Consider the following 68465-nt stretch of genomic DNA (forward strand, 5'->3'; position numbering starts at 1 on the left):
TCCGTTAATGTCCGAGTCATGTTAGTAGGGGTAAATAAAGGTGCTAAATGACTAATTTCTCTAATGATTGATTGTTATTGAGTAATAAAGATCGATTGATTATTACCGAAAAATACTGACTGTTATTGAAATGGATAAGTACAGAATACTGATTGAGAAGTGAATAGTTGAATATTATTTATTGATATTGAACAGTGAACTGAAGTATGAGTGAGACATATGAATTATGTATCTCTGAACTAGATATGAATGGAAAATATTATTGTTCAAATGATTTGTGAATTTATTTTGGAAAGCTAATCGGGTTAGTAAATGAAAAAAATTGAGTGAGTTATAAAGGATTTATCTTTGTAGTGAAAAAATATATAATTGTGATTGTCATTTGATTTTAAGTGTATGTTTTATTATTTAGTGTTCGGATTATAGAAATACCACTGAGTTCATACTCAGCGTACGGTTTGTTTCCATGCCCAGGATAGGTTAAAGTCAGACCGTTGAATCAGCAGGCTGATCCCGAACTCAACGTGATGAAGTATATTAATTATTGGTAATGGCATGTACCTAAAATGTCTATGTGTGTCATTTTGGATTGTCAATGTAAGGATGAAATAAGTAAATCTATATTTGGTAATAGTATATGTAGGAATTGGCTTATTTGGTAAGAATTTGAACTATTTGATAATGTATGTGAAATACTTAAAAAGATTTATCATATAGGCACATAAAATATCTAATTTGACATGATTTAAGTAGGTTTGAATGTGATTTAAAGTAATTGAATGAATGGTTATTGGAATATTTAGTATCTTAAATTGTAGGGCTGGTAAATTTGTTGTTTAAGGGTCATTTTGAGTCCACACGGCCTCGCACACGAGCATGTGGCCAGGCTGTGTAAGACACACGGCTTATACACGAGCATGTGGTTAGGCCGTATGTCCCTTGCACCTTGAACTTTAGCTTTGAATTGAGCAAACGAGTAGAGACACAGTCGTGTGTCTCAACCGTGTAGAGGACACAGCCAGCACACAGGCGTGTAGACTGGCCGTGTGAAAACTACACCTTAATATTTTCAAGTCAGAGAGTCACACGGGCTCTCGACATGGCCGTGTGATCTAGTGACATAGCCATGTGAATCACACGAGTGTGTGGGTACCGTTCATAAGGAAATTTTTGAAATTTTGAGAAAAATTCTATATCCTGAAATAAGGCCTAGTCGGAATAGTAGTTTCGGGACCACAAATCCGACATCAAAATATTTATTTTATGATTATTACGAGGCTTAGAATATCATAATATGCATGTGTTAAAGTTTCATGAAGGAATTATTTGAATAAGTGCCCAATTGGAAAATTAGGGACTAAATTGAATAAATTGCAAAACCTGGATAAATTGAATAAATTGCAAAACCTGGATTCTAGAAGCAATTTGCATGAAATTGCTTTAGATTATAAAATAGAAGGTCTTGGGGAGAAATTTTCTCAATTTCTAAATTTCTGGAAAAAAAAAATGGGCTTGCATGGATGAAATTTCAAAGAAATGGCTTAAGGGCATTTTGGTCATTTGGCATATTAATGAAATAAAATGGGAAAAAGAAGGCAAAAATCAGCCATTCTTCTCCCTTATCCAGCTGAAATTCCTAAGCCACCATAGCTAGGGTTTCTAAGCTTTTCAAGCTCATTAATAAGTGCTCTCAAGCCCTGTTTTTAATGTTATTTGTAATTTTGAGATCCCGGTAGCTTACTTTCTCCATTTCTACCCATATTTCATGCTAGATTTCATGTTTAAAAATTTACCCCATGCATGAGTTACTTGTATTTTGATATTCTATGGAGGAATATGAAATTTTAAGGTGTGTTAAACAACTTTTCCTAGGTGATTTTCATGAAAAAACCCTGAAGGGACCTTTTTCCAAAAGTTATAAAATGTGTGGTAGAAATGTGAAAATAATGAAAAATGTGAGCTACCATAAGAGGGAAAAGTGTTCGGTTAGGCTTGAGTAAGGTAGAAATTGCATGTGTTTCATTATAGAGCCTAGGGACTAAATCGTAAAAATGTGAAAGGTTAGGGGCAAAATGGTCATTTGGACCGAGGGTGGAATTTAGACTTGAAATGTATAATGTAGAGTGGTAATGATTTAATTTTTTTGTAATAGACCCCGAGGAACAAATTTCGGAGGTCAATCGAGGAAAACGAAATGTTTCGGAATAACCGAAACACCGCTCCGAAACGATTGCCAGGTAAGTTTGGATAACTTAAAGTAAACACTCAATGTGCCTAATCATATGATTTATGAATGCATGATGATTGCATTTATTAATAACATGAAATTTTATGAAATGCATGTTTAAGTATGAATTGTGATAAATGTCTCGGTTGAGGTTAAAAAGGGAATTCGATGGATAAACCATGATTGACATGTGTAATGAGGTCCTGCATGTGTTGCATTAAGGATTTAGCCCGGACGGGTAATCTGTTGATCTCATTTATAAAAGGATCTAGCCCGGACAGGTGTTCCTTTGAATGGTCAAGCCTCCCGAAAAATATGTGTGCATTACCGATTTAGCCCGGACGGGTAATCTGATTAGGATCTGAATTTAGCCTGGACTGATAATTTAGATCCGATCTCAATAAAGGTGTTTGTCATTATAAGGGATTTAGCATGGACTGGAAATCCCAACATCACCTTATGAGTTCATAAAATGAGGGATTTAGCCTAGACTGGTAATCCCGCCAAAAGATGTGAGGTTCGCGAGAGTGCATATCTGAAACGATCATTGTACGAATTGACAGTAAATGGATATTCCATCAAGATTTCCTAGAAACTCGACAAGATTAATATGATATATATATACAAATGAGATGTTGAATGATAAGCTCATCTAAGATAACTTTCATAGCGCATTGTTATGTGACTAACTCATTGATTGAGTGTAAGTGATAGGGAAGCCATCCTATGCTCATTGAATTTATTGCCCAATTTGATTGCATGCTAATTACTTGGTAAGTTTACTTTCTAGTTATTCAAGCTTACTAAGCATGAAAATGCTTACCCTTCTCTTTTCCCTGTCTCTCACAGAGCTCGAGGACTCATAAAGATTGGAAGACGGTTGGAGAGTCAGCATACTATCAAATAGACCAACTTTGGTATAAAGACATTTTTAAATTGTTCAATGGAATGTATAGGTTTTTTGAGTATTTTGTTATATGTGTCATTTAATTTGCCAAATGAAGGCGTGTAAAGATAAATCTATCTTTTTGTTTATGGCCATAGAGATCGGCTTGTTTTGAAGTAGGCTATGACCTACAAAATTTCCATGCAAGTTTATAATCATGTGCGATGGTTGAATTCCAATTGGCAATGAGTCATAAGAATGAGCCAATCTTGAATGTATTAAAGTGGTATGACAACACATAAATACAAGATGGGAAATAACCTAGCATGTACGAAACCAATGATATGAGGTTTTCATGCAATGAGTTTTTGCAAAGATCATTTCTGAGAGCAAAATTATGTTTTACTTTGTTTTTAATATTCATTAAGTATAAGTGTTAAAAGGGGTGACCATAGGCTTGGAAAATAGCCCAATAGGGTCTACACGGTTGGGTACACGAGCGTGTGCCTAGGCCGTATGTGACACACGGGCCACACCCGTGTGCATGTGGCATGGTCGTGTGTCCCCTGGGTCTAAAATGGTAAGTCTGTTAAATGAACACGGGCGTGTGTCTTGGCTGTGTGAATTTAACAGAATGCTCAACTCTTGGACACGGGGTGATTGCACGGGCGTGTCCCAAGTCACACGGGCGTGTGACACTTCAAGTTAAAACAAAATTTTCCAAGGTGCCAAAGTTTATCAAATGTTCTCGGGTTTGTTCCGCACCGCCTCTAGGCATGTTTTAGGTCTCAAAGGCCTGTTTAAGGGAAAGGATATACATATTTGAAAAGTTTTAAATTAGAGCGTGACTTAGTGACTTGATTTAATATGTTTATGAATGTGAAATTCAGGTAACGCCTCGAGCCCTATCCCGGAGTCGAATATGGGTGAGGGGTGTTACATTTAGTGGTATCAGAGCTACGATTTAGTCAGTTCTAGGACTACCGTAGAGGACATTAAGGTTTACTATACATGCCATTATTCGAATACTGATAGTGTGACATCTCTTAACTATTTAAACTATTTTGAATATAATAAATGTCTTCCAATCAAGCACAAGATGAGTCCAAATGAGCCGAGAGCAATGCTCCAGCTTCCGTACAACGAGTTGTGTCTAGTAGTAGTAGAAGGCTTATATCCGAAGGCCGGGAAGAGGCCCGAGCTACTTTCTTTGATATGATGGATGAATAGTTTGGGGATTATCTGAGGAATCGCCCCAACATACCAAGACCTCCCCGCCCCCTAACCAACCTGATGAGGATGTGCCACGAGGTATGGCACCGGTAAGAATCAGTAAGGCCCCCGTAGATAAGCTTAGAAAGTATGGGGCTGAGGAATTTAGAGCCAAAATTGAGGATGATGCTGAAAGAGCCGAGTTCTAGCTCGAAAATACCACACGAGTGTTAGATGAATTGTCGTGCACGCCTGAGGAATGTTTAAAGTGTGTTGTATCCCTCTTGAAGGATACTGCATATCATTGATGGAAAACTGTATCCTCGGTAGTGTCAAAGGAAAATATCACTTGGGATTTCTTCCAAGCAGAGTTTCGGAAGAAATACATTAGCCAACGGGTTTTAGACTCGAAGCGAAAGGAGTTCCTAAAACTCAAACAAGGGAACAATACTGTAGCAGAATACGAGAGCGAATTCGTAATGCTAAGTCAATACGTAAATGAATGGGGCCAAACTAAGTCGGAAATGTTAAGCGTTTCGAGGAAGATTTGAATGATGAAATCAAGTTGTTGGTCGGAATCCTTGAAATACGGGAGTTTGTCGCATTGGCTGATCGGGCCAAGAAGGCCGAAGAGCTTAACAACGAAAGAAAGCAAGCAAAGAGAGAGGCTCGAGTTGCGAGCAAGAGGACCAGTGGTAAAACACTCTCGTTTTCCATGAAGAGAGCAATGAGCCAGCATGAACGCTCTACTTCATCGGTAGGATATTTAGGTAGGACGAGAAGCTCTAAACGACTAAGTCAGAAGTCTTCCTCCCCGATGGTAACTAGTGTGGGGAGTGTAGATGATCAAAAGCTGAAGTGTAAGAATTGCAACAAATTTCACTTTAGAGAATGTCGAATGAAGAGCGGCGCATGTTTTAGATCTGGTTCTCTTGACCACTTTCTCAGAGACTGGCCAGAGTGAGTGGAAAAAGAAGTGGAAGTAGCTCCAAAGTCGAGTACTCCTATTCCATGAGGTAGACCTCCAAGATACCCTAGGAGTGCTAGTGGCAATCGAGTTACTACTAAAGACACTACAAAGCCAGAGGTTCGAGCCCCAACAAGAACGTACGTGATACGTGCTCGAGAAGAAGCCTCCGCTCCTAATATTATGACGGGTACTTTTTCTCTTTTTAATACAAGTGTTATTGCTTTAATTGACCCGGGGTCGACACATTCATACATTTGCATGAGCTTGGTATCTAGAATGAACATACTCATTGAGCCTACAGAATTTATTATTAAAGTGTCGAACCCACTAGGTAGATCAGTCATGGTTGATAAAGTCTGTAAGAATTGTCCTTTGACGATTCAGGGTCATTGTTTTCCGGCTAATCTTATGTTGTTACCATTTGATGAATTTGATGTAATACTTGGTATGGATTGGTTAGCACTGCATGATGTAATTGTAAATTGTGGTAGTAAGTATATTAAAATGAAATGCCCGAATGGTGAGATTCTACAGGTTGATTCAAGAGAGTTGGGTATGCCTCCGGTTGTGATCATAGCAATGGTTGCTCAGAGATATATGAGAAAAGGGTATGAAGCCTACCTTGCGATTGTATTGAACACGAAGGAAACAGAGTTCAAGATTGAGTCTGTTCCTATAGCATGTGAGTACCTAGATGTATTTCCAGAAGAATTACCCGGATTACCTCCTGAAAGGGAAATAGAATTTGGTATTGAACTGGTGCCAGGGACAGCTCCTATTTCAGTTGCTCAGTATAGGATGGCACCAACTGAACTGAGAGAGTTGAAAGCACAGTTGCAAGAGCTGAGAGATAAAAGTTTTGTAAGGCCGAGCTTTTCACCTTGGGGTGCTCCCGTTCTATTTGTAAGGAAGAAAGATGGTTTGATGAGGTTATGTATAGATTACTGCCAACTGAATAAGGTAACTATCAAGAATAAGTATCCTTTACCAAGGATCGACAATTTATTCGACCAGTTGAGAGGAGTCACTGTGTTCTCCAAGATAGACTTGAGGCCTAGCTATTATCAGTTGCGAGTTAAAGACTCGGATGTACCCAAGATAGCTTTCAGGATGAGGTACGGCCATTATGAATTTCTTGTCATGCCGTTTGGGCTGACAAATGCACCGGCCCTGTTTATAGATCTAATGAATAGGATCTTTCAGCCATATTTGGATAAGTTTGTCATTGTGTTCATTGACACATCTTGATTTACTCCAAAGATGAGACAGAACATGCGACGCACTTGAGAATTGTGTTGCAAACTTTGTCGGAAAAGCAACTGTATGCTAAGTTTAGCAAGAGTGAGTTTTGGCTCCAAGAAATTGGATTTTTGGGTCATATTGTTTCGGGTGAAGGCATCCGAGTTGATCCAAGTAAGATATCTGCTATCATCGAATGGAAACCGCCTAAAAATGCAACTGAGGTTAAAAGCTTTTTGGGCTTGGCCGGTTACTATCGAAGGTTTGTAAAAGGATTCTCCATGATAGCGACTCCGATGATGAGGTTGCTACAGAAAGACATTAAGTTTGAATGGATGGAAAAGTGTCAACAAAGTTTTGAGAAGTTAAAAACATTGCTGACCGAAGCTCCTATTTTAGTATTACCTAAGTCTGGGAAAGAGTTTGTGGTCTACAGTGATGCATCCTTAAATGGATTGGGCTGTGTACTTATGTAAGATGGCAAGGTAATAGCCTATGCTTTACGACAGTTGAAGTCGCATGAGAAGAACTATCCTACACACGACCTAAAACTTGCAGCCATCGTTTTTACTTTGAAAATTTGGAGGCATTATTCATATGGTGAGACTTGCTACATATTCACTGACCACAAGAGTTTGAAGTATTTGATGACTCAAAAAGAATTAACTATAAGATAGCAGAGATGGTTAGAATTAATTAAGGATTATGATCTGATAATTGACTATCATCCGAAAAGGGCGAATGTGGTCGCTGATGCGTTGAGCAGAAAATCTTTGTTTGCTTTAAGAGCCATGGATACTCGTTTGGCATTGCTTGATGATGGTTCAGTCTTGGCTAAGGTAGAGGCTAGGCTAACATTCCTTCAGGAAATATATGATGCTCAAACTAATGACGATGACTTGCAAGCTAAAAGAACTCAATGTGAGTCAGATATTGAATCAGATTTTCGGATTGGTTCTGATGGATGTTTGATGTTTAGAGATAGGGTTTGTGTACCCAAAAATAATGAACTTATTTAGAAAATTTTGCAAGAAGAACATAACAGCCGTTTGTCAATTCACTCGGGAAGTACCAAGATGTACAACGATTTGAAGAAAATGTACTGGTGGAACGGCATGAAAAGAGATATTTCTAAATTTGTGTCAAAATGCCTAGTATGTCAGCAAGTTAAAGCTGAACATCAAGTAACTTTAGGTTTGCTACAGCCTGTGATGGTCCCCGAATGGATGTGAGACAGAGTTACTATGGATTTCGTGCCATTAACTCCAAAAAAGAAAGATGTCATATGGGTCATAGTAGATAAGTTGATGAAGTCGGCTCATTTTATTCCGATGAGGACAGATTACTCCCTCAATAGATTGGCCAACTTATACATTTCTGATATTGTAAGATTGCATGGGGTACCACTGTCGATTATTTCCAACAGAGACCCAAGGTTCACTTCGAGATTCTGGAAGAAATTACAAGAAGCCTTGGGTACGAAGTTAAGCTTTAGTATAGCTTTTCACCCTCAGATAGATGGTCAGTCTGAGCAGATGATTCAGATTCTTGAGGATATGTTGCGATGTTGCATCCTTGAATTTCAGGGTAGTAGGAAAAAATATTTGCCGCTAGTAGAATTGGCCTACAACAACAATTTTCAGACGAGTTTGAAGATGGCACCTTATGAGGCCTTATATGGAAAAAAGTGCCGAACTCCATTGTACTGGACAAAACTTAAGGAAAGTCAGATTCATGGAGTTGATCTGATTAAAGAAACAGAAGAGAAAGTTAAAGTGATACGAAATTGTCTAAAAGCGGCATCGGATAGGCAAAAGTCATATGCTAATTTGAAAAGAAAGAAATTGAGTTCCAAATTGGAGATAGAGTATTCTTGAAAGTATCTCCATGGAAAAGGGTGTTGAGATTTGGTCGGAAAGGCAAATTGAGTCCACGATTTATCGGACCATATGAGATCACCGAAAGAGTTAGACCGTTAGCCTATCGTTTGGCATTGCCACTCGAACTGGAAAAGATTCACGATGTGTTCCACGAATCTATGTTAAGGAGATACCGATCAGACCCCTCTCACGTGATTTCACCGACTGAGATTGAAATTCGACCAGACATGACCTATGGAGAGGAACCAGTTAAGATATTGGCTCGTGAGGATAAATAGTTGAGGAATAAAGATGTGGCCTTAGTAAAAGCTTTATGGCATCGACATGGTGTAGAAGAGGCTACATAGGAACCAGAAGAAACCATGAGAAGCCAATACCCAAATCTGTTCACTAGTAAGACTTTCGAGGACGAAAGTCCCTAAGGGGGAGAAATGTAACATCTTGAAATAGGGCCTAGTCAGAATAGTAGTTTCGGGACTACAAATCTGACATCAAAATATTTATTTAATGATTATTACGAGGCTTAGAATATGAGAATATGCATGTGTTAAAGTTTCCTGAAGGAATTCTTTGAGTAAGTGCCCAATTGGAAATTAGAGACTAAATTGAATAAATTGCAAAACTTGGATTCTAGAAGCAATTTGCGTGAAATTGCTTTAGATTGTAAAATAGAATGTCTTGGGGAGCAATTTGCCCAATTTCTAAGTTTTTGGACAAAAATGGGCTTGCATGGATGAAATTTCAAAGAAAGGGCTTAAGGGCATTTTGGTCATTTGGCATATTAATGAAATAAAATAGGAAAAAGAAGGCAAAAATCAGCCATTCTTCTCCCTTGTCCAGTCGAAATTCCTAAGCCACCATAGCTAGGGTTTCCAAGCTTTTCAAGCTCATTAGTAAGTGCTCCCAAGCCCCGTTTTTAATGTTCTTTGTAATTTTGAGATCCCAGTAGCTTACTCTCTCTAATTCTACCCATATTTCATGCTAGGGTTCATGTTTAAAAATTTACCCATGCATGAGTTACTTGTATTTTGATGTTTTATGGAGGAATATGAAAGTTTGAGGTGTGTTAAACAACTTTTCCTTGGTGATTTTCATGAAAAACTCCTAAAGGGACCTTTTTGCAAAAGTTGTAAAACGTGTGGTAGAAATGTGAAAATAATGGAAAATGTGGGCTACCATAAGAGGGTAAAGTGTTCGGCTAGGCTTGAGTAAGGTAGAAATTGCATGCGTTTCATTATACGAGTTTAGGGACTAAATCGTAAAAATGTGAAAGGTTAGGGGCAAAATAGTCATTTGGACCGGGGTAGAATTTATACTTGAAATGTATAATGTAGAGTGTTAATGATTTAATTTTGTTGTAATAGACCCCGAGGAACAAATTTCGGAGGTCGATCGAGGAAAACGAAAGGTTTCAGAATAACCGAAACACCACTCCGAAACGATTGCCAGGTAAGTTCGGATAACTTAAAGTAAACACTCAATGTGCCTAATTATATGATTTATGAATGCATGATGATTGTATTTATTAATAACATGAAATTCTATGAAATGCATGTTTAAGTATGAATTGTGATAAATGTCTCGGTTGAGGTTAAAAAGGGAATTCGATGGATAAACCATGATTGACATGTGTAATGAGGTCCTGCATGTGTTGCAGTAAGGATTTAGCCTGGACGGGTAATCTGTTGATCTCATTTATAATAGGATCTAGCTCAGACGGGTGTTCCTTTGAATGGTCGAGCCTTCCGAAAAATATGTGTGCATTATCGATTTAGCCCGGACTGGTAATCCGATTAGGATCTGAATTTAGCCTAGGCTGGTAATTCAGATCCGAGCTCAATAAAGGTGCTTGTCTTTATAAGGGATTTAGCCTGGACTGGTAATCTCGACATCACCTTATGAGTTCATAAAATAGGGGATTTAGCCCGGACTGGTAATCCCGCCATAAGATGTGAGGTTCGCGGGAGTGCATATTTGAAACGATCATTGTATGAATTGACAGAAAATGGATATTCCATCGAGATTTCCTAGAAACTCAACGAGATTAATGTGATATATATATCCAAATGAGATGTTGAATGATGAGCTCATCTAAGAGAACTTCCATAGTGCATTGTTATGTGACTAACTCATTGATTGAGTGTAAGTGATAGGGAAGCCATCCTATGCTCATTGAATTTATTGCCCAATTTGATTGCATGCTAATTACTTGGTAAGTTTACTTTCCGGTTAATCGAGCTTACTAAGCATGAAAATGCTTACCCCTCATTTTTCCCTGTCTCTCACAGAGCTCAAGGACTCGTAAAGATTGGAAAACGGTTGGAGAGTCAGCATACTATCAAATAGACCAGCTTTGGTATAAAGACATTTCTAAATTGTTCAATGGCATGTATAGGTCTTTTGAGTATTTTGTTATATGTGACATTTGATTTGCCAAATGAAGGCTTGTAAAGATAAATCTATCTTTTTGTTTATGGCCATAAAGATCGGCTTGCTTCGAAGTAGGCTATGACCTACAAAATTTCCATGCAAGTTTATAATCATGTGCGATGGTTAAATTCCAATTGGGAATGAGTCATAAGAACGAGCCAATCTTGAATGTATTAAAGTGGTATGACAACACATAAATACAAGATGGGAAATAACCTAGCATGTACGAAACCAATGATATGAGGTTTCCCTGCAATGGGTTTTTACAAAGATCATTTATGAGAGCATAATTATGTTTTACTTTGTTTTTAATATTCATTAAGTATAAGTATTAAAAGGGGGTGACCGACTATAGGCTTGGAAAATAGCCTAATAGGGTCTACACGATTGGGTACACAAGCATGTGCCTAGGCCGTGTATGACATACAGGCCACACCCGTGGGCGTGTGTCATGGTTGTGTGTCCCCTGCATCTAAAATGGTAAGTCTGTTAAATGAACACGGGCTAGACACACAGGCGTGTGTCTTGACCGTGTGAATTTAACAGAATGCTCAAGTCTTGGACATGGGGTGATTGCATGGGTGTGTCCAAAGTCACACGGGCATGTGACACTTTAAGTTAAAAGAAATTTTCCAATGTGCCCAAAATTTATCAAACGTTCTCGATTTTGTCCCGCACCGCCTCTAGGCATGTTTTAGGTCTTGAAGGCCTATTTAAGGGAAAGGATATACATATTTGAAAAGTTTTAAATTAGAGTGCGACTTAGTGACTTGATTTAATATGTTTATGAACGTGAAATCTTGATAATGCCTTGAGCCCTATCCTGGCGTCAGATATGGGTGAGGGGTGTTACAACTTTTTAATGATTTTAAATTAGTCCCGAATTTTACTGTTTATATTGGGCTTTGAGGGCCCATTAGAGGGACGATATGTTAAATTTATGATAAGTGTAAACAATTATTTTAAATTAATGACCGTAATTGAACTGTATTGACGAATAATACCCCGTAACCCTATTTCGAGGACGAATAAGGGTTAAGGGGTGTTACAATTTCTATGTAATTATTTATCATCCATTAATTTTTTTCACTTTCTAATTTAGTTGCCTTTTTCTAATTTTCTATGGATGATTCATAAAAAATATCTACTAACTTTTCTTTCATGGTCTAATTACCATATAAGGACCTCAAATTTTGAATTCCATAGCTATTTGATACTTATAGCTACTAGAACTCAACTTTTACATTTTATACAATTTGGTCCTTTCCCTAATTAAACACATAATCGATAAAATTTTCGGATCTGAATTTGCATATGATATTCCTATCACAAAGCAGACCATGCAATAATATTAAAATAAATTTTCTTTTTGGCTCAGATTTGTGGTCCCGAAACCATTGTTCCGATTTCACTGAAATTGGGTTGTTACAGGATTTCTTGATACTAATATTTGTCAGAAATGGAATGAGCATTACTATCACACCCCCTATACTCGATGGTGCTAATTATGCTTATTGGAAGGTTAAGATGATTGCCTTCATCAAAGTCATTGATGAACGTGCTTGGAGATTTGTTGCGAATGGTTGGAAACACCCTTTTACTAAAGAATCAAGCTTGACATAAAAACCTGAGGCATAATGGACCACAAAACAAGAAAAGCTTGAAAATGCTAATTTGAAATCCCTTAATGTTATCTTTTGTAGAGTGACTAGAAAGGAATTCAAATGAATCTCCAAATGCAAATGTGCAAAAGAAGCTTGGGATATTCTCTGAACATCTTATAAAGGTACAGATACTGTAAAAAGATCAAAGCTTCAAATGCTTACTACTAAGCTTGAAAATCTAAGAATGCAGTAGAATGAAACACTAGGAGAATTCTATGCCAAGTTATGTAACCCGTCTAATCAGGCATGAAACATCTCGATTTTAGGCCTAATCGAAGCAGTGGTTTCGGAACCATCAAATCCGAGGTCAGAGAAATTATTTTTGATACTATTTTATGTGTTATAGCATGATTTTATAGATATTTTAAAAGTTTGGTGAATTAATTTTAGCAGTTGCATGCTTAATTTCGAAAAAGGAATTAAATTGCATAAAGAGTGAAAATTATGTTCTACTAGTCAAAAGTGTTATGTAGCTAAAGAAATTAGATGTCGAGGTCCTTATTGAGTAAATAGACCAGTAATAATGAGTGGTGGATGTACATGGAGACAAAAAATTAAAATGGTCAAAGTTGGTGGCTTTAGGTGACTTAATAGGTAGAATAATAGTAAAATAAAAAGAAAAGCTATCATCTTTTTACTTCTCTTTCTTCTCCACTGATTCTTACCCAAGGAAATGGCCATGGAAGCTTGAAATTTTCAGCAACTTCTAACCCTCACAAGTAAGTGATTTTGATGGTCATTTTTGATGATTTTTGTATTTTCGGAAACCCTTGTAGCTTAATCTAGCTAATGAGAGGGCTATTTTGCAAAGTAGTTGAAAGTCTAGGGTTTTTCCATGAGAATATTCATGTTCTTTGCTGCATTTTTATGGAAGAAAATGAATATTGGTTGCTAAATAAACAACTTTTGTTAAATGATTTTCATGAAAACACCTAAAATGGGTCATTTTGTAAAAGTTGTAAAATAAGTGGTAAATGTCTGAAATAATGAAAATGTGGGCTGCCTTAAGCATGAAAAAGGTTCGGCTATGCATGGGTAGTAAAAAAATTGACCAAATTTCATTTTACTAGCCTAAGGGCAAAAGTATAAATATGACAAAGTATAGGGGTAAAAATGTAATTTTACCAAAAATGTGAAATTGGGCTAATTTGAGTAGCATGATGAATAAATAAATTAAATGTGTTGTTATAGATTAAGGAAGATGAAATTCGGAATTAGTTCAGGGGGAAAGCAAGATAATCGAGTAATTGACTTATTTCGTCGTTTCATGCCGAGGTAAGTTCGTATGTTAATAAGCATTAAATTTGATATGTTTAAATGCTTAATCGATATCATGTATTATTTCGTATGTTATTATTGGATCATGAATAATATAAAAATACGAGATCGTATTGAAGGATCAAATTAAGAGAAATGTAGGGTTGAGCATGATCGAATTACGATATGTTATGAATTGACGGTAAAGACCATGGTTGGACCATGGCAATATGTGAGCCAGTGTAAGACCTTGCCTGGGACATGGCATCGGCATTGTTATGTGAGCCAGTGTAAGACCATATCTGGGACATGGCATCGGCATGAGGCATCGTGTAAGACCATAGCTGGGCTATTGGCATCGATATGAGATTTCCATGTAAGACCATGTCTGGCACATGGCATTGGTACAATACATCATGTACAAGTTTTCTCAAGTATCCTTGGTATCCCAAGAGGTTCAACGGGTAAATCCAAAGATTTTGTCAAAGAAATGACAAGGTATAATCATGTTGAAAGGGTACAGGTATGTACACAAAATTCATGAGTAATGAACTCGATGTATATGGGACATTTGGTAAGAATGGAAATGAGTAAGTCCTACCTATGAAAATGATCTTGTGATGACCTTGTGATTATAAGTCTATACTTATGATGTATAAATAGGTGGTAAATTTGATTGATGATCATGTGTGAGGCTTTTAGGCCAAATTAAATTGAGACATGATAAGTTTAAGTTTTGTTGTTGATGTATAGGTTAAATTGGCCAATGAATGGCATGTAAATATTTGATAATGACTAGCTATTGAAATGGGTAGTTAAGGATATGCTTTGGTGTTATGTATGATTAAATGGATGTTCATACAAAGAAATCATGAAAGAGTAAAGTTAGCAGTAAAATAGTTCTAGACAGGAGAAATTGTATAACTTTGAAAAATCACTAAAAATTATGGAAATTGAATTATAGGTTGAATAAGATATGAAATTAAATCTTATTGAGTCTAATTTTACATAGAAGAAACAACATAAGCAAAAGAATTTCATATTATGAGATGTTTGAATTTTTGTAGGACAGGGTCAGGATGAATTTAGAATCCCCTATTCTGAATTTGGAAAATCATTAAAAATAGTATAAAAATAATTATGATTTATAATTTATATTTTTTAAATTCTTAATGAATCTATTTTCAAGAGAATCAAACGATAACATCATCCAAGTCCCATACGAGGAGATAATTAATTTTTAGTGAAGAAGGATCAAAACTATCAAATAGTAGAACAGGGATAACTTTAAAGAATAAGCTGTACTTATTGCCCAAACCAAAAATTTTGGAAATTTTATGTAAGGAGGTATGTGAGTCTAGTTTCAGGTAAAATTAGCGGAACTTAATTTGGAGTTTCGTAGCTCAAGATATAAATAATTTAGTGACTATAACTCACGTAGACAGCTTGATATGAACATAAGTGAATAGTGGAACTTTGTGCAATTATGATTGCATTATCTTGATAACATATTATGAGGATTGTTAAAAGCATGTTAATAAATTGTTTATTATTTACATACCTACTTATTAAGCTATATGCTTACTCTCTCTTCCTTTCCTTTTTCCTATAGTGTCACAGATGTTAGCTCGAGTTGGAAGTCATCGGAGATTCTATCACACTAGCAAGCTATTGATGGGTGTCAATGGTTTTCTAGCAATTTAAGTGTATGTCATGTATAGTGATTTGGTTATTGTGTACAAGATATTATGAGTTGGCCTAGAATATTGGCCTATGCTAATTGAAGGTCATGGTTGTATAAGGCCATTTAGTGTGGCCAATATTTGCTATGTTATAAGTCTATGATAAAGCATTACATGGATGTGCATGCTTGTTTGGGTTGGATGAGTGAATGTGTGATAATTATATGTGGCAAATATGTGATAATTATATGTGGCAAATACTAAATGTGAATGGTTGAGTAAGTTACATGTTTTAATTAGTTAAGTGTGTGTGTGGTTGTACATGTTGAATGTGATTTATAAATAGTGTGTGAATGTCATGGTGTGGTTATTGGGATGCCTAAAAATGCCATGTTGTGTGTTGATAAACTTAGTATGGGTGTGCAAGTGTTTTTGGATGGAAAAAGGCTTGGTAAATAGCCTAAATATCATCCACACGGATGGCCACATTGTAACACCCCTCACCCGTACCCGACGCCGGGATAGGGTTCGAGGCATTACCAGGACTTTACATTTTGGAACATACCAAATTTGGGTCACCAAGTTTTACTCAAATTTTAAGCTTTTCATCCATCAACAACTCGTCTCTTATATAGGCCTTTGAGGCCTATAACATACCTAGAGGCAGTGCGGGACAAATTCGGGTACATTCGATAAACCTTGGGCTCCTCAGGAAATTTTTCCTTATCATAAAGTGTTACACGCCCGTATAGGTGGGCCGTGTGGACTCACACGCCCGTGTGACTTGGGGCACGCCCATGCCCTTCATCCATGGGCAACACTAACTTATCAACATGGCCATGGCACACACCTGTGCTGCCTGACCGTGGACGACGCTGTCTTTTTAACACGGCCATGGTGCACGCCCGTGTGGCCTACCCGTGTACAAATTTGAGTTAAAATTGTAAGTGCAGGTGACACACGGCCATAGCACATGCCCATAGGAGGGAACCGTGTGTCACACACGGCCTAGACACACGCCCGTGTGTCTAACCATGTGGACTCTAATAGGCTATTTCCAAGCCTTTAGTCACCCATTTCTACTACTTGAGCTTAGTGGTTACCAAATTCAAAGGAAAACACAATTATACACTTGTAAATAATCTTAATTAAACTAGATGAATGGAAACCTCATATCATTGGTTTCATACATGATAGGTTATTTCTCACTTAGTGTTTATGGGTTCCCATGTCACTTTAATTCATCCGAAATTGGCTCGTTCATGTAACTCATTGCCAATTGGTAACGACCCATCACTTATAAATAAAACCATGCATAAAATCGTAGGTCATAGCCTACTTCAATTAAGCCAATTTTCGTGGCCATATACAAAGAGATAATCATATTCTTACATGCCTTCATTTGGCAAATCAAATGACACATATAACAAAATACTCAAAAATACTATACATGCCATTGAACAAAACAAACAAAGTCTTTATACCAAAGCTTGTCTAGTTGATAGTGTGTTGACTCTCCAATCGTCTTCCAATCCTTTCGAGTCCTCGAGCACTGTGAGACGGGGAAAAAGATAGGAGTAAGCATTTACATGCTTAGTAAGCTTGAATAACCAGAAAGTAAACTTACCGAGTAATTAGCATACATCCATATTTAAATCATGAAATCATCAATTATGAAACGATTCCATATCACATGCACTCAATCAATGAGTTAGTTACATAACAAAGCATCATGTAATTTATGTAGATGAGCTCATCATTCATCATCTTATTGGCATACATCATATTAATCCCATTGATTTTCTAGGAAATCTCGATGGAATACCCATTATCCGTCAATTCTTACCAATGATCATTTCACATATATGCACTCCCGTGAACCTCACATCTCATGGCAGGATTACCAGTCTAGGCTAAATCCCCTATATCATGAACTCATAAAGTGATGTCGGGATTGCCAGTCCAGGCTAAATCCCTTATAACTACAAACAGCCTTAATGAGCTCGGATCTGAATTACCAGTCCAGGCTAAATTCAAACCCTAATCGGATTACCCGTCTGGGCTAAATCCATAATGTACATATATTCTTCAGGAGGCTTGATCATCCAAGGAACACCCGTCTGGCCTAGATCCTTTTCAAACTTGAGATCACGGATTACTCGTTCAGGCTAAATCCTTACTGCAACACATGCAGGATCTCCTTACACATATTAATGAGGGTTTATCCATCGAATTCCCTTTGTTAACCTTATCCGAGACATTTTTCACATGTTACCATCAAATATGCATTTCTATGATATTTCATGCTAATAATAAATTCAATCATCATGCATTCATAAATCATTCAATTATGCATATTAGGGGTTTACTTTAAGTTATCCGAACTTACCTGGTATTCTTTTCGGAGTTGAGTTTCGGTTATTCCGAAACCTTGCGTTTACCTCGATCAACCTCTGAAATTTGCTCCTCGGGGTCTATAACAACAAAATTATATCATTAATACCCCACATTATACATGAAAAATCTAATTCCCACCCTCGGTCCAAATGACTGTTTTTCCCCTAACCTTTGACATTTTTATGATTTAGTCCCTAGGCTCGTATAATGAAACACATGCACTTTCTATCTTACCCAAGTCTAGCCAAACACTTTTCCTTCTTATGGTAGCCCACATTTTCCATTATTTTCTCATTTCTACCACACATTTACATCTTTTGCAAAATAGTACCTATAAGGGTTTTTCATGAAAATCACTTAGGAAAACATGTTTAACACACATTCAACTTTCATATTTCTCCATAATCCATCAAAATACAAGCAACTCATGCATGGGTAAATTTTTAAACATGAACCCTAGCATGAAATATGGGTAGAAATGGAGAGAGTAAGCTATCGGGATTTCAAAAATATAAAGAGCATGAAAAACGGGGCTTGGGAGCACTTACTATTGAGCTTGAAATGTTTGAAAACCCTAGCTATGGTGACAAGATAATTTCGGCAACTATGGGGAAGAAGATGGCTGATTTTGGCTTGATTTTTCCCATTTTATTTCATTAAAAAGTTAAATGACCAAAATGCCCTCATGCCCTTTCTTTAAAATTTCATCCATGCAAGCCCATTTTTGTCCAAAAAATTAGAAATTGGGAAAATTACTTTCCAAGACCTTCTAATTCATAACCCAAAGCAATTTCATACAAATTGCTTCTAGAATTCAAGTTTTGCAATTTATTCAATTTAGTCCTTAATTTCCAATTGAACACCTTACTCAAAGAATCTCTTCATGAAACTTTAACACATGCATATACTCATATTCTAGGCATCATAATAATCATAAAGTAAATATTTAGATGTAGGATTTGTGGTCCCGAAACCACCATTCCGACTAGGCCCTATTTTAGGATATTACACACACGACCTAGCACACGGGCGTGTGACATGGCCGTGTTACCCTAAATGGGTGATAACGTCATAAACAAAGAGTTACACGGGTGGAGGACATGGGCGTGTCCTGAGCCACACGGGCGTGTGTGACCACATGGCCTGCCCATAGAGGCGTGTGACTCTCCAAAATATGAAAATTTTCTTAGTGTCTCAGAATTTTCAAAAGTTCTCGGTTTAGTTGCTAACCACCTCCAATGTATGTTTTGGGCATCATAGGCCCATATAAGGGACTTTAAGATAGAAATTGAAAAGTTTTAAATTTGAACGAAATTTTATGACCTGGAAATATTTGTATGCATGTGTTTGAGTCCGGTAACGCTTCGTACCCTATCCCGGTGATAGACGTAGGTAAGGGGTGTTACAAGGCATTTGCTCTTGGAGAGGAGTATTCCAATGCTAAATTGGTAAGAAAGGTTCTCCAATTCCTACCTGACAGATTCAACATCAAGGCTACTACCATCAAAGATGTGTATTGATGAATTGATTGGATCTCTTCAAACAAATATGATACGTATTGATAAATTGATTGGATCTCTTCAAACCTTTGAAATTGTAACACCCCATCTTCCAACAACAAGTTGAGGTGTTACACTGAAAACAAACTTATACTCAGTTGAACTCTTATTTAGCTTTTGACGTACCTTAAATGAGCTGGAATGTTAACCCAAAATTTTCAGATGATAAAACAATCAAAGCAAGTATACACCATATAATATAAACATATCTACTAATGAACTTTCGGCAGAAGCTTTAAAATAAAACTAACATATTGTCATAAATACAATGTGAGTTAGCTTTTTTCACAAAATCCCAAAGACAATACTGGCAGTAAACATCGTTTAAATCAGTCTAGCATATACGATTAAAAGATAACTTCATTAAAACTTAACCAAATCCCCAAAGGTAATATTATTTTAAAACATTAATTTATAAAGAAGTAATTTATTACAGATCTAAGTTACAAAGCAGAACTATATGCCACCCCTAAAATATATGCATGCTACAAAACGAACACAGGCAAAGCTTACAGCTTTTTGTCTGAGTCCCTTCAATAAGCCTTATGCCAAAGTACTACTTGGAAAAGGGAAAGAAAAAGAGTAAGTACAAAAGAACTTAGTGAGCTCCGGAATTAGAAATGCTCAACCCTTTTTCTAGACAAATTACAAGAACAGGGATAACATAACATAAATATATACATACCCACAATCATTAGCACCAATAATTCTTACTCTGAATTTCTTGATTTCCACATCCTCCGTCGTCGTGCCAGCCAACTAGGAATTGGTTGTGGAGTTGACAACATAGCCTTTCACCTATTGGTTCTCCGAGACTTCATCCTCACTTGTATATCCCCAATTGTATCCGCCCTCAAACTGTAGGTGTTTTACTCAACCTGAACATGGTGGTCGTTAATGTTGAAAAAAGAAAAATGTTGAATCTGCTTAAATCTTCTTCATGAGTTTATTTTCCTTAAATTGTTTTATTTGTAATATTGGTTTATTTATTAGATTTATTATTTAATAAATAAATTTCATGTTAGAAAATTGAAAAATGGGTATTCATTTATTTATAAATATTTTATAATTTTGTATATATTTTTATAAAAATTAAACATTCAAATATATATTATTTTCAAAGTTTTTTAGGGTTTTATAATTTTTGTATTTTTAAGAATCAAGATTAAATTAACAGAATGTGTAAAGGTAAGGGTTATATTTGTTGAATTTTTAAAATTAAGATTAAATTGATAAAAACTGCAAACATTAGAGGGTTAAATTTATTATTATGCCAATAAAAAAAACTTTTATTAAATTTCGATAATGTTTGCAACTAAAATAGAGAATAGTTAGGTAATTATTTTTATAATTTACCCGAAAGTTACATGGTATAACAATAAATATTTTTAAGAAATGAGATATATTTTGTATACCTAAACTGATGTTCAAAAAGAAGTGTAAGGAAGGAATATTTGTTGGTCAAAAGATTTTAACGGACTAAAAGAAGTGAAGAGACAAATTCCTCAAATTTAATAATTATCTAAAAGTTTAATCTTTTAAATCTACTTGGTTTGCTTCCACCTTTAGCAGCTATGCTTTCATGTTATAATTACTAATTCTGACTTGGTTTGTTGATCATGAAAAATATTAGTTTACACAACTCGGTTTGTGCAATGTAATCACTGATAATATGAATGAAATTGGGGGTTTTAAAATTATTGATTCAAATACCACTAGCCCTGTTAAGCGTACAAATGCAGGGTAATTGAAATAAAAATGAAGAGTGGCCACATTAAGCTAACTCAATTTCAGTGGTGTTATTTTAGCCTTTCATGTAGGTACTCATTATTACGGGCTGCCTTTCACTTGGTTACAATTTGCCAGTCAACAAGTTAAATATTGGGTGATTGACTGCCTCGCACTATTCTTTATTCTTTATTCTTTATGCTTTAACATCTTTGTCTCCACTATTTTTCTCTCATTTAGTAACAAATTTTTAAAGAGCATCAAAATCTTTAGCTGAAACTTATTTTTATATTAGATAAATATAATTATTTATATATGTAATATATCAATAATTGTATTCATAATGTGTAATAATTAAAATAAATTAAAATTTCATGTATAAAATTATATAAAATTAAAGTTTATGCATATAATTGCACATAAAATTTATCTTTTTTTTTATTATGTCAAATTTTTTCTTTCGACTCTAAAAGTTACTCTCTTTTTTTTCAATCAGATTAATTTTTGTTTTTTATTTTTCAAAAAATCTCTTATATATTATTTTTTGTGGTGTTGTTTTGCCATTAATTTTATAAATTCTGGACGACCAATCGTTGTTAGACATATATCAATTTTGGTGAAGAATCTTTAAACTCATTAATTTTATTTTATATATAAAATAGTTATGAGAAATAAAAAATTTCTTCTTATCCTCGAGCAATTTGCTCGGTATCTTTTGTTCATGATATCATTATTTTTTATTTTTTATTTTTTATTTTTACTGTATACTTTTTAAGCATCACACTTGATATTTTACCACAAAATTTATAGGTAGTTAAAATAACCTTAAAACTTGAAAATCACATTCATCTCTAACTATTAAACAAATTTAAAGTATACCTATATTCAAAAATTAAGAATTTAGCTTATGTATATTAATTTTCAAGGTTATACAATCAGCCGCTATATTTTAAAGAATGTTAACAATGTAGTCATCTTGGTTTAGCTTATTATTGCTCATGCAAAGGAGAAATGATGTTAGAAAGGTTAGTGAGAATTATATCAAAACTATGCAGTCTTACTGGTATGAACATATCCAAATCTAAGATCAATCACACAATTTTATTACAAGGACACAAACTGCAGTCAAGCAATTACAGAAGTTCCACAAAAACCATACAAATCGAAAGAACAAGAAGCAAGACGAAAATTGAGAGGCTCAGAACCAAGCTAAGAACTCATTTTCCTTGGATCGACCAAGTTTTGCAAGGTTATCAACAAAGAAATTGCATATATGGATGAAATCAACTCTTGTGATCGTGTTGCAGAAAGAATCCATATCATGAAAGACATTCCATTGAAGGATTAATGACCCAAGATTTAGCATTTGAAGAATCTAATTCAACAAAAAGTTAAGACACTACCCAACCAAGGAGAAGAAGAAAAAAGTTGCAGTGCTACAGAGATCGATCGCCTATTGTTTAGACTCCACTGGAGAAGAAGTCAAAATAGAACCATGGAAAAGACCACCAACCAGTCCATAGTCTCTAAGAACTCCGCCTACACCAGCCTTTTTCGCACCAAATTTCCAAGCTCCGTCAAGACTCAATTTCATGGATGAAGGAGGAACCTGCCAAACAAACGACATCGAGACAAAATAAAAAAGATGGGTCAAACCACCACTTATTCTCCTGGAAGAGCTTTCACCCAATGCATTGCACTCGATCTAAAAATAAATGAAATCTCTATTCATGGTAGTCTCATTACGATCGAGCTAACCATAAAGATCACAAAGTGGCTGCCCCACCAGTCTCCAACATTTCAGACCAACCTTCGACATACGTCAGCTATCCCATGTAAGCAAGAAATCCTCAATAGAAAGGCGTGACAAAACAAAACCCCTCACCATCTCAGAATCACTCCCCAAGTTTCCCATGCTAGTTAACAATTAATAAGCATGTTAGATGCCTCCTCCTACTCCAACCCGCTCCAGCGGCAAAGGAGTAAATCCGCTTCGCTGATAAGACTCCTTTTCCAAGGAAACATTCTGTTGTGATGCTATCATGAATCACCAACCAAAGGAAAAGCCTTGGAACTTTTGGTGGTACGTTCAAGCGCCAAACAATCTTAAGAACTCGGGAATCGGAGATCATTAGATTATCCTAGTAAAGCATCCAAGACACCTTTTTAACTGAAAATTTTCCTTTAGTATCCATAGTCCATATCAACTTGTCCTCAATACCAATTTTCAACCTGATACTAGCCACTTTCCCCACAAGCTTATGTTCCCAAATATATAGAGCCCTTCGAAAGTGAAGAGATAAATGACCCTCAACAGAAAGAATATCAGCCACCGATGAGTCTTGCTGAGATGGTAAAGAGAACAAACTTGGAAACAAAGATGGCAAGTAAAATACACCCGCCCATTGATTAAGCCAAAAATGCGCGCATTCGTCATTACCACTAACCTATTTACAAGCATTTAATAAGCATGGAAAGGTTAGAAAGTTAGAAAGATAAAAAGAGTGACTATAAAAATAGTGACTTTTATTTACCTCACATTATATTTTAGTCATTTACGTTTAAAATATTATGTTTTAATTACTTATGTTATTGTTTTATTATAAAATGACCACTCTATATTAAATTCCGTTACCTCCCTACCAATAGTTCTACATAGTAATCTAAATGGATTTTAAATGACAACTTATATATCCAATTGCTGGGATAAAAATAGATTTTTAATTAAATAAATTTAATTTAAACTACCACGTAGGACATCTAAGTTGGCATTTAAAACCCATTTGGATTGCCACGTAGGACTGCCGTTAGGGAGGTAACGAAACTTAACAGCAAAGTGATCATTTTGTAACAAAACAATAATGTAAGTGACTAAAACATAACATTTTAAACATAAATGACTAAAATGTAATCTGTGTCAAACAAAAATGACTATTTTTATAATTTACCTAAAATAAAAATATAATTTTTTTATAGATGTGTAGAAAGAAAATGGTCATACATTGTTTTGAAAATTTGAAAATTTGAAAATTGAAAGAAAATAAAATAAATTAATTGAAAAAAGGTATAATTTTGATCTAACATGCATGTTTCTCATTTTCTCTCTTGTGAGTCTATTTGACTTTGGAATCATTGAATGAGAGCTATGAAATAATTTCGAGCCAAAATTGATTTTTATTTTAAAATTAAGTAAAATTAACTTTAAAATTAAAATAAAACTTGGATTTAATAAAATTGATTTTACAAGATTTGGATTTGAATTGAAAACTAACAATTAAATGGAGATTGAGTTTAAATTTTATGTTGAAATAATTTATAAGTTTAATTAAAATTTAGGAAATTTGGCATGATGAGGGTGGAAATTGGGATATCCAGTCCAGGTATGGTTTTTGGAGAAAATTTGTTTTTAAATAAAATCATTTTTATTCTAATTGTTTTATTTTTAAATGATTTTGAGAAATAAAACTACTTTGGATTTGGTTTTTAAATATATATTTTTTAAAACCCATTTTATTTTAAATTAGGTAAAGCCCAAATCTATTTACTTAAGGTTTAAATTAAGTCAAGTCCAAGTTCAAATCGGGTCAAACTCAGAAGTACAAGTCCAATCAGCCTAGGAGGCCAAACGGCCCACGTCTTTATGAAATTTCAGGTTAAGGTTTTGAAACCCTAAGGAAGCCGCCGCGCACATGTGGTAAGGGAAGAGTCAAAGTGCATTAAGTGGTATTTACTATCACGTTTGTCATTCATTTATATTTTTTTTTCTTTTTCATTTTCATTTTCATTTTTTAAATATCAATTAAAAATATTTTTAAAATACAAAAAAATTGAAAAACACAAAAACAAAATGGAAATATTGAAAATCCAATAAAATTAGAAAAATTGAAAGAAATAAAAAAATCAAAAAGTGAATATTTGAACAAATTTTCGTGTAGAATCGAATAGATAGAATTGAATGAAAATGATGAAATAAGATAAATGGGTGGCATTGATAAATGAATGCGTTTTCTTGATAAATACAAAAAGGACGTGAGAATTACTTTAAAGTTTTTTCAAGTAACTATTTAATTAATTAAATAATTGAAATTTGAAAATGTAATTAAATTAAGAGTAAATTATAAAAATAGTCACTTTATTTTGCCCCAAATTACATTTTATTTTTGAAATATTACGTTTTAGTCACTTACGCTATCATTTTGTTACCAAGATAGGTTTAGAAGTTTAAGTTGAAAGAAATTGACAGAAGATAGTGAGGAAATTAAGGTTGTTCGAGCTAACAGTGGGAACTCCAAGAGCCTACCGGATTGTTTGTTATTGGAAATTTATGCACATTTTGCCAATAGGACGAGTCCTAGTGTCATGGGTTGCGCATGGGAACCTGCAACCATGACGAACTTGTACGATCCATTGCATTCGAGGGAGGTCATTTGGCCTAATCAGACCAGTCCATTACTTTGAGAGATTGAAAGCCCATCTCCGGAGCTTGGCAAATACGGAACGTGATCTTCAAAGATATGCTTGGCAAATATGGAAGAGGATCTTCAAAGATATATGATCCTAGACATTAAGTGTAATCTTTAGAAGATACGATCCTGTAATCTTAAAGATTTGATATCTAGATAACTTTAAATCTTAGCCATTAATGTATTTCAATCTGTACCGTTGATATTGGGAAGGTTTAGCTATAAATAGAGGCATCTCCCCCTCATTGTAATTCATTTAGTAATTAATAGAATTTTGAGAACATTCACTCAATTTTTTCTCTCAAGTGTTCTTGTTTTTCTGTGGCTTTTGTTCATCTTTCAAGTTCGTTCTTACTTCGTTCTTCTGCTATGCGGGCTTTAGAGGAGTTCTGTTGAATCCTCAATTGTTGCGAGTTAGGCTGACTTAGGCATTTTTTAGCGAAGAAACTGCCTAAGACCTCACGGATTACTTGTGAAAACTCTAAGTCCATGCAATTGGTATCAGAGCTAGCGTTGGAAGGCACCGTTGAAAGATGTTGAAAGAAGTTGCTAAGAATGTTGATGGAATGGAGACTCGTGGAGGGCTAAGAAAGCTATCCGTTCGAGGGACATGCTGTCAGCTTTAGAGGATCAAGTCGTCACTCTCGAGGAATCTATGGGGGATTCTAAGGAGAGGATTGATGATGTCAATAATAGGCTTAATGATGGGTTGCAATCTATGCAAGAGCAGCTCAAAGAGTATGTGTTGGATAATGTTTAGAAGTTGACTGTAGGGATGATGCCATCAAGGCTATGATGACTAGTAGGACTGATGCCATTGAGGCTATAATGATGACCTTGAAAGAGGAGATTGCGGAGCTCAAGGGTAAACTCACAATCTACAAGGCTACTTTGGGCAATGAAGGGTTAGTTGCTATAGCACCCAAGCCCAGTGTGGATGTTCCCAAGCCCAAGGAGTTCAAGGGAACAAAGTTCACAAGAGATGTGGACAACTTCCTATAGGGAGTCAAGTAATACTTCCATGCCAAAGGCATCACGGATATTGCCACTAAGGTAATTACTACTACTATGTATCTTACTAACGTTACCTTGTTATAGTGGCATCGTAGGTCCACCGATGTGGGACGTAGTGGGACAGAAATTGAAACTTAGAAAGAGTTTCAATGCAAGTTCAAGGTACAGTTTTATCCAGAGTATGCCAAGGATGAAGCTCAAGTAACGTTGCACCGACTTTCGCAACAAGACACTGTGAGGGAATATGTGCAAGAGATTAGTAAACTCATGCTTCAAATCTCAGATATGGGTGAGAAAGATACATTCTTTTCCTTTATGGATGAGTTAAAACCATGGGCGAAACAAGAGTTGCAACGCTGAGGAGTCCAAGAGCTTACCAAGGTCATGTCTATAACAAAGTCGTTGGTCGAATTTGGTGGGAAGAAAGATAAACCTGGGTCTTCTAAGCCCAAATTCAATCCAAAGGGAAATAGTGGGAGAGACATAGAAAGACCCCCTAAAAATGGCAACGGTAAAAAGCCTTGGGACAAAAGGAAAGGTGGGCCTATAAGTTGCTTCCATTGTGATGACCCACATATGATTAAGGACTGTCCAAAGAAAGTCACACTCTCTGCTATGGAAGCAAAAGTGGAGTCAGACGTAGAGGATAACAATCTTGGTTCGATATTAGAGAGTGTCAAAGACAAGATGGGTCATGGGCTGATGTTTACGGACATGATAGCGGCCGGCAAAAAGTTGAATGCACTTGTCGACACAGGAGCGTCTAATTTGTTTATGTCCGAAGGGGCCGCTCACAAACTTGGCCTCAAGATGAAAAATGAGTCGGGTCAAATCAAAACGGTGAACTCGAAAAGTGTTACAATCAAGGGGGTTGAAAAAAGAGTAAATTTCCAACTTGGCAATTGGATCGGTAAGGCTTCCATCAAGGTAATACCACTTGATGACTATGATTTTGTAGTTGGATTAAGTTTCATTGATCAGGTTAATGCGTCCATATGTCCTTCTGATAATTATATGGTGATTTTGAATTCGAATCATCAATGCACGATGAGATTGACAAGAAAGGGGAGCCTGGAAGGAAAAACATTATCCTCAATCCACTTTTGCTAAGGGAGTACGTAGGGATGAAGTCTACTACTTAGCCACTTTGAAGATGGAGAAAACTGTTAAGACTATTGGTGAGACCCTTGAGGAAGTGGGCCAAATATTACGATCCTTTCGGGATGTGATGCCTGCAAAGTTGCCAAAGAGTTTGCCACCTAAGAGGAAGGTGGATCATAGGATTGAATTGGTGTCTAACATAATGTCGTCAACTAGGGCCCCATATTGTATGTCCTCGCTGGAATTGGAAGAACTATGGAAACAGTTTAAGGAACTTTTAGATGCGGGATTCATTAGGCCATCTAAATCTTCGTACTGTACGCCGACGTTGTTTCAAAAGAAACACAATAGGTCGTTAAGGATGTGCATCGATTATTGGGCCCTAAACAAGATCACCGTGAAAAATAAGTACCCTATTCCCCTTATCGCAGACTTGTTTGATCAGCTTAGTAGTGCGAGATGGTTTACCAAGTTGGACTTAAGATCGGGGTACTATCAAGTTCGAATAGCCGAAAAGGATGAACCAAAGATAGCTTGTGTGACGCGGTACGGTTCGTATGAGTTCTTGGTGATGCCCTTTAGACTCAGAATGCCCCAACTACATTCTGCACCCTGATGAATAAAGTACTTCAACCTTTTCTTGATCGTTTCGTGGTTGTTTACCTTAAAGATATTGTGGTGTACAGTAAGTAGCTCAACAAGCATGTGGAATATTTGAGGGAAGTGTTCCAAACTTTAAGGGTAAATGAACTATTTGTAAAAGAGGAGAAATGTTCATTTGCTTAACGAGAGGTGCCATTTTTAGGCCACATTATGGGAGGTGGCAAGATCCGGATAGATGAAAGCAAGATTCGGGCCATTGTTGAATGGGAGGCTCCAACCAAGGTGATAAAGTTGAAATCTTTCCTTGGGTTGGCAAACTACTATCGACGCTTTATCGAGGGCTACTCTAGAATTACCGTACCCTTGACAGACATGTTGAAAAAGGGTAAAAATGGGATTGAAAACCACAGCATGAGAGGACCTTTAATCAATTAAAGCAAACGATGACAAGGGAGCTTATACTTACATTGCCAGATTACTCAAAGCCTTATGAGGTACGCATGGATGCATCAGACTATGCCATTGAGAGAGTATTGATATAAGATGGGCATCCAATTGCTTTCGAGAGTCGAAAGCTTAATGAGACGGAGCGAAGGTCTACGGTCCAAGAAAATGAGATAACCGCTGTGGTGCATTGCTTGCGCACATTGAGGCATTATTTACTGGGTTCCAAGTTCGTGATCCTTATCAATAACGTTGCCAATAGTTATTTTCTAACCCAAAAAAATTTGTCTCTCAAACAGGCTCGTTGGTAGGTTTTCCTAGCGGAGTTTGATTTCACAATAGAATATAAGCCAGGAAGTTCCAACATGGTGGCTGATGCACTTAGTAGAAAGATGGAATTTACGACAATCAGCCAACCCGATGGGTCCTTATTGGAGCGTATTCGAGAGGGATTGTCCCATGACCCCATAACCAAAAGCTTAATTGAGCTTGCCAAAAAAGAGAAATCGATGAGATTTTGGCTTGATGGGAAATTGCTATACACTCATGAGCACCGCCTCTATGTGCTTCACTATGAAAAATTATGCAAGGAAGTCATGAAGGAATGTCATAACTCAAAATGGAAACGCCATCCAGGAATACACCGTACCTTGGCCCTTTTAGAGGACTGTTACTATTGGCCTCACATGGGTGAAGAGGTGGAGACCTATGTGACGAGTTGCCTATTGTACCAATAAGACAAGGTCGAGCTAAAAAGTCCGGTCGATTTGCTACAACCCTTGCCCATTCCGGAAAGACCATGGAAGGGTGTATCCATGGATTTTATAGTTGATTTGCCTAATTTTGATGAATTTGCAAGTATTCTTGTTGTGGTGGACAGGTTTTCAAAGTATGCGACGTTCATTCTAGCTAGCCTTGTTGAGGAGGTAGCCGGTTTATTTCTTAGACACGTAGTATAGGGGAGTGCCACTGTCTATTATCAGTAATAGAGATGGACGATTTACGAGTCGATTCTGGACGGAGTTGTTCAAGTCAATTGGCTCAGACTTGAACCTTTCTACAAGCATGCATCCACAAACAGATGGGCAAACTGAACGAGTGAATGCATTGTTGGAGACATATCTTCGGCACTATGTGAGCGCCACACAAAGGGATCGACCAAATTTGTTGGATGTGGCCCAATTTTCATACAACTTGCAACGAAGTGAGGCCACGAATCAAAGCCCATTCGAGATAGTGACGGGTTAACAGCCACTCACACCCAACGCTATTACGACCCGTTATACAAGACCAAATCATGCGGCTTATCGATTTGCGAAGGATTGGCAAGAGAAGAATTTCCTGGCTAGAGCTTGTTTACACAAGGCAAGCAAGCACAACAAGAAGTGGGCCGATCAAAATCAAAGAGATGTGCAATTCCAAGTGGGTGACGCTGTCCTTACCAAACTACACTTGATGTTGCGATATACGGGTTTGCACAAAGGGCTTGCGCGAAGATACGAAAGGCCGTTCAAAGTTGTGAAAAGAGTAGGCAAGGTAGCCTACAAGCTTGAGTTGCTAGCAAAGCTCAAAGTCCACCTAGTGTTTCATGTAAGTATGCTTAAGCCATTCAATGGTGATCAAGAGGATCTAAATCGAGGCAAGTCTGAACGACCACCAATGGGGGTAAAGGTCTCTTACGACCGTGAAGTTGAAAACATTGAGGCAGATCGCGTGATTAGACAAAGGTACCATCAGCCGAGGCATGAATACTTGGTTCGATGGTAGAGAGTTCCTGACAGCGAAGCAAGTTGGGAACTTGTCGAAGCATTGTGGCAGTTCCAAGAAAAGATATATCAGTTCCATAAAAAGGGCACGACGAGGGTGTCGTCAGAACAAGTAGGGGAGAATGTCATAAGTTACACATAGAAACCTGCAACCATGACGAACTTATGCGATCCATCGCATTCGAGGGAGGTCATTCAGCCCAATCAGTTTGGTCCATTGCTTGAAAAGATTGAAAGACCATCTCCTAAGCTTGGCAAATATGGAAAGTGATCTTCAAAGATATGCTTGGCAAATATGGAAGGGGATCTTCAAATATATGTGATCCTAGACACTAAGTGTAATTTTTAGAAGATACGATTCTGTAATCTTAGAGATTTGATATCTAGATAACTTTAAATCTTAGCTATTGATGTATTTCGATCTATACCGTTGATATTGGGAAGGCTTAACTATAAATAAAGGCCTCTCCCCCTCATTGTAATTCATTTAGTGATTAATAGAATTTTGAGAGCATTCACTCAAATTTTTCTCTCAAGTGTTCTTGTTTTTCTATGGCTTTTGTTCATCTTTCAAGTTCGTTCTTACTTCGTTCTTCTGTTGTTCTTCATGGGGGCTTTAGAGGAGTTCTGTTGAATCCTCAATTGTTGCGAGTTAGGCTGACTTAGGCGTTTTTTAGCAAAGAAACTGCCTAAGGCCGCACGGATTGCTTGTAAAAACTCCAAGTCTGTGACACTAGTGCATGAAGGAGGCAGAAGAAAAAGAAGGAAAGGCAAGGGAGGAAGAAATGGGAGCCTTAACATTTTCTTAAACTTATTGACTGCTTGCTTGCCCCGGATTAAGCCCTTTCGGGTCTTTGAAAACTCCTCGTTTTCGAAATTGTGAATCTTGTTGCAAATATAATTGGTAAGGAAATGGAAATGCTTATAAAAAAGAGTGACCAAAATTTGATTTGATTCAAAAAAAAAAATCAATTTTCGAGTTAATCGAATCAAGTTATTTAAATTATTCGAGTTCCAAGTTCGAATTGAGTTGAATTTTATAATTCATATAATTCGAATAATAGATTGATATAAATATATTTTTAGTCCCTATCAAGTTTGAGAATGAGCAAATTCATCTCTACAAAAAAATTCAAAATAATTTTCAAAATTTCAAAAAATATTTATAAAAATTTCAAATTTATATTTTTAAAAAATTATAAAAAAATTCAAAAAAAATCTAAAAAACATATAAAGAAAGTTTAAAAAATTAAAAATTTTCTAAAACAATAATTTTGAGAACCAATAAGAATTAATGATTCAAGTTTATTGTACTTAAAGTATTTTTTTATTTTGAGTTTAAAAAGTTTTCAAATTTATGTGCTCTAACATGAAATTAGTTATACTGTAATAAAATTTTAATTTGACATGTTTAATTTTTTAATTTAACTTTAATAATTTCATTTGATTTAACAAAATTTCAAATCGAGTTAGCATGATAAAATAGAACTCGTGAACTCGAAATTTTGTCACTTGATTAAACTCGATTCGATCGAATACTCACCCTTATTTATGAAGGAAGCTGCCTTGGGAATTTAGATTATTTCAAGTTTTAAGTCAAAGCTGCCATGATAGACAGACACTGATGGATCCGTATTTTATCTGTGTTTTCTTTCAAGCTTCAACAATTGTGGCATTTGGCTGATATTTTTTTGCATATGTATGGAACTAAGTAGCAATATGAAATTGAAATGCCTCAAGAACAACAGGGTGTAGACGGCAGTAAAAGCATGTGTGTTGTTTGATCAACATCATTTTGTTGATATGATGCAATCTATAGTTTATTCAACATATAGTTTTCCACAGTTTGTTCAACAACTCGTGTAACAATTTAAATGAATTTTGGTTAGTGATAAATTAATGTACAGATTCATTTCTAACTTGGGATCACGCTTGCTGTGGCTCTTAGATTAATATTATATCCTTTTTGTTGAGTAATAACCACAACTTTGTTGCAGTGTGAGGCTTGCAATCAAATCAATCCCTGGTGCATTTTGAAACCCCAAAAGTCATCGTTCATTCTCTTTTCTTTCCTTGTTAGTGCTTGAGATCACTTACTAATGAGACCATGAATGTTTATATAAGCATGAGTAGGTGGAATAATTAGGGAAGGGGCTTGCAATTTTTGTACCCTTACTCTTTCTCTTGCGTTTTCCCTTCACTGCATACAAACATCTGCTAGATCTATAGGTTAATAGTATGAAATGCAGGTAAAAGCTGGCTTGATTTCCATTATTGTATCGCAAAGAAGTTATGGTGTTTCAGTATTTCAGGGCACTTGAAAGAAGTAAAAGTTGGAGCAAATATGAGTTGTGAAATTATTTAAGAAATATGACATTTGCAGCAAAGATTGGTCAAAGGTAGGAATTACTTACAGATACGAAATGCCATAGCACTCCCCATTCAATAGCATGGTATACCAAGTACTAAAACCCCATTAAAAATTAAATAAAAGCTGCATCAAACAACGAATGGGCGTTTGGTCTAGTGGTATGATTTTTGCTTTGGGTGCGAGAGGTTACGAGTTCGATTCTCGGAACGCCCCTTTTTCCCATAGAAATATTATTTTCCCGCCTACAATTTTTGGAAGGTCTGTTGCAACACAGAAGCAACTTTCAACATGGAATTTGCCTTTGTGGTATATGGAAGTAAAAACAGCTTCTTTAATAACCCTTTCGGCCAACACTTGTTTCGTTCAAGCAAACAACATGGCATTTTAGGAATCCCAATGAATTTATTTCATTTAAAACCGATTGTTTATGCTATAAATTTTTAGTTTTTCCAGTTTGGGAAAGAGTTGCCCTTTGTAACAGTGTGGTTTCACACACATCGGGTCTTGAAATTTTGGGTTGCCAATATAAAGTGAATTTGGATGGGTTTGGGGCAAGTGGTAATTGGTAATTGGTAATTGGTAATTGGTCCACCTGGATCAAGGTATTTTTCATGTTATAATAAGAAACTCATTAAAAATTTGAATCTTAGTTACACTAATGGTCCTCTCAGCTTGTTGTTTTGATGCTATTACCGTAGGAAACGAAATTTTCATACAGTTGACTGATGCGGTGAGTATGTATATATTTGGTGGTATAGATGCCAGTGAACATTGCAGTTGGGCAAGTTGATTGGGATTAATACAGATATCATATTTATCTCTATCTACGCTCTCATATATTCATGCAGCATACAAGGATCTACGTAGAAATGTACTGTAAAACATCTTGGATCAATTATGCTGTCAATTCTCATTAGCTGTTCACAGTTCCAAGTTGTAAATCACCGTAGCTATTCATAAATCAGTTCCTGGACATGAGATAATTAATTATGCCAATGTTGATAAGGATTCAATTTATCGATGGTTTCTAAGTTTGTCTTAGTTTGGTGAAGACAATAGTGTCATTGCTTAAGGTAAGCTAGTTGCTACTTTATGTGCTGTTTTATGCATGGCCATTTTTTTTTTCTTCTAGTGATCTTCGCTTATTCAGAAATATAAATATGGTAGATTAAGAGGATATACTCAAATATATATATATTAAGTATTGGTATCTTTTTATTTCATTTAGTAGTTTCGTCTCTGACATCTCAATAATGAAAACCAAATGTAAAAATATATGATACATTGAGGTAAATGCTTTTTAATTTTAATTAAAATTTTATATAATAATTCATAAATATTTTATATTAAATTATAAATTTTATAGGTCAAATGCAGTATTGATGAGACATGAACTTTGGTAAGTGCTAAAATGCTTTTGAATATTCTATGAAATTGACCCGCTAGAAATAGAAAATATTCCTCTCAAATCTGATTTATTTGAAATTTTCTTTTGAAAAATAGATGTAGGATAAAGGTAACATAATTTCTTTTTCTCTGAGTATAAAGCAACTGCTCTGTTACCTTAAATTATATTTTATTCTTGTATATATATAATTATTGAATGAGTAAAAATATAATAATGTGTTATATAAAAATACATATGTTTTATTTTTAAATATTTATTTGCATTTAAAAGAATTGAAAATTTTAAATATAAGTAGCAAAAATTAAAGGTTTAAGGGTGTAAAAAATTCTCAAACTTTTTTTAAAAAAAGTAATTAAGCCCCTACTCCTTTTTTTCTTTTTTTTCACTCAATTGGGTACTTGAACTTTTAAAATATATCAAAAAGACCCTCAAAACTTTTCAAAAAAGTAATTAAGCCCCTTTTTTATTTTAACTTTTACTCAATTGAGTACTTTAAATGTCAAAATATATCAAAAAAGTCCTATGACCGTTAAAGTTAACTGCCTCTAATTTTTCAGTTAAAGTCACCTCATGTCACAATCATGGCGTGACATGTGGCAAAAAATTATAAAAAATAAAAATCAATAAAATTTATTGAATTTTAATAAAAATATAAAAATATTTAATATTTAATATTTATCAAAAATTATAAAAACCATAAAAATATAAAATTTTATAAAAATAATAAAAAATTATAAAATGCATCAAAAAGGCCCTTTAATCATTAACTTTAATCGTTGATGTTAAAGTTAACGATCTCAATCTTTTTCAGTTAAAGCTATCACGTGTCGCAACACAGCGTGACATGTGACAAAAAATGATAAAAAAATAAAATCAATAAAAGTTATAGAAAATTATAAAATGCTTCTTTTGGTTCGATAATTGTTATAATTTTCTTACGACTTTATAAAATTTTATAATTTTTTTATATTTTTATATATTTTATTTTTTTACAATTTTATAAATTTTTTTACGATTTTTATAATTTTAATTCTTTTTTTATAATTTTTATCATCTTTTGCCACATGTCACATTGTGGTTGACACGTGGTGGCTTTAACGATTAATGATCAAAAGGTCTTTTTGATTTTAGCAGTTCAAGTATTCAATTGAGTGCAAAAAAATAACAGGGGTTTAATTGCTTTTGTTGAAAAAACTTTGAGGCCCTTTTTATGCATTTTAAAAGTTCAAGTCAAGTGCAAAAGAAAATGGGCTTAATTACTTTTTTTTTAATTTAAGAGCTTTTTACACCCCTAAGCCAAAATTAAATTGAAACGGAGCGGAAGAGGTGAGGTATATGGATGCATCCAATATTTAAGGAGGTGATGATAGTTTTTAAGATTATACAACCATAATAAAATGGGGAAGGTGGTGGAGCAAAACTTATCAATTGTGAAGCGGTGGTGGATTTAGCAATGTCCATCAACTTCACCACATGACGAAATATGGTAATTTCTCTTAAAATTGTTTAAAAATCATAAAAATTTATAAATTTATAAAAGAATTTAGATTTTTAAAAATTTTTAAAAATAGATTTTTCAAAAATTATAAAATTATAAAAAATTGCAGAATAATTAAAAGTTATTTAAAATGATAATGGAAAATTATTAGAAATGAAAAAACATATAATTTTAAATATATATATATAATTTGCACCTGATTTTTTATATTTTTTTTAGAAATTATAATAAAATTGCAAAAAATTTGTATAAATATTATGAAAAACTAAATTATATTTTTTATGGATTCGTCTTTAAGATTGATCAACTTATCAATATCATCAATAAAAGCAGGGGCGTAGCTAGGGGGCTGACATGAGTCTCGACCCCCTCCTAAAATGAAAATTTTTTATTTAGGCCCTTTAAAATTTTAAATTAATAAAAGCTAAATTGCACTTTGGCCCTCCTAAAAATATAAAAAATCGACTTAATCCTTTAAAAATTATAAAGATATAGGCTATTAAAATGATGAAATTTCATTTTTACTATTATAAAAATTACAATTTAATTTCGGCCTCCAAAATAATTTTCTAGCTTCGCCCCTAAATATAAGCATCAACACCATGTGAGAACATGGTGTCGTTGCTAGGGAACCTAAGTCTCTCCCCTTCGACTTTAACCGAATTCTAGTTCTTTTTCTTAATTCCCAACTCTTTATGTGGCAAGCGACTCATGGAAACTTTTTTTTTCATAATTTTTGAAAGCTCGATAAAGCAAACCGAAAAATATCTAGAGGGGGTGAATTGGCCTTTAAAAATTTTGGTGAAAATAAAGGCAAAAATGAAACAAAGAACACAAAAAAATTTAGAGTGGTTCGACCCCAATTGCCTACTCCACTACCTTAGTTTTCCACCACTAAGGATTTTTCTCAAATTCACTAATTTATTCAACCTTTGAGGACAAGGTTTAACCCTACAACTCTTTAAGATTTCTACAACAAGTTTCAAAACCTCTTAAAGAGATGCAAATGAACAAACAAAGAAATAATCCCTACACGATAAAATCATTTCCAAATTGAAGCACAAATACTATGAGATACACTTAAGCAAAAGAAAAGAGATGAGGCTCACAAGTGTATGTAAGAAGAACATGAAATTTTAAGCTCTAAGATTATTTGATTGATGATTTTTTATTGAAAGTACTTTTTTGGTTGTTGTAGGACTTTAAAAGATAGCATTTATACCCCCTAATAGATTTTCAGTTGTTGAGGATGTTGGAGAAGTTAATATGGCTATTGGGAATGTAAAACCAAAGCATTTATTTCACCTACAACTTTGAGTATTGATACCTCCAAAAAGGGTATCAATTTTTTTTGTCATAAATGCTAATTCAGTGACCATTGAAATGAAATAATCGATACTTCAAAAATATTTTATCGATACTTCCAGATATAGGTATCGATACCGGATCGATACTTTGTAGGGTTTATGAGAAACAAAATACAATTTTGGTATCGTTTTTAATAAAGGTTTCGATTATTTTCAAAAGTATCGATACCAAAAATATAGTATCGATAATTTTTAGGGTTTTGACATAATGCATTTTTTGTCTCAATTTTTCTAACAATATCGATTATTTTAAAAAATTATCGATACTTGGCCAAATGGTAGCGATACTTTTTGGCCCGGAGCAATTCTGACTTGTTTGAAAATCATTTGATGTGTTAAAATGATTTTAACTTAATTGAGATCATTTTGATTTGGTTAAAAATATTTTCACTTGATTTTAAAATTGTTTCAAAATTTTCTAAGAGTTTATTGTAAGTAGTTTTATTTCTTAGAATTTAAATTTAAAAATTATTTTGTCAAATTTAGCTTATTATTAAAAACACTTTTAATTTGTTATATCAAAATCTTTTATAATAAAGCCTAGTTTAACAATTTTATATATTTTTTTAAAAATATTAAAAATAATAGAAATTTATTTTAAAATAAAAATTAGATTTTTAAAAAATTCAAAAATTATAAAAATTTATAATTTTTAAAAATTATAAAATGGGAAAAAATCGAAATATTAAAATTTATTAAAAATAGTATAAAATTGCAAAACAAATACAAAAAATTGCAAAAAGCTTAAAAAATTAAAACAATAAGAAATAAAGATTTTACAAGAACTTTTTTTATATTATAAACCTAATGTTATTTAAAGATTTTATTTTTTATTAGTTTAGAGGTTTAGTAAAAGTTGGAAATAAAATATAAAACAATAAGAAATATTTATTTATTATATTGTAATAAAGTGTATGCTCTATATCATATTATTTATATTATTAATTAAATTTAAATATATTATAATTTATAAATTATAAAAGGAATTGTATTCTATTAAAATAAATCGTATTTTGTTCCTATTAAACTATTCGAAGAAGACTATTATTGAATTATGTTCCAAAGAATTAGCAATTTGTATTCCCATTTTCGGTCCTCATACTGGATGGAGTCACGTTTTAGGTAACATAAGTTTGTTCGACTTAGATAACATAAGTTTGTTCTACATCAACTATTAAACCGCGTAATTCCATTTGTTTTCAAAATTAATAATTTTTTTTAATTTTATTTAATATTCGATTTAATGCTACATTAATTAATGTTAAGCCAACACTATTCCATTAATAATAAAATTAATGTGCATAGACTAAAATATCATCTTTTCAAATATACCAAAAATAAAATATTTGTGTTTCACCTATACAAGTTCAAATCCTCTCCCATGCTTATTTCATTGTTTTTTTTATGCATGTTATTTCCAGGCTTTTTTTAAATTAATATTTTTAATTAATAAATATGTTTTTCAAGTTTTTAATTAATATACATGTTTTTATGTTTTTATTTTATTTTTAATTCATGTTTTTAATTAATAACTACTTTATCTATATAGACAACATAATATGTAATTATAAATAAAACTATATGATATATTTATATATATAAGGGTGAGCGAAACTTGATTCAATTTGACAAAATAGAAGAAAAAACCAAATTTTGAGTTAATCGAATTGAATTATTCGATATTTTTCAAGTCAACTCGAATTTTCGAGTTTGAGTCAAGTTAAATTTTACAATTTGAATAACTTGAATAATTCGAATAATAAATTGGTGTGAGTACCCCTTTGGTCCATGTCAATTTTGAAAATGAACAAATTGATCTCTCTCTAAACAAAAATTAAAAAAATCAAAATAATTTTTAAAATTCAAAATATTTATAAAAATTAAAATTTTAAAATTTTAAAAATTCTAAAGAATATATAAAGAAAGTAAAAAATTTAAAAATATTCTAAAATAATAATTTTAGGGAGTTGAATAAGTTAATCAATGATTTAAGTTTATCAAACTGAAGTATCTTTTTTTTTCTTTTCTTATTTTGCTTTGAATAAATTTTCAAATATATATAGTTTCAAATTTATGTGCTCTAATATGAAATTGGTTATATTGTAGTAGTATTTTAATTTGACATTTAATTTTTTTAATTTAACTCAAATAATCTCACTCAATTCAACACGACATGAATTTCATTCACTCAACTTAATTCGAAAAAAATTTAAATCAAGTTTGGATAATAAAATAGTATTCGTCAACTCAATTAACTCAAAATTATTTCAATTGATTCGATTGAATGCTCAGCCATATATATATATACACACATACATATCATTTTGTTAAATATATTTTATACTTTAAAAACATTAGCTATTTTATATTTTTTTTATATGCCAATTTTTTTTCTGTACATTGCGTGTATGGTAAATTCTAATATTATAAAATAAAATAAATATTTTAAATATCATTATTTTTTTTACCTATTTGTGGATATGGTAAATTCTAATATATATATATATATAATCAATTAATTATTTCAAATATCATTATTTTTAGTAAATATACTTTTTTTATGTGTGCAATATTTTTTACCATCCATATCATGGGTATATGTGAAAAAATAATGATATTTGAAATAATTATTTGGTTTTATAATATTAGAATTTACGAAACTCAAAATATACATAAAAAATAAATCTTTGACATATAAAAATTATATATAAAGAAAAATAAATAAATAAATTAGTTTATTTTTTAAAAAATTAAAATATATTTAACATAATGATTTATATCAAAAAGTATATTTTCATTATATAATTACATATTTATTATTTTGCCTGTATAAATAAAGAAATTATTAATTAAAAACATAAATTAAAAATTAAATAAAAACCTTAAAAACATGTTTTTTATTTAAAAATTTGAAAATAAAATGTTTATTAATTAAAAATATAAATTAAAAATAAAAAAAAAGTTTGAAACAATATGCATTAATAAAAAATAAACATAAGAGAGGAATCAAACTAAACCATATGAGTAGAAGAAGCAACCATTTAACCATTCAAAAAAAAAAAGTGTTTAGTATAAAGCATTTTTTTAAAAATGTCTCTTTCTGAACGCGTTTTTTTCATGTGAGTATAATAATAATAATCTATTTTTTAAAATAATGTAAAAAAACTTAATTGCTAATTTTTATATAAAAAAAGTGGCATTTACCGTTAATTTTGCCCTTTTTCTTATACAATACTCACTTTTCTTATAATCTCAACCTTTTTTTAAACACGTTCAAAATCATATATATTCTTTTAATTATTGCAATAACGATCGTACTAACTAAACTAAATCCTCAATGGTAGTAAAATTTTCAAATATTTCACGTCGAATGGAAAACTCTCTGAAAGTAATTGACAGTGATGATGATTCGTGGCTATCTGAGGATCGCAATACCAAGAAAGTTAGGTTTAAATATGTTTTCGATGGGGCTTCTGTGGATATGGCTGTGGACTTTGGTCCACCTTTGAATGCGGCAACATCATGGACAGACAAACTTTTTGGGACTGGTTCGTCTGGGACTAGTCAGAAAGTTGTGAGATTTGAGGAGGGAAGTGATGAATATTTTATTTTGTTAGACGATGATATCATAAGGTCCACTGTTAATGGAATTCCGGCAATTGAGTTCTTTGATCGAGTCAAAGAAATCTTGTATAAGGAGATGGAGATGATAGTATTTTTAAAACTACTTTGCCGAAATATCAGTTATGGTGTTCTTTTTAATCGAATTAGTAGCCTGTGGAAGCCTATACAATTATTCCAATTAGTGGATATTAAGAATGGGTATTTTTTGGCTAAATTCCAAAACTAAGAGGATTATGACAAAGTTCTTACACAGGGACCATGGATAATTTTTGGGCAAATATTTGACAGTTCAACCATGGACAAAAGAGTTCTCTCCCCTTCAACCATACCCAAGTGTAGTTATGGCATGGATCAGGCTACCCGGATTACTGGGGTTTATGTACAAAAGGAAGATTCTCGGGGCAATTGGAAGCATGATCAGTAAGGTTGTAAAGTTTGACTTTAAGACCGATAATAGAACTAGGGGCAAATTCACTAGAATGGCTCTGTTTATCAACCTGGATAAGCCTCTCATCTCTCAAATCTGTGTCAATGGTGAAATACAACAGGTGGAATATGAAGCCTTACCAACGATCTGTTTTACCTGTGGAAAATACGGGCATGTGAGGGAGTTGTGTTCCTTGTCGAAAGAAATATTGGGCAAAGATAGTGACAAAGTGGTGGTCGACGACGGTTCTAACAGTAACAACAACGATCCAGGAAAGGTCTCTGAACCAACTTTCAGACCTTGGATGTTGGTAGAGCGTAAATCCCGATGAAGATCGGGGGATTCTTGTGATTCTAGTGGTATGGCTGCTGGAAAAGGAAGGTTAGGCTCTAGATTTAATGTCTTTACCATTGAAGGCAAGAAGACGGGCGGTGAAGAGGAAACGATAAAGGCAGATTTAAAATAATTAAATCTTCAAGTGGTGGAACCTGATTTGACCACCCTTGATTCTAGGGGAGAAGATTTTATTAAATCTTTGCTACCTCTGCATATTAAAACTGTTAAAAATTCGGGCATTGGTTCAGATGCCCAAAAGAGGACTTGTGACCTGGGTCTGGATTCGAAAGCCCAAAAGAACATAAATATTTCAGAAACTAAGCGCATTGGGGGGGAGTTCATTCAGGCCATGGTAATGACAGAATAAGGCTGAAAAGCCTAGGGAAAAAAGATATTGATTGATAGCAGGCCGAATGGGTTTCTGGTTGGGCCGTCATCTAAAGAAAACATAAATGGATCACGTCAGCAGGCGTGTCAAACTAAAGCAACTCCCTCTGTATCCAATGTTCCTACGAATATGGAGACCACGGGTAATCACGCTTTTAGAGCGGTGTAAAAGCCAATCAGGCCGTTGTCTCTTTCCAGGCCCGTTAGTGACCAGCAGGCCTCTCCTACATGGACCAATGTCGAGAATCCCCAGGTTTTTCCAAATCTTAATTTAATTTCGACTAACCAAGAATTTGGGTCTATTTTGTTGAATGCAGGTAACTTTGAAAACCATTATAACCCAAAATTACAAGCTAGTAAGTCGGGTGATATTAAGGCACATTTCAACCCGGCCTTTGAAAGCCCAGTAAAAGTTGATGTTCAGCTGACTGATAATATTTTAGACCACGAGAAACACTCTGCTGTCACTTTTAAAATTTTTTTAATTCATTTGATCAGTCTAAATGTCGTATTTTTGAGCATATAAGTACAAGTAAAACGGAAAATAAGGATCGAAAAAGTAATGAGAAATTTGGCATTACTAGAGGAACGCGCAAAAAAAGTAATGATTTAAAAGGAGGTGGGAATCAATTTAAAGCTTCTGCAAACTTACGGGTTTCTTTAGCTGATTCTATGAAAGAGGTGGCGAAGCTTATTTCCTCTGACCTTTCAAAGGAAGCTGAAATGGGAGTACGTGCTGATCCTGAATCTAGTGGATTGAACGATTCCGGGCATTAATGGTATGATTTCTTTACTATTTTCTATTAATTATGAATCTCTCAATTTTTTCTTGAAATTGTCAGGGATGCGCCAATGCCAAATTTTCTCATATTTTTTGAGAGTATAATATGGAGCATAGACCCGATATTATTAGCTTGTTGGAAAATAGAGTTAGTGGATCCAAGGCAGATAGAATTATTGCAAAATTGGGATTTCAATTTTTACATCGTGTGGAGGCTATTGGTTATGCTAGGGGCATTTGTATTGGTTGGAACAAGTCTGTTAAAGTGAAGATTCTACAAAATCATCCCCAATTCATTATTACTCAGGTTTGGCATAATTCTTCGTCAATTCCAATATTGATCGGGTTCGTTTACGGGAGTCCTAATCGTCAGAAGCGAAAAGACCTTTGGCATGAATTGAGAGCTACTATACCTGTTGGGCAAACTCCTTGGATGGTGATTGGAGATTTCAATGCTATTCTTTCCTCTGATGAGAAAAAGGGTGGCCTTTCGAATGGAAAGAGGTGTCCCCGTTTTGGTAATTTTGTAGACTTGTCTAACCTTCATGATTTGGGGTTTAAGGGACCTCCTTTTACTTGCTACAGGGGTCATCTGTTTGAAAGATTGGATCATGCTTTAGGTAATGAGGCTTGGGTAAACTATTTTCCAAACAGCTTAGTTACTCATCTTCCAAGAATTAAATCTGACAACCGTTCTTTTCTCTTCAACTTTAATTTTGATTTTGCCTTGCCTAGGGGAAGACCTTTTAGGTTCTTAGCAGGATGGGTTGAACACTCTGATTTTGGAAATCTTGTGAGACATCAGTGGGTCTTTCAAGGGAACATGTCTGCTTCTTTAAATAAATTTACTGCGAATCTCAAAGAGTGGAATAAGACCATTTACGACCATATCACTACTCGTAGGAGAAACCTAATTCATAAGTTGTCAACCGTTCAGAGGAAAATGAACCTTTTAGGTTCCACTCATTTAGCTCTTGTTGAAATAAAGATAAGAAATGAGTAGGAAAATGTGTTACATCATGAGGAACTTCTCTGGAAACAAAAGGCTCAGTGTGACTAGCTTCATCTGGGGGATAGAAACACTAAGCTTTTTCATGCTCGCACTTTGCAGAGGCGAAAAAATAACCGTATTTCTGCCATTTGTAACTCTCTTAGTGATTGGGTATTTGATCCTAAGGCTATCGAATTGGAAGCTTCTAATTTTTTTCCAGAAATTATACGGAGATGACCCTGGTCCCATGTGATCCTTGCCTCCTAACAGGTTTCCCCAATTTGCTTCTACCGATAGTGATTTTTTAGGAAGAGTGGTCACTAATGAGGAAATTAAGAGAGCTATGTTTGATATGGCTCCCTTAAAAGCTCCGGGTAGCGACGATTTTCATGCTATCTTCTTTCAGAAACAGTGGGATACGGTAGGTCCAGCTGTTTGTGGCTGGGTGAAAATGGTCTTCAACGGTAGGGATATTAATTTTGGGCTTAATAATACCTTGATTGTCCTTATTCCTAAGATTTAGAATCCTGAGGAGTCTTGCTCAGTTCCGCCCTATAAGTCTTTGCTCCGTCCTCTACAAGTTGGTGATGAAGGTAATAGCTAACCGCTTTAAGATTATATTCCCTAAAATTATTGCGCAGGAACAGGCAGGGTTTATTATCGAACGTAATATTACCAATAATATTGTTATTTCACAAGAGGTGATCCATTCAATGAAAGAGCTGCAAGAGTCAAAAGTGGATGGCGATAAAAATTTATTTGAAAAAAGCATATGACCGAGTGTGATGGGATTTTATTGATGCTTCTTTTCAAGCGGCAGGTATCCCTAGTTATCTCACAAATGTTATTATCTCTGCTATTTCTAACTTTACCATGTAGGTTTTGTGGAATGGAGTTCCTACAACCAAATTTAGACCTATTAGGGGAATTAGGCGAGGTTGTCATCTTTCTCCTTACCTTTTTGCACTTTGTATGGAATGGTTAGGACATTCTATTAGGTCGGCTTTGTCTAAAGGGATTTGGAAACCTATACGGTTGTCATGCTCGAGGCTGGCTCTTTCACACCTCTTTTTCACTGATGATCTTGTGATTTTTTGTAGAGCAGATGAACAACATGGAAGGATTTTAAAAGAAATTCTGAATGATTTTTATGAGCTCTCAGGACATAAGGTTAATCCTAGGAAAACTAATATTTTCTTCTCCAAAGGTGTTGAGGAGATCATGGCTGATCGGCTAAGTAATCTTCTTAGTTTTCAAAAGGTGGATGATCTTGGACGGTATCTCAGAGTCCCTCTTTTCCATAAGAGAGTCACCAATATTACTCCTCATTTTGTGATTGAGAAAGTCTATAAGAAGCTTCAAAGTTGGGATACTCGTCAACTTTCTTTTGCAGGCCGAGTTACTCTAGCGTAGTTGGTTCTTCTAGCGATTCCCAATTATTTCATGCAATCTATGATGATCCCTAGGCAGATTTGAGAGGAGATTGAATGCCTGGTGAGGCGTTTTATTTGGGGGACCTCTGACGGCAAGAAAAAGATGTTTTTAGTTGGTTGGGACTCTATATGCCAACCCAAGTGGTTTGGAGGTCTTGGCATGAGACAGTTACGAGACCAGAACATCGCTTTCTTGCTTAAACTTGGTTTTGAATTGGCTTCAAATGATGAAGCTTTCTGGGTTCATGTTCTCAGGTCTAAGTATGGGATGAAGGATTCTTTACCGGCTAGTATAGCGAAGGTGAAAAGTTCTTTTCTTTGAAAGTCGCTATCAAAAGTGTGGACCCTGTTACTTGATAATCTGGTATGGTCCGTCAGTGACGGTAATAAAATTAGTTGCTAGAAAGACATTTGGTTTCCTAGTTTTGGACCTTTGATTAATTATCTATCTCCTTATGCTAATATCAATATTGATTGTTTGCTGAGTGATTTGGTTACAGGAGATGGCAATTGGAATCTTACTTTTTTGCAGGCTTGGTTACCAGATGAGATTATTTCCCACATTATGGGAATTCCTCCCCCTCATCCAACCGAAGGACCGAATAGGTTGTCTTGGCGACATACTTCATCTGGAACATTTTTTGTTAAAAGCGCTTACAAAATGCTAAAGGAGGATTCTTGGAACTCTAGGGATGAATTATGGAAAAGAGTGTGGAAGATTCCAGGTCCGCAAAGAGTTCACTTCTTTTTTTGGACTGTGCTAAAACAGAGACTGCTTACCAATGTGGAAAGAGTGCGGCGTGGTTTAGCAGTTGATGCCTCTTGTTCCATTTGGGAAATGCCTCTGAGGACATTCTACATAGCATTCGAGATTGTACTGTGGTTAAGAAAGTCTAGAAACAGATTGTTCCGAGAAACCAACAATCTCTGTTTTTCTCTAACCCTTTGCACGAATGGATTTCTTTAAATTTACAGGATACTTCGACGCTTCATAGTGGAGAAATCAGCTAGGCTTGCCTTTTTGGATTGTTAGCTTGGCGTCTATGGAAGAATCGCAATCTTTTCATTTTTCAAAGGAAGTTATGGAGTTCCAGTGAAATCAATAAAGTCTCTATGTGTTTGGCTAAACATGCGAATCTGGATTCTAGAAATAGCTTGAGTGACACTATTGTTTCATTCCATGGGGAGCCTACACCTAAAGATTGGATCTTTTTTAATGCTGATGGTGCTATTTCAAGAACATCCAGAAAAGCAGCTACTGGAAGAGTGGTACGGGATAGTACTGGCAATTGGGTGATGGGCTACAACCGATTCCTAGGGACTTGTTCGATTTTTGACGCAGAATTATGGGGCATTTTAGATGGCTTAAAGCTCATCAAACGTAGAGGTCATAATAACGTGATTATTCATTTTGATAGTTTGAAGGTTGTCAAAGCTATTCATGAAAGTGTTTCGAAGAGCTCAACCTCTGCCCTGATCAGAAGAATATACCGGATTTTGTCCCAAGAAAGTCAATGAATTTTAAGATATATTCCCAGGGAGGATAATAACTGCGCGGACTACCTTGCTAAATTGGCTTTTGACAAAGAAGATGATTTACACCTGATTGAGTCTCCCCCAGATGAAGTGTTAGATTTCCTTAAGTCAGATAAAGAGAGGATTTTTGCACCTCTCGATTATTCCTTGTAATTTAACTTTGTTATGTTTCTTCTTTTACCAAAAAAAAAAACCTCAATGGTAGTATATGTAATAATAAAAATTTTAATTTTTTATAGTTTCCTAAGTACAAAGGAGACGATATAAACAAAAATGCAATATGCAAATAAAGAATAGGGAAAATGAATTAGCTAGTTTCCGTTTCCATAAAATGTTTTCTAGGAAACTCCGGTAATGCGCTATTTGCTTTGACTATTCTTCCATCGCATCTTTGCTTTTGACAATGAAAATATAATTAATTAATTAATTAAATTAGAATTTCTTTCTTTCTTCAAAATTTCTCTTGAATTTGCTTTGACTATCCTTACCATCATTCTCTTCATTAAATTTCCTTATTCATACCTTCTTATCGTTTCCTAATGGTTCACTTTAATTTTTCCTTTAATTAAATCCTCCATCATTATCATATAAACATTTGATTAAATTATAAATAAATTTTGGTTTTAATAAGCTACAATTTGATCATTAAATTATTTGAAATTTTTTATTTAAGTCAATAGATTATTAAAATCGATGTTATATGGCTTTCGCTATTTGCACTATTTGTACTAATCGAAAGCTCTCTTTTCTCTTCTCTTCTACAGTTCAGTTATTTTTCATAAAACAGTTTTGGATCTAAGGTATGTTTTACTCGCCGATGGGTACTAATTCATCGAACTAATCATCGAATCATTACTTGGAACTCGCTAACAGAATTAAAAAAAAAGATTTAACAGCCCAATGAAATAAAAAAATTTTGAACAATTTAATAACTTAAATGAAAGCTTTCAAATAATTTAATGATAAAATTATAACGAAAATAAAGTAATTTACTCTGATGATAATTCAATGTAGTAGAGGAAAGTAGTTTTGGATAGTATTTGAGATAACCTTGGTAAAATTTAAATGAAATATTTTTTAAGTTTTTACTTAATGATAATGTTAATAATAATAATTCCGCTATCATTGCATCATGGGTCAATAAAAAATATTAATCCAAGATGGACCATTTCAATCCCTCTCCTCCAAGCAATAGTAAGTTGAAACCCTCAACTTTATCCTTATTTTATATCTCTATCACTAAGTCAAACTAGACCGAAATCCATGAGGAAACTTCTATTGCTTGCAACAATTCTCAAAATCATTAAATCACATTTTCTTGTCTCAACCCCTCTTCATTTAACTCCTCTGCCTCTCCTTTTCTCAGTTTCAATCATAAATCACACTTTCAAATGTTTCGCCCTTTCATCTGTGCCACTTTCAATCCTCACCAAGATGACGATAGTCCAAGAAAATCCAGAAACAACAAAGCTCGAAAAAAGGATGACAAGAACCCTTATTCGGATCGCGGCCTCGACAAGTTTTCTGCACTTTTATCTGAGCTCGAGCAGAAGAAACAAAAGATTTACTCGCAAACGGGCTCACAAGATATAAAGTTGGTTCGCTTTAAGTACAAGAACTCGACGGATTTCGTCCCCATCGTGGTAAAGCTCAAGGACAACAAGAAAGAAGAAGAGAAAAAGAAAGGTATTGATAATACAACCACCAAAGAGATGAATCTTGATGCACAAGTCATAGATAAACACCCAATCCATGAAGGGAAAGAAGTAATGAACAAGGTACCACCAGGACTGCAACCTGTTACTGATCAGAAGAAGAAAAAACAAAGCTTTTCATGGAATATTGAGTTTCATAATTGGAGACGGCCTTGTTACTATTTACCAACAGTTCTGGTCTTGATTTTGTTGCTTTTGGTGTTGTTTGAAAGATCGGTTTCGATACTAATTACTTGTATTGGATGGTATATGGTACCTATAATACAAGGAAAGAGTTACAATAAGAAGAAGGGTTATGTTAGAAAATTGAGTGACAACAAAACCCGAGCTGTAGGAGACAAGTTATCCCAGGTCTGATCATTGATGGTTTTTTTTTTTCTGTTAAGTGTTTTTCTTTGATTCTTTTGTTGCTGTGTTTTGGGGTTGGATTGAAAATTTCATCCACTCTTTTAGACAGTGTAAATTCTTGTATAGGAGGATGGATTCTTCAGGTTACTTTTTATGACATTTTCGATCCTTGGTCATGGAACTTGATTATTGGCATTCCAGATGTTGGTTTCTTTTCATAATTTTAAAGTTAAATATTCAGGGGGTCACTTATAGCAATGCGTACGATATAAGCATAGTTTTTTTTTTTTTTAAAATACTCTTATATATACTACAATATTTAGGTAATAGTATGATGTACATTATTGTATCAAGACTTTAAGTGAGCAAAACTCGATTTAATTTGAAAAAATTAAAAAAATTTTGAATAATTTTGAAAAAAATTGAAAAATTGAGTTATTCGAGTTATTCGAATTATTCGAGTTAACTTAAATAATTTGAATAATAGATTGGTATAAATTTCCTTTTAGTCCTTCTCAAATTTGAAAATGAGCAAATTTATCTCTCTTTTAACAAAAATTACAAAATAAATTTTTAAAACTAAAAATATTTATAAAAATTCTAAAATTTATATTTTTTAAAAAATTTCAAAAAAAATAATTCTAAAAAATATATAAAGAAAGTTAAAAAAAATTTTAAAAAAATTAGAATAATAATTTTGAGGACCTAAATAAGTTAATTAATGATTTAAGTTTATCATATTGAAGTATTTTTATTATTATTTTGCTTTGCAAAAGTTTTCAAATTTATGTGCTCTAACATTAACTTAGTTATATTGTAACAAGATTTAATTTGACATGTTTAATTTTTTTAATTTAACTCAAACAATTTCACTCAATTCAATTTGACTCAACTCAAATTTTATTTCATTCAACTTGATTTGAAAAAAAAATTCAAATAGTGTCAAATCGAGTTGGGTTGACAAAATAGGACTCGTCAACTCAAAATTTTTCACTCGATCCAACTTGATTCCATCTAAAACTCACCCCTATCAATAGTTGAATTACATTATATCTCTCTTGTAACGCCCTGAATAATTTATTTATATTTCTGTAAATATCTAATACAAATGTGTATCTGCTTTAGTGGTTAAGTGTTTTGGGTGTGTGTGTGAAGATTTGAGTTCAAGTCTCACATTTGTCAAATTTTGTTATTTTTCTAATCCTAGCCTTACCCTTATTGAGTGAGCTTATATAAGGTTGTCTGCTATTTTATATTAGAATGAGCATGTTGGTTCGGGTGGTAAGGAGTTAGTGTGAGGGGTCCTGTGTTCAAAATTTCCTCTCTCTTTCAAAAATTCTCAGAAGAATCTAACGTCAATTTTTCTTTCTGTTCTCTACCATTTTCTCCTCCTTTTTCCTTTCTGGTGGTTTTGTTTTTGTTTTCTGTCTATTATCGAATTTCTGTATCTCGTATTTTCGGTGCTCATTGTGCATTTTCTAGTAAGTTTGGTGAGTACAATTTTTGTTTTAACTAATGAATCATTGGTTAATGGGGTCCGTTTGGTATTTAGGAGAAGATTAAGGGGTTGGGGGTTTCCAATCAATACTTTAATTGTGCAAATCACCATTGTTCCACTACAAGAAAATAGGCCTTTAACGGCATTTTTAGTGGTGTTTGGACAAAAAATGCCGCAAATGTTATACATTAGTGGCGCTAGAAGGAAAACGCAGCAAAAAGTTGAGCAATAGTGGCGTTTTTCTACCAAACGCCACTAAAAGTTGAGCAATAGTGGCGTTTTAGGTCCAAACGCCGCTAAAAGTTGTTCAATACTGGCGTTTTTGTCCCAAACACTGCTAAAATTTGAGCAATAGTGGTCGCCGCTAAAAGTTGAGCAGTAATGGCTTTTTTGTCCCAAACACCGCTAAGAATTGAGCAATTGTGGCGTTTTAGGTCCAAACGCCGTTGAAAGTTGAGCAATAGTGGCGTTTTTGTCCCAAACGCTGCTAAAAATCGAGCAATAATGGCGTTTTAGGTCCAAACGCCGCTAAAAGCTGATCAATAGTGGCGTTTTTGGTTAAAACCCCGTAAAAGGCTGAGCTCTAGTGGCGTTTTTTATCCAAACGCCACAAATATATATTATTTTTTGCGAAACGACTCCTTTTTGTTATCCCCGAAATGCCTTGATCTTTTTCCCAAAATTAGTTTCCCCTCCCCAAAATCCCAAAATAAAACTTAATCAACTACTTTTGAATGCCTCGATTTAGGAATTTGGATCTTATAAAATTGAATCCAACTTAAATAAAACTTTAAGTCTCAAATTACAACTCCAACTTGAATTTGAGTTTTTACAATCTCAAGTGAATCATATTCAATTAAATCTTAAACCCTATAATTATATACATTTAGGGGCATAACTAGGGGGTTGAAAGGGTCTTGGCCCCCTTAGAATGAAAATTTTTTCATTTAGGCCTTTTGAAATTTTTAAAAATTTTAAAGGTAAAATTGCACTTTGTCTCTCTGAAAATGGATAAAATTTGATTTAATCATTTAAAAATTATAACAATATATGCTATCGAAATGATGAGATTGCATTTTTTACTTACAATTTAATTTCAGCCCCTAAAAATTTTTTGACTATGCATCTATTTATTCCTAAACCCTAAACTCTAAACTATATACACTAAACATAAATCATAAACCTTAATCCCTAAACCTTAAACCCTAAATGACACAAAAGGTCAAGTAGTAGCGGCGTTTGTAATAAAAACGCCGCAAAAGGTCAAGCAATAGCGACGTTTGTGATTAAAACGCCGCTAAAAGTCAAGCCATAAAAAATAATAATTTTATTTTAGGGTTTAGGTTTTAAGATTTAATGTTTAAGGTTTAAGGTCTATGGTTTATGGTTTTAAGGTTTTAAGGTTTATGCTTTAATGTTTAGTATATTGGGTTTAGAGTTTAATGTTTTAAGGTTTAGGGTTTAAGGTTTGTAGTTTAGGGTTTAGTGTATTATAGTTATGGCCTTAGTAATTAAGGTTTAGTGGTTAGGGTATTATGGTTTAAGGGTTAGGGATTTTAATAAAAGTAACAAAAAATCATGTCATTTTAGGGTTTAGATAAGCAATAGGATTATTCTTTTAATTACTTTTGTACCTTGTAATATATATAGGATTTAATTAGGATTTAGGATTTAAGGTGTATAGATTATGATATATGGTTTTAGGGCTTAAGGTTTATGATTTAAAGGTTATGTTTTAAAGTTTAGGCTTTAGGCTTTAAGGTTTATGGTTTAGGGATTTAAGGGTCAAGGTATCAGGGTTTAAGGGTTAGGAATTTTAATAAAAGTGACAAAAAATCAAGTTATTTTAGGGTTTAAGTAAGCAATAAAATTCTTTTTTAATTACTTTTGTACTTTGTAATATATATAGGGTTTAATTAGGATTTAGGGTTCAAGGTGTATAGATTACGATATAGGGTTTTGGGTTTAAGATTTAAGGGTTATTGTTCTAGGGTCTAGGATTTAGGGTTTAAGGATAAAATTTGAGAAGTTAAATTTTATCAAAATCAATTTGGATAAATTCTATCTGGTGCATAAAAAATTAAACTCATGGGCACAAATTCTTCGTAAGGCAGCTTGGTTTCATTTTTTTAAATTATTTTCGTACACAATTATAAAATTGTACAAATTAAATATATTATTTGAAAGAAAATAAAATTAATTTAAAGGAATGTAATAAATAATTAAACTATAGAAATTTATTACTATCAAAGGCATTAGCGACGTTTTTGTCAAAAACGCTGCAATAGATCAAGTATTAGCGGTGTTTTGTAAAAAACGCCGCAAAAAAATTTTACTTTGATTAAAACGACGCCGTTTTAAGTTGCTTCTTTAGTGACATTAGTTGCGCTATAGTAGAAACGCCGCAATAGAACGACCATTAGTGGCGCTATTAAGAAAACGCTGCAAAAAACAATTTAAATTAACTAAAACGACACCATTTTATGTAGTTAGTGGCATTAGCAGCGCTAGGTAAAACCGCCGCAAAAAATATTACTATAATCAAAACGTCATCATTTTAGATTTAGCTTAAGGGGAATTAGCGACGCTAGCCTATAAACGCCGCGATAGTTCAGCATTAACGGCGCTTTTTAAAAATGCCACAAACAGTCAAATTTTTAAACCAAAACGGCATCATTTTGCTTTCTTCCATTTTATCCCAATCCTTATACCCGATACTTAGTTAATTTTCCCCCTAACAAAATTTCCCCAATTCCCTAAATTTCCCTTAATCCCTAAATTTTCCCAAATCAAAATCCCTAGCCATCATATGCCATTGACCCGACCACCTGCTCATCGCCATCCACTGTCCCCTCTGCTATCACCGTCGCTGTCACTCTTTGTTGCCGCAACCAGTCGATAAATTTCGCTCTCTGTTATGAACAAAATTAAAACTCTAAACTCACTCTATTATGATTTGGGAATTTATTCTTTTCTTTACCCAACTACTTCTGAATGGTGATACTTCCTTGAACAGGTTAGTTTGCAGCCCTCAAATAACGGAACTGCATTGAAAGTTTAGAAGGATGATTTTTAGGAAAGCTTTGGATGTTCAATATCAATGGAGTGTTTTTAGTGGGATATTCTAGTGTCCCTCTCTGGTATTCTTTTCGATAACCATGAGCTTTAAGTTGTTTGTGGCTATTGTTTTCTCTTTTCCTAATCTTCAAAAATTACCTGTGTTGTTCTCTGTGTTTATGAGGTTTAATTGTCATTCTGATTTTTAGTTTCTAAGTGCCCAGGTTTCATATTTTTCCTTCTTGTTGTCTGTTTCCATGGGATGCACTTTTTGAAGGTTTCCCTGCTTGTTGCTTTTACACTTTGCTTCTTCCTTTGCGTTTTAGGACAGATTTGGGCCTACACTTTGTTTTTGGAGTGTTTGATTAGTTTTCAAGTTTTTCACGAAGACTTGGTTTCTTCGTGTTCCAATCATCCATGTGTAATGAAAATCAATTAGGACTTTCATAGAGAGCTTACTTAATTATAAGTTATTAAGGATTCCACAACACAGATTTATTTTAATTTTCTGGACATTCTAACATATTTTTAACCATTTTGTGGATGACTTGCAATAAGAATGCTAATCTAAACTAAATTTTAGAAATCTCAAACAAGGACTCTTTCATTTCTAAAGGTTTTGGAATCTTATAATAGAAATGATGGTTTTTAGGACAAAATATTTGGGATGACAGAAATGGTAAAAAAAATGTTTGGATGCGTAAAGAGCCCATGTTGAAAAAGGACTTCAGTGGGGTGGGCAGCCTTCTTAAGGATTCTTCATGAAACATTCATTGACCTTTTTTAGAGAAATTAATTTTACAGTTTTTAGGAGTTTAGCCATTCTTTTTATTTATTAAGTAAAATTCAATTAATAAGCGCTATAATACATTTTTAATAAGTGAATGTAGATTCTAATTTTAGAGGAAACTTAAGGTAGAACGATTATAAACTTCCACTATAAATAATAAATATTCAAATTCAATAAATTTCAACAATCCTGCATTCTTTTTAAGTTCCAAAATGAAAAACTAAACTAAACTAAAATATTGAAATTTTATTTTTAGTAGTTTCCATCCTCTCACTACAAAACTGTATTAATTAATGTATTTCAAATTACAATTTACATTGTTTAGGGTTTATAAATTTAAAATAAAATAAAATTAAACTTTGTTGTTAGTTACTGGAGATATAGATTTAAGCATTATATTTTATTTTAATCATTTTTATTTTTTATGCTTTTTTTTTAATTTTAAACTTAAGTTATCATCAAACCATATCTATTAAACTCATTGAGTTATAAAATCGAGTTTTTTCATGTTACAGGATTGAATTTATCTTGGGTTCGAGTCAAATTGATCTCGGACTCGGATTTGTTACGAGCTTGGGCCTTCTTGGGCTCTCGTTTTGTCGAACTCACATTTTCTCAAGCTTGAATTTTTTCTGATTCAGAATTGTTACATCCGGTTTTCTCAAACTTAGATTATTACGGACTCGAATTGATACAGACGAATTTTTCAGCTCAAGCATGTTTTCCCAGCTCTACTTAGAAGTTTTGATTATTTAATCCAATTTTTATTATTTATTTTAGTTTTGATTCTAAAATTTTATTTTTATTAATATAAATGATTATTATTCAAAGATATACAATTAGTTATTTTTATTTATTTAATAATATATTACTATTTCATGTAATATAAAACAATTAAGGTATATTATAATATGATATTTGTTTACTTATAAATTTTAATAGTTTCAATTATTAAAAAAAAGTAATTAAATATTATCAGATTTTAGATCTTTTATTTTTTATTTTTTTTGCTTTAACGTATTTCAATATTTATCAATTTTAAAATTATTTACTTATATTAGTGTAAAACTGTAATTTTACATGTTTTATCACTTTTTTGTAAGGTTAGTATTTTTACAATCCAACTATTAAAATTATTAATATAATTTCATTTATCATGTAAATTTTAAATAAATTTAAATTTTCCATTATATTGATTCAAAATTTTATTTTTATTTAAAAATATATTAAATTTGACACGCTTTTTAATGCACGACATTTTTTATATTTTGTCTTTTTTTCGGTGCTGTGGCAACTCGATTTAAAAAATAATTTGTATGTTAGTATTATATATTGTCTCAATTCATATGATACTGTTGTATACTTGGTTGTATACTTAATGAAATTGCATTGCTTGGTTGTCAAATACACAATGACCTTGAATTTTAAATAAAATTTATGAATTTATATTATTTATTAAAAAACACAAATTTATAAATTGAAAGAGTATAATTAAAGGGTTAAAATTTAAAGTTAAAATTTAAATATGCTAATCATAACTTACATAACTTACATAGTACATAAATAAATATCATATCATAACTTAAATAACTTACATAATTTACATTACTTACATAATTTACGTAATACATAAATATATACTTATAAAAAATAACTTACCTGAATTAGTTTACAGCCATTAGATACTTGATATGCATTATCTATTTTAGTACAATGACATTATTTAAATCAATTGAGAACATTTAAGTAACTGTAATTTATTGTCAACTTTAGACTTCAAGAACTGCGAAATGGATAAGAGTTGGATGAATTTGTCAAGGGTAAGAAACAACTATCGAAATGGAGTACACACTTTTCTAAATTTTGTATTTCAAAATGCAAGCCAAGAGAATATGATTCTTTGTCCGTGTAAGAAGTGTGGCAACATCAATTGGCATTTTCGTGAAGTTGTCTACAAACATCTAATTGTCGATGGCTTTAATCGAGGGTATAAAAAATAGATTTTCCATGGAGAGTGTATAGTTAGTAGAACCTCTTCAATGATTAATCTGGTTTATCCTTATAGTGCTTACCATCAGTCTGTTAGAGAAGATGACATGGAAGGTATGTTGCAGGATGCATTTAATATGCGCAGTCATAGTTTGCAATCGTTTCCACCTAACTTTGTTGCATCCGATGATTGTAATCTTGGTGGAAATGCTTTTACCGAAACGGGAAGAAGTGTACCTGATGAAGAGTCAAATGAAGAAGCAGCGAAGTTCTACACGTTACTTAATGAAATGAATGAAGAACTTTATGAGGGATCAAAATTTTCAAAAATGTCCTTCTGTATTCGTCTTTTTCACTTAAAATGTTTGGGAGGGTGGACCAGAAACCCTTTGACAATGCTGTTAGAGTTTTTGAGAGATATGTTTCCGTTTGCAAAAATCCCTAATTCATGCAAAGATATAAAGAAACTGATAAAAGATTTAGGCCTTGGGTACAACAAAATTCATAGTTGCCCAAATGACTGCATGTTGTATTGGGGTGATCAGAAAACCAATAGTCTTGTCACGTTTGCGGTAAATCTCATTGGATGAATAGAAATATAGAAGATGTGAATGAGGATGAATATGAGGCACAGTCAAGAAAGAAGCCAATAAAGATTTTGCGATATTTTCCGCTAATACCAAGGCTTCAAAGGCTTTTCATGTCGTCAAAGACAGCCGAGTTTATAACGTGGCATTATGATCAGCTAACCGATAATCGATTATTAAGGCATCCTGCAGATTCTTTAGCTTGGAAATCATTTGACAGTAAATTTCTAAACTTTGCAAGTGATCCTCGGAGTGTGAGGCTTGGGCTAGCATCTGATGGATTTGATCCTTATAAAATCTTGAGCACTTCTTACAGTACTTAGTTTGTAGTGCTTGTTCCTTACAATTTGCCTCCATGGCTTTGCATGAAGAAGTCTTCTTTTATCTTATCTATGATTATCCTTAGAGAGAAATGTTCTGGAAATGATATTGATATTTATTTGCAGCCACTTATTGAAGAGTTAAAACAGTTATGGGCGGGTGTTAAAACATATGATGTATTAAGAAAGGAGAACTTTTATTTACGTGCAGCTTTGTTGTAGACTATTAATAATTTCCCAACTTATGCCAATTTATCTGGTTGGAGTACCAAAGGACGTTATGCTTATCTTTGTTGTGCTGCGCAAACATATTCGAAGTGGTTATATAATGGGAAGAAGTTCTCTTATATGGGGCATCATCGGTGGTTAGATGGAAATCATAGATTTAGATTTCAAAGGACTCTATTTAACGATACTGAAGAGTTCAGAGAAGCTCCTGAGCAGACCATTGGATCTAAAATCTTGTTCATGTTGAAAGATATCAATTTCAGTTATGGGAAGATGAATCAACCACCCAACACGCAAATAAAGAGAAGATCGAAGGATGAATCTGATGATGAGGATGATCCTAATGAGGCGGACTTGTGGAAAAAAAAGTTTTTTTTTGAGTTGTCTTATTGGGAGTATCACATTTTACGACACAATCTTGATGTCATGCATATTGAGAAAAATGTTTGCGAGAACATAATTGGGGCAATTTTGAATGTTGATGGAAAATCGAAAGATAATCTTCAAAGTCAACTTGATTTAATTGACATGGGAATTCGGCGTGATCTTCATCTCCAAGTACTTCCAAATGGGAAATATTGATTGCGGCATTCTATTTTTGCAATGTCGAAGGAAGAGGAAGAAGTGTTCTGCATGGTGTTGAAGGATATAAAGGTCCCAAATGCGTATGCATCAAATATATCTCGATGTGTGAGTCTTAAAGATCGAAGACTATATTCCTTAAAATCACATGATTATCACATCTTGATGCAAGATTTACTACCAGTTGCTTTACGGTGCTGTATGTCAAAAAAGGTGACGTCCTGTATAATTGAACTATCCAATATAATGAAAGCTATTTGTGGCAAAGTTTTGAATGTTGAAAAACTTGAGAAAGTACAAGATCGAGCCGCTTTGACTTTATGCAATTTGGAAAAGATCTTTCCACCTTCCTTCTTCACTATTATGGTGCACTTGCTAATCCATCTCCCTCGTGAAGCAATACTCGGTGGACTGGTTTTCTATCGATGGATGTATCTTATAAAACGGTGCTAATTTATTTGTAAAGTATTCATTCATTCATCTCTATACCTTTAGTTACAACTTTTGATAATGTTGTATATCGTGTTTAGGTTCCTATGCAAATTGAAGTCTTATTGTCGTAATAAGCGTTATCCAGAAGGATCAATTGCTGAAGGTTACTTTGCAGAGGAGTGTATGACTTTCTGTTCTAGATATTTAGAAGATGTTGAAATAAGACTGAATAGACCAAGTAAAAATGTTGGGCTCACTGATCATAACTTGGCGAAACTTATTTATTTCAAAGTTATGGAGAACTAATCGGTAAAGTTGAAATTACAGAATTAGATGATAGATCTTGGATACAAGCATATTGATATGTTCTTTTTCACCACGATTCAATTGAACCATTATGCAAGTAAGTTATAGAATTTAATAAATATTCATCTTTTTTATTTATTTGTCTTCTAACCAATTAAACCTCTTTTTAACATAGTGAGTACAAATAAATCTTGAGATCTCGTTCACGCTCCCGAAGATTACAACATCGAGAGATTAATAAGTTATTCATAGAATCTTTTCATGAATGGTTAAGCCAAACAGTATGGAACTGAAGTTAATAAGTTATACATAATCGCGATATTTTGTATCAAATAATAATGTTTTCTCATAACATTTATAATTACTCAATTTACTTTCGATTCAATAGGTTTGGAGTGGGAAGGACGTCAATGACGAAGTTAAATAGCTTTCCCAAGGTCCGAATAGAGTAGTAAAAAGATATAGTGCCTTCCTCATCAATAGATTCAGATTTCATACAAAATATCACAAGAGATTGAGGAGAACTTAAAATTGTGGAATTGTTGTTAATTCTTCAATTACAAGTTATGTTAGTGCTAGCGACAGTAATCCTGTTGAGGGAAATGTGGAGTATTACGGGCTTCTTACTGACATTATTGAGTTGGATTACTATGGCAAATGGAAAGTTGTATTATTTCGATATGATTGGACTGAGGTTAATACTGCTCGCGGAATTAAAAAAGATCAATTTGGTTTTACAATGGTGAATTTCTCTCGCTTGATTCACCCTAGACAACAATTTATAGACGAGCCGTATGTATTTTCTTCTCAAGTGAAACAAGTTTTTTATTCAAAAGATGCAACTGATGAGGGTTGGTACATTGTACTCCGGAACACCCCTAGAGACTTGTTTGACATGGGCAATGGAAGTAGAGATGACATCATCGAAAGATCAGAAACTTTGCCTTTTCTAGAACAAAACTTAAATGAAAATATCCCTAGTATTAGTACACAATTTCAGTGGGTTCGCCAGGATGTGGATGAAAGATATTTACGAATTATGATGTAGTAAGATTTTACGATCTTTTAATTATATATAATATTATAATTTAAATCTTAGTCTTGTTAAATATTTAAACTATTTTATATGTACTATTATTGTTGTAATTAGTTACTAAAATTTCAACTATTTTATGTGTATTGCAGAAAAAATGCCTAGAAGAAGATTACGAGATCTAAGTATTGTTCAGAATACTCCAAATTCAAAAGAAACAAATAGTGAACAACAGACTGCTATTGGATCTTCGACTGTTCCGGAAACACCTAATGAGCCTGCAGAAAATCATAGTAATGTTAAATTTAATTTACATGCGTGTTGACTTTTATTACTGATTTCTTTTTCAAATTCTTATATTATAATATACCATTTTTCAGCTAAAAGTTGTGAGATGCGCAGAGGTCGAGGAGGTACGCTACTTAAAGATTTATACTAGTTAAATCCTGTCAAGTGTGTCAAAGTATCTAGAAACAATCTTGGTCAGCCTATTGGATCAGAAGCTCGACTTTTAGCAAGATATTTGGGCATTATAGTACGAAATGCCAATATGTTGCTTATCAACTACGAATCATGGCATCAAATGCCTGATAGTAACAAAAATCAAGCTCTCGATAATATTAAGGTAACAAAACATGAATGTAATTTATAATACTTTGGTTTAAGTTTCATTTATATTTACTTTCTAAGCTTGTGTTTTTTTAGGAGAGATTTGCTTTAGAGGTCTCAGATACTTATATCAAGAAGGTATTGGGAAAAAAATGGAGAGACCATAAAAGTACTTTAAAAAATATATTTTTTAAGAAAGATATAAGCCTTAAAGAGAAATTGCGAAATGTCTCACTGGGAATGCTGAGGTTCCAATGGAAAGATGCAGTTAGATTCTGGAATTTAAAGCAAAGAGAGGTATTACGTACTTTCAAACTCTTATAATTATTTCGGTTTATAGTATTTACTATCTACGTAATAATAATTTCATAATGTAGAATCGTGAGCAAGTTGGAACAAGCAGCAGGCAAAAACAAAAATTCACGCATACAACAGGGTCGAAAAGTTTTGCTTGTGTAGCTGAGGCCGAGGTATTTTGAATTTATTAATTGTGTTAAATATTAATTACTTTCTATTAAATAATATTTTTACTATTATATTGTAGGAACTCTCGTCTGGTCAAAAAGTTGGATGCCTTTAGCTTTTTGACATTACACATAGGAAGAAAGATGGATCTCCAATGACTTCTGAAGCTGGAGAAATTATGGTATATTTACTTAATAAAATTTGATATATTTTAAATATTTATAATGATTAATTATAATGGTTTAATTCGTCGTTAGTAGTTTTAAATAATGTTAAGTTATGTTGCATTTGTTTTTATTATATATTTCGTTTCTAACTCTTTGATTGATTTATTAGGATAAACTAAAGGATAAAAAGGTGGAGTATGAAGCGATTGCTTTGAGTGATAGTTCTGTTAATCTTGAGGACATTGATAACAGAATTATTACTGAAGTTTTGGGTCCTAAAAGGTATGGTCGGGTTTGATTTCAAGGATCTGGTGTTAACCCAACCCAATATTTTGGATCCAGCTCGCAGCAATACATGCCTTCGGGGAGTCAAGATCAAGCTGAAGTTCAGAGGTTAAGAAACCAGATGGCTTAGATGCAAGCGAGCACAGCGGAGGCATCAACGAGAGAAGCAGAGGTTCAAAGAAAATATGAAGAACTCCAGTTACAACTTAAAGAGGAGGCAGCAGCGAGGAAAGCAGAGTAAAATAGAAAATACAACAAACTCCAGCAACAGCTTTAGAATATGATGAAGATGTTTCAGCAATCACAAAATCCACCATCTTAGACGTTTATTTTCTTATTGTAAGAATGTTTTAACAATATAACTTTTAACATTGCTGTAAGAATATTTTGTTATTTCATTTATTAATTTAGATAATATATCTTTCGTTGGATTTTTTGAAGTATTATTTAGATTTGCTGTTATTTGTTGGATTTGATGTTATAGGAAGGATTGTATATAAATGAAAATAGGATATTAGAAATCTGCTAAAATTAGTGGCGCTTTTAGTGAAAATGCCGCAAAAGAACATGACCTTTAGCAGTTTTTTGAGAAAAGTGCCGCTAAAGGTCATGTTCTTTAGCGACGTTTTGAGAAAAGCGCCGCTAAAGGTCATTTTCTTTAGCGGCGTTTTGAGAAAAGCGCCGCTAAAGGTCACGTTCTTTAGCGGCGTTTTTTGAGAAAAACGATGCTAAAGGTCATGTTCTTTAGCGGCGTTTTGAGAAAAGCACCGCTAAATGTCACATTCTTTAGCGGCTTTTGTATGAAAAGCGCCGCTAAAGGTCATGTCTCAAAAAAGCTGCTAAAGGTCATGTTCTTTAGCGTTTTTTGTATGAAAAGTGCCGCTAAAGGTCATGTTCTTTAGCAGCGTTTTGAGAAAAACGCCACTAAAGGTCACGTTTTTTAGCGGCGTTTTGAGAAAAGCGCCACTAAAGGTCACGTTCTTTAGTGGCGTTTTTGAAAAAAGCGCCGCTAAAGGTCATGTCTCAAAACACCGCTAAAGGTCATGTTCTTTAGTGGTGTTTCTTACCTAAACGCCGCAAAATGTTAGCGGTGTTGTCTTTAGCGGCATTTTTTGCTCCCAAAAAAAGGCCACTAAAAACCTGTTTTGCTGTAGTGTCCGTCATATATAAAACACCGCTAAAGGTCATGTTCTTTAGTGGTGTTTCTTACCTAAACGCCGCAAAATGTTAGTGGTGTTGTCTTTAGCGGAATTTTTTGCTCCCAAAAAAAGGCCGCTAAAAACCTGTTTTGCTGTAGTGTCCGTCATATATAAACTTTGGTTTTATGTGATTTTATACATGAAATTTTAATTTGATTCAATTTTCATAAATACTAACAACATCATCGAATTAATACCATTTTATGTTGATATACTACATACACAAATAATATATAAATCAAATATGATAATAAATGTACGTATTCATTTCTTTATATGTGTATAATTAAATCAAAGTTTACATATATCAAATTTTATACATAAATATTATCGAATTAGTACCATTTTACGTTGATATATTACATACACAAATAATATATAAATCCAATATGATAATAAATGCATGTATTTATTTCTTTAAATGTGTACAATTAAATCAAAGTTTATGTATAAATTTAGTAGTTCTCCTTAATTAAAATTTGTTACAAAATTACTATTTTTTTAAATGAAGAGTATTTAGTGATTGTACTCAATCTCCTTTAAGGTTAGGTTTGAATAAAAAATAATTGAATGATCTAAATAGATTTGAACCATAATATTGAAACCCTTTTTTAAGTCTTCTTACAAATTAATTACTAAAGTAAATAATCACAAAAAATAGCAGTAGCATGTGCATTGATATCATCATTTTGACTTTTCAACAGTTTTATTTTAGTTTAGTTACTAGGAAAGACATTTTTGTAACAATGTTAAGAGTTCTAATACTTAATACACAAGTTACCTTAAAAAAATACTTCTTGTTTGATTTTTTTGAAACTCATATGGTAATTCATTTATTACTTAATTATCACATGAATTTCAAATAACAAGATATTTGGTACCTTTAATAAATAACAAGGTCATTCAATTTTTTTACGTGATAGTTTTCACCTTCAACAAATTTTTTTCCTTTAAAAGTTTATGATGATTTGTGTTTTGAGGATGATGCCTTTTAATGAGAAGCGATTTAGTTTTTTAAATCTCTCTATTTTCTGGATGACCAAAGCTATGTAGTGTTTCCCTTGCGTGGGGCTTTCCCAAGAATTGATATGGAGGGATTGGAGGCTACGAGGCTTTTTTACATATATAATATAAAAAGAATTAAAAAATTTCTAAAATGGTATACCAGGAGTGGTGGAGGGTGGTGCATAAGCGGCACCACATTTATTTTCTGACACTCATCAGTTTCAGTTAAAAAAACAAAAAAAATAATTTTTTTAATGGTGCATCCTTATTGATAGGCGACACCAAAGTATTTTTCCCATACAGTTTCAATACATGGGTTAAATATAGGTTTGGGACGGGTTTGGGTGGTGGTGCCTATGGGAAAAGCGACACCAAAGGATTGGTGCCAATGTTATAGGCGGCACCTGTGGTTTCAATCTTGCAGGCGGTACCAGTTCTACCACCAGCCATTATTTAAGCAGTGTTTGGGAAAAAAAATTAGAATTCTAATAATAGCGAAAAAAAATTCTGTAGAAGAAGAGTAAACAAACAAAGAAGAATTCAAAAAGTTAATAAATATGAAATTCATTTTTTTACATTATATTAATTATTTTGCTTGAAACTGTATTGAGAATTTTTATTTCTTTTTTAATAGATCTAGTATTGAAGATGGATAATCAAATTTTCGTATGTGTTTATTTTGATGGAGTAATTTTGACAACAACAATTGGATGTATATTTGAATGTCTCCAAAAATAGCAATGAGATTTAATAGAAATGTCTCAGTTGATGATATGAAGGAAAGGATTAGTGCAAAAATTGTTAGACGTTATAGGAGAAGGATATCGAAACTTTTCTACAAGTTTCCAATTTCGACAGATACCATCAAATTCACCGTTATGAAACTTGTAGACGATGAAGACGTGGAGACAATGGTTGCTCTTTGTTGTGGGAATTAGAGCCACTAAAATGCACTGATTTAGTTATTTCTTGAGTTAGTTGATGTGGAGCCAGCTGAAGAGCCTACTCCATTATGACATGGAATTCAAGATCTGTGTATAGTGATTCTAATATCATTCGTTGATAGTTTATCGACTGTACGCAGGTTCGGCATCGATCTTAATATTGAATCTAAGACTAATGCGGATGGTGATGATGGATATGATAGTAGTGATCTTTCTGATCACGAGGTTGATGATAATAGTGATCCCGATATGGACGAGGTCTCAGATGATATCAATGACGAAGGCACAAATGATGATGGAAATGTTAATACATCTTCAGTCAGGAACCTGATTTGACGCATTATGATACGCAATGATCCTAGGGCACACATGTCACTAATAGACTCCGATGCGACACATGTAATCGAGTTCCCGGAGTATTCTGATATACTAAAAGCTCACAGTTTGGCCATAGATTTTGAACCTAAGAAGTTGTTCGTGGGCCAAAAATTCGGAACCAAGGAAGAGTGCAAATTTACCATTAAGCGATATAGCATGAATGTGTTGGTGGACTACAAAGTCGTCGTGTCTAAACCAACATTGTATATTGGGGACTGTTGGAGGTCAACGAAAGGCTGCAATTGACGGATACAAGCTACATTTATCTAGAAGTCGTAGATGTGGGAGATACAAAAATTTGTTGGAACTCACACATGCAATTCAACACCTATGACAGAAAATCACCGGAAATTTGATTCTAAAACTATCTGTATATGCATCATGCCAATGGTGAAGGACATGCCGACCATTAAAGTTTTGATACTAATTTCTAAAATGCAAGCACGATTCCAGTATCGAATATCGTATCAGAAAACATGGATAGCTATACAGATGGCTTTTTAATATAGGTCCACTGAAGACCCCGGGTCCAGATAACTTTCATGCGTTGTTTTACCAAAATCAGTAGGTGACTGTTGGTTAGGATGTGTGCTCTTAGGTTCAGGGAATTTTGGCGCATAACTCTATTAATTGTTCTATTAATAAAACCTTGTTGGTTTAGATCCCCAAAGTCAAAAGCCCAGAATCCTTATCTGAATTTCGTCCCATCAACCTTTGTAATTTCTTGTACAAGTTAGTCGCTAAGATTATTGCTAACCGATTTAAGCATGTGTTTACTAGTCTTATTGCTCAAAACCAAGACAATTTTGTTGTAGGGAGGAAAATTACTGATAATATTATTATTTCTCAAAAGGTAGTTCATTCTATGAGGAATAAGAAAGGAACAAAAGGGTGGATGGAAATCAAGGTGGATTTGGAAAAGGCTTATGACAGACTAAAATGGGATTTCATCGAAGACACTTTAGCTGATGCAGGTATTCCTTCCTCCTTGTCTAGGATCATTATGGAATGCATTTCTACTATTTCTATGCAGATTGTTTAGAACGGAAGTGTAATATCCCGAATAAGGGCCTAATCAGAATAGTGGTTTCGTGACCACAAATCCGAGATAGAAATAATTATTTTATAATTATTTTGAGGTTTATGATATGAATGCATAATTGTGTGAAGATTTCGTGAAGAAATTTTGGGCATAACGAGTTTAATTTAAAGTTAGGGACTAAATTGAATAAGTTGCAAAATTTGCATTCTAGAAGTTTTTAGTATGAAATTACTTTGAAATATTAATTAGGAGGTCTTAAATAGCAATTTTACCAATTTTAAGTTCATGGACAAAATTAGGACATGGAAGGAATTTTTGGAAAGTTTAGTAGTAAGGGTATTTTGGTCATTTAGTTATTAAAATGAATTAAAAACAAAATTAAAAACCAATTTTTGTCCATCTTCTTCATTAGGCCGAAATTTCAAGGGTTCTTCATAGCTAGGGTTTGTTTCAAGCTTCCAAGCTCCATAGTAAGTGATTCCAAGCCCCGTTTGTAATGATTTTTACGTTTTTGAGATCCCGGTAACTCGATAAAGCTTATGTTAGCAATAATTTAACCTAGGGTTTATATTTGGAAAAATACCCATAGGTGAAATTTGTGTATTTTGATGTTTTATGATAGAATATGAAGTTTTAAATTATGTTAGACAACTTGTACTACTCGATTTTAAGCAAAAACGAGTAAAAGGGCTTAATCGGTAAAAATACCTAATAGTCACAAGTACATGTTAGAGTGAGAATTTGATGTTGCCATAGAAGAGAAAAGTGATCAGCATGTTGTAAAACATAAGAATAAGGAATAAAGTTTAATCCCGAGCCTAGGGGCAAAAATGTAAATATGCAAAAGTTTAGGGGTAAAATTGTAATTTTGAAAAAATTTGAGTTAAGGATTAATTTGATAATGTGAGTATTAAATAAGCTAAATGTGTTATTTTAGATCAAGAAAGACGTGGAATCGACCTCAATCGAGGAAAAGAAAAGATTGTGGACTAGATTGCAAAATCCTTGTATTTTGGTACCAAGGTAAGTTCATGTGTAAATAATGTAGCATAATGGTTATTTTTAAGTTATTGATGTTAATTATATGTTATGCTGAATTTTATTATGAAATGTATGCTTTGTGGTTAATTTCAAATAATATGTAAATTATGTGAACTACTTGTTAAATATAATTGTTACCGAGTATTGATTTCGGCATTCTACGGAAGACGGCAAGGATAAGTGTTCGAGGAAAAAAGCCCGTTTGAACCTTAGGAATAGATTAGGATACAAGTGACATGTCACTAGGATGGTTGAGCATCCGAACTCGTTGAGTTGAGTCCGAGTTCACTTATGGATGCGAATGTCCGAACTCGTTGAGTTGAGTCCGAGTTCGTGAGATGTAACTAGGCATCCGAGCTCGTTGAGTTGAGTCCGAGTTCACTTATGGATGCGAACGCTCGAGCTCGTTGAGTTGAGTCCGAGTTCGCTTATGGGCGGGTTACATGATTGCTTGATTGCATATATGGCACTTATGTGCAAGTTATCCATGTATCCAAATTATATTCCGATGTGTTCAACGGGTAAAGCTCTACTCAAATGGAGGAATATTTGAGATGTAAAGAGACGTATTGGTAAGTGATGTGAAATGGATATTTGAACAGTTATGTATTTAACCCTCGGGTTGAGTATTGATACAACCACGATAAGGTAATAAGATGATGAAAAATGATTAGAAATGTGACATGTGTTTTAGTGATGCATGCTAATGTTGATTGGTATGACTGTTTGTTATGTTACTTATTATTTGCATATGAACTTACTAAGCATTTATGCTTACTCCCTCCTTCTTACTCATTGTAGTTTTGGCCAAGCCAGCTTAGGAGTCGGGATAGGTCGAAGGCTCAGTCACACTATCCGGAAGACTTTTGGTAAAGGCTTGTAAATTTAAGTATGGCATGTATAGCAATATATCTATTTTGTGTAAATGATCTTATGGTATGGTAATGGAATGGTTGAGGAAATGTTTGATAATGATAAATTATGAAAATGGTTAATTTAGATTATGTTTGATGATAAGGAAAATTAATAAGATACTTAGTGTATAAAAACTCATCAAAAGGGATGAAATTTGCCAAAAACAGGATACTGCAGCAACACTGATGCGAGTTTGAAAATTTACCAAAAATCATAGAAATTGAATTTGGTGATGGAATACATATCAAATTGAAGCTTATTATGTCTAGTTTCACATGAAATAAATGAAACAAGAAAATGAATTATATGTTATAAGATATTTGAATTTTAGTGAAACAGGGTCATAGCAGTTTCTGAATCCCCTGTTCCAACTTTAGAAATTCACCATAAATTGTAAAGATATAATTAGGTAGTGTATTTTATATTCTAAGAATCCTTATTGAGTCTAGTTTCAGAAGAAATAAACCTAATTTTCATATTAATTTTTTAAAGAGAGAAATGTGGTTCGTAGTAAACAGAGGTCAGACCAGTCAAGTCCTGAAACAGGGGTAACTTTAACTAATAAAATGTACTAAATGGCCCAACAAAAAATTCTAGAAAAATATTTGTAGATAGATATATGAGTCTAGATTCAGGGAAAATTTACAGATCTTGATTTCGAGTTTCGTAACTCGAGATATGATTTTTCTTGTGACTGTGATGCAAGTAGCTTAAAAGCTGCGAATGTAGAAATAAATAATCCAAAGTTCTAAATATGTTAAATTAAGCTTAGTAACACCTCATACTCGACTCCGACGACGGTCTCGGGCGTGGGGGCGTTACATTTAGCCTTACGGAGGGATTTATGCT

At 33.7% G+C, this 68465-nt stretch overlaps 2 protein-coding genes and 2 long non-coding RNA genes across 5 annotated transcripts; all 4 read left to right on the forward strand.

Annotated features, from left to right (window-relative positions):
• The first annotated feature begins 13124 nt into the window (after positions 1 to 13124).
• On the forward strand, positions 13125 to 15614 carry LOC121210892 (uncharacterized). The gene is made up of 3 exons (XR_005906170.1): positions 13125 to 13227; positions 13700 to 13783; positions 15378 to 15614. It is a non-coding gene; the product is annotated as an uncharacterized lncRNA (long non-coding RNA).
• A 26758-nt stretch (positions 15615 to 42372) lies between these two features.
• LOC107951418 (uncharacterized) lies at positions 42373 to 46919 on the forward strand. Of its 2 annotated transcripts, none has more exons than XM_041087224.1 (2): positions 42373 to 43341; positions 43457 to 46919. In XM_041087224.1, exons 1-2 carry the CDS (start codon positions 42828 to 42830, stop codon positions 43477 to 43479), a joined length of 537 nt encoding a protein of 178 aa, XP_040943158.1. In that variant the 5' UTR covers positions 42373 to 42827; the 3' UTR covers positions 43480 to 46919. The 2 variants fall into 2 exon arrangements, with proteins under 2 accessions (XP_040943158.1, XP_016741958.1); XM_016886469.2 differs by having other exon boundaries at positions 42402 to 42719; positions 42783 to 46919.
• Positions 46920 to 47832: 913 nt separating this feature from the next.
• Positions 47833 to 48930, forward strand: LOC107952565 (uncharacterized). Its single transcript, XM_016887784.2, has one exon. The coding sequence runs from the start codon at positions 48073 to 48075 to the stop codon at positions 48751 to 48753; it is 681 nt and encodes a 226-aa protein (XP_016743273.2). The 5' UTR covers positions 47833 to 48072; the 3' UTR covers positions 48754 to 48930.
• Positions 48931 to 52844: 3914 nt separating this feature from the next.
• Positions 52845 to 60645, forward strand: LOC107952563 (uncharacterized). Its single transcript, XR_001698843.2, has 5 exons — positions 52845 to 53382; positions 59719 to 59859; positions 59947 to 60191; positions 60272 to 60472; positions 60553 to 60645. It is a non-coding gene; the product is annotated as an uncharacterized lncRNA (long non-coding RNA).
• Positions 60646 to 68465: the final 7820 nt, after the last annotated feature.

The sequence above is a fragment of the Gossypium hirsutum genome, chromosome A02 (genome assembly GCF_007990345.1).
Source record: "Gossypium hirsutum isolate 1008001.06 chromosome A02, Gossypium_hirsutum_v2.1, whole genome shotgun sequence".
In the NCBI taxonomy this organism is placed as follows: domain Eukaryota; kingdom Viridiplantae; phylum Streptophyta; class Magnoliopsida; order Malvales; family Malvaceae; genus Gossypium; species Gossypium hirsutum.

Coding starts and splice junctions, on each gene's coding strand:
- LOC107951418 (XM_016886469.2), top strand. CDS start 42,828: ATGGAGCATAGACCCGATATTATTAGCTTGTTGGAAAATAGAGTTAGT.
- LOC107952565 (XM_016887784.2), top strand. CDS start 48,073: ATGTTTCGCCCTTTCATCTGTGCCACTTTCAATCCTCACCAAGATGAC.